The sequence below is a fragment of the Balaenoptera acutorostrata genome, chromosome 7, assembly GCF_949987535.1.
Source record: "Balaenoptera acutorostrata chromosome 7, mBalAcu1.1, whole genome shotgun sequence".
NCBI classification, from domain to species: Eukaryota; Metazoa; Chordata; class Mammalia; order Artiodactyla; family Balaenopteridae; genus Balaenoptera; species Balaenoptera acutorostrata.
The window spans coordinates 2,966,508-3,037,813 of NC_080070.1; the positions used below are offsets into that span (position 1 = coordinate 2,966,508).

At 46.4% G+C, this 71,306-nt stretch overlaps 2 protein-coding genes and 1 pseudogene across 2 annotated transcripts; 2 read left to right on the top strand and 1 right to left on the bottom strand.

Annotated features, from left to right (window-relative positions):
• Positions 1–13,505: 13,505 nt before the first annotated feature.
• LOC103011552 (protein chibby homolog 1-like) lies at positions 13,506–14,106 on the top strand. The gene has a single exon (XM_057550313.1). It carries the CDS (start codon positions 13,599–13,601, stop codon positions 14,025–14,027), a length of 429 nt encoding a protein of 142 aa, XP_057406296.1. The 5' UTR covers positions 13,506–13,598; the 3' UTR covers positions 14,028–14,106.
• Positions 14,107–14,653: 547 nt separating this feature from the next.
• Positions 14,654–21,785, top strand: LOC102997623 (epithelial cell adhesion molecule-like; annotated as a pseudogene).
• A 26,207-nt stretch (positions 21,786–47,992) lies between these two features.
• Positions 47,993–60,190, bottom strand: HTR5A (5-hydroxytryptamine receptor 5A). Its single transcript, XM_007165457.2, has 2 exons — positions 59,312–60,190; positions 47,993–49,530 (listed from the first exon to the last, which is right to left on the bottom strand). Exons 1-2 carry the CDS (start codon positions 60,050–60,052, stop codon positions 49,198–49,200), a joined length of 1,074 nt encoding a protein of 357 aa, XP_007165519.1. The 5' UTR covers positions 60,053–60,190; the 3' UTR covers positions 47,993–49,197.
• Between the last annotated feature and the right edge of the window lie 11,116 nt (positions 60,191–71,306).

Consider the following 71,306-nt stretch of genomic DNA (forward strand, 5'->3'; position numbering starts at 1 on the left):
TGCCATGAATGTTACAGTTTCCTCTCTCACATTTAAGTTTTTCATTCACCTAAGTCCACCTTCACGCATAGGGTCTGGTAGGGATCCAGTTTTAATTTTTCTCCGGGAGAATCCATTTTAATTCATGAAGTTACTTATATTTTAATTTCTCAATTTATTCCTAGGGAGAGGCTTTTTTTTTTCTTCTTCTTCTAGTAGATGTAGTTATCATTTTTCTCTGGGAAAAGACTGGTACCGTTTTTTCTGATTTCAGAAAATCAGACCTCTCATACCTGGTAGCTGCAATTTCTCGTGAAAGTACAGAATGTCTACTGATGACCTATCTGTGACACCATAAATGAGTTTAAAAAATTGATTTCTAGCTTAGAGGTTGTAGAAATCATTAAACTTGACATTTTGTTTGAAGTTGGAGCCCTTATAAGACCTAAAGTAATTCCAATTTATCCTGCATCCTGGAAGGGTGATTTCATGGCCTATATACTAAACATGATGAGAATGAGACATTCTCAACTCTAATTGCAAAAACTTGATTTCATCACAATAACGATTGGGGATGTAGCATTACTTCCTTTTCCTTTTGTGTCTTAGTTTTATGGCTTTCAGTAAAAACCCTCATTTCTAATTTTTTTCTCTTTCTCTTTTTTCTTTGGGACTCACACAATAACCTCGCCCCCTTTTCTCTCTCCTAATTGGTAGTTAATTGTGAAAAATGGAGAAATTTGAGTAAGCAAATATCTGAGTAAGTAAACTTTTCCCCTTTTGTCTTATTGAATTTAATTGAAATGTAACACATATACAGAAAAATACACAAGTCATAGGTTTACAGCTCAATGACTTTCACAAAGTGAACACATTACGTAACCACTTCTGGGATAAAGAGACGAAAATTGCTTACTTCTCAGGAGCTGCCTTGGCTCCTTTCAGCAGTTACCTGCCCCCGCCAGGGGTGGCGCTGTTCTGACTTCCAGCAGCACAGGTGAGCATTGCCTGATTCTTGAACGTGATCTAAGTAGACTCAGAACGTGTCCGTAGTACCTTGGCTCCTGCTGCCCACTACGTTTGTGGAATTCACCCCGTCGTGTTGCATGTCAGTATTTCACCCGTTTGCACTGCTGTGTGGTAGACCGTGGCACGGATGTATCACAATATATTTATCCATTCTTCTTACAGGTGTTCATTTGTTTCTGTTTGGGACTCTGGGGGATAGTTGTGCTGTGAAATTCTTTTTTGTGTGTTTTGGTGCATACACGTGAACTTTCCTGTTGGGTATATACCTGGGAGTGAAACTGCTGGGAGAGAGGGTATGTGTGTATGTTCCACCAAACAATTTTCCAACGTAATTGTACCAGTTCACACCCACTGGCAGTGCATGCGTGTTCTAAAGTCTTCACGTTGGTGCTAATGCTCGTTCTGTCTTTTTCATTTTGTCATTTGGCTGGGTGGGAAATGATATCTCGTTGTGGTTTTAATTTGCTTTTCTTTGATGACCAGCAAAATTGAGCACTTTTTCATATGTATTGGCTATTCGCACTCTTTTGTGAAGTTCCTATTTTTCTATTATTTATTGGTTTGTCTGTCATTTCCTTATTGGTTTATAGGTTGTTAAAAAATATGTTTTGAATATCAGTACTTTATGTATTACAAATATCTCCCTCATTCTGTGGCTTGCCTTTTTTCTCTCTTAGTAGTATCTTTTTATACCTAGAAGTTCCTAATTTTAATATAGTTAAATTTATCATCTTTTTTCTTTATGATTAGTACTTTGTGGGTCCTGTTTAAGAAACACCTGCCTATTCCAACAGCATGAAGGTATTATCCTCCTAGGTTTTCTTCTAAAAACCTTATTATTTTATTTTTCATATTTAGATCTACAATCCACCTAGAATAGGTTTTTTGGAGTGTGGCTTGTATAATGTAGGTGTCAAGATGCATTTTGCTGTGTATTTGGATATCTATTTGACCGCATCATTTATCGAAAAGATCATCCTTTCACCACTGTGTTGTGGTGTCACCTTTGTCTCAAAGAGGTGACCACATATATATGTGCCGATGGCAGATGTATGTCACGACACTTCACCCATCAAGAGGTGGAGGTCATGTCCCAGTTTCCCTCTCCTTGAACTCGAGTAGGCCCTGTGATCCATCCTGACAACAGAATAGGTTGGGCATAGCTGTGTTGGTTGTGGGCTCAGCCGTAAGACAGTTGGCAGCATCTGCTTTCATGCTAGGGGAGGCCAGCTGCCGTGTAAAGAGTCTGACTGCTGAGACCACCATGCTGTGAGGGAGCTCACGCAAGCCACACGGAGTCCCCATGGGGAGAAGGGATGCAAATAGCCAACAGCAAGAACTGAGGCCCAGAGAGATGACTCTAGTCATCTGTTCCAGCCAGTTCTCAGGTGTTCGGGCCACTCCAGCTGAGGCCTAGTCATTGTGGGGCAAAGTGAGCTGCCCATTGTGCTCTGTCTGAATTCTTGACCCAAATGACCACTGGGAAAATTTGTGACACAGTGACGGACCACTGAAACCGTTCTGTATTCTGGTCTGTGGGTCTAGTTGCTATCCTTGTGTCACCACCACAGTGTCTCACTTACTGTCATTCTTGAACAGGTCCTAGTAGCTGGTCATGGAGGTCCTCCAGCTTTCTTCTTCTTCAAGATTGCCTCGGCCATTTTTGGTCTTTTACATTTTGAAATATATTTTAGAATCAGTTTGTCAACTTTCAAAAAAAAACACTGCTAGGGTTTTATTGATATTGCATGGAAATATGAATCAATTTTGGGAAATATTCATAATATTGAGTCTTCCAATCTATGAACATGGCCTATATCTCTAGTCATTGGGTCTTATTTGATTTCAGTAATGTCTGATAGTTTTCATTGCAGATAGATTTATTCATAGGTATTTGAAGTTTTTGATGCTGGTGTGTGTGTGTTTTACATTTATTCTCTACTTTTTACTAGTATATAAAAATACAATTGATTTTTATATATTAGCCTTATATTTAGTGACCTTGCAAAATTCACTTATTGATTCTAATAGATTATAAATTCTTTTGGATTTTCTGCATATAAAATTATGTTCTTTGTGAATAGTAATATTCTATTTCTTGTGTTCCATTTGTATGCTTTTTATTAACTTTTCTTGCCTTATTGCACTGGCTAGAACCTCTAGTACAGTGTTAATAGGAGTGGTGATGGTGAGGGGTGAGCATCTTTACCTAATCTCTGATTTCTGAGGGAAAGCTCTTAATAAAGTATACTCTTTCTTAAATATTTTGTAGCTATTCTTTATCAGATTAAGGAAATTCTCCTTTTTTCTAATTATAAAAGGGTTTTTTTTTAATCATGAAAAGATATTGAATCTGACATTTTGCCATGTTCGCTCAGCTATTGATTCGTGTAAGGTTATGCAAGAGAGATATGACTTGGTAATTATCATCGGAAGTGGGTGTTGGGGACAACAGGCCCATCAGGAAAGTCTGACAGGCTGGAACTAACATGACCTCCCATGATTCCACAAGTGTATTTCATTTATTCATCCGTTCAAAAAGTGTCATTGAAGGTCTATCGGGTGCTAGTCACTGGGATACAACAGTGTGTGGTAAGGAATTGACACTTGCCAGAAAAGAGGTCGGGTCATTGCCCTCGGCTCCTGGGATGTAATCTCAGAGCCCTTGGAATGTCCTGCCTGATAGGAGTGCCTGTTTGCCTGGGACCTTGGTCATGCTGGACAGCCTGACGATGACATTTAGGGTGGGGGCTTTGTTCACATAGTAGCGGTAGATCTCCGCAGAGATTGGAGACTGAAAGTAGCCATGTGGGCAATTAATTAATCGTGCCTATGTGTTGGAGCCCCACCACTGTTCAGTAAGAGCTCTGAACACTGGGTTTGGCTGAGCTTCCCTGGCTGACTGTATTCTGTGAGCTCTGTTGCACGTTGATGCTGTGAGGGTCACGCTCTCCTGACTTCATGGGGAGAGGACAGTGGAAGCTCTGAGTTTGGGCCTCTCCTGGACTTTTCCTTGTGCCTTTTCCTTGGCTGGTGTTAATCTGTAGCCTTTCCCTGTAACACACTGTAACTGTGGGCATAACCACGTTTATGAGTTCTGTGAGTCCTTCTAGTGAATTATTAAACCTGCAGGTGATTTTGGGAACCTCGAAATTTACAACTGATGTCAAAAGTGAGGTGTCTTACGTGGACTGTTCCCTCTAGCTGGTCAGTTGGCTAACTCTTCACAAACAGTGCATATGACAGCTCCTGCTCTCAGGAGCAGGCGGTCTCATGGGGACACTTATCACTCAGGGTCACATTCCCCAAACTCCGTCCAGACGAGGGCCATGAAGCAAGATTCTGAGGTCAGATAAACTGCTACCTCCTCCGTCTTCCACTTGGAGAATCGCACCCATGACTTCAAACCAAAGCCTCTGAGAAATAGAGAAGCTGGTTGATAGATTTAATTTTAGCAAGCTTTCCCAAATGTCTCTTTATTTAACACCTTTCTTTCTTTATCTAACTTTTTCTATCTAATACCTGGTAATTTATTGCAGAACAATATGCTTTGGAAAATGCTGTTCCAGGAAATGATAACAGGTAGCATGTATTGCACTTACCATGTGCTGGGTGTCTTGCAGACATGACTTTTTTTTTTTTTTTCGGCCTCACCACACGGCTTGCAGGATCTTAGTTCTCCAACCAGGGATTGAGCCCGTGCCCTCTGCAGTGAAAGGGCCGAGTCCTAACCACTGGACCGCCAGGGAATTCACAGACATGACCTTATCTTTACTAAAGCTCTGAGCTCAGGTTTTATCCCTATTTTACAAATAAGGAAACCAAGATGCAGCAAGAATAAGTATGTCCTGCAGAACCAGTTTGAAAGGCTCTGCTGAGATGCCAGCTCATATCTGTCTGCCCCTGGAGCCTTCCTCTCCATACAGAGGGACAGCCAGCTCTCCAGGAGTCCCTGGGGGTGGGGAGGGGTGTTTTTGTAGGTAGAGGATCCGTAGCTTTCATTAGATTCTCAGAGAGGTTTGGGACCCAAAAAAGGTTAAGAAACACCAATTTATGCAGACATCCTAAATCGTCCTTCCCAAGAATTTTGTAGGGTGGAATGCTACAGCCGTCAGGGTCTGATGTACCCCTCTACACGCATGAAAACCTAAATGGACATTTTAGGAATGGGTGGCAGTACCTTTCCCATTGATAGGATTCTTCCTTTTCTGCGACACTTCAGTCCTAAAGAGGAGCCGTAATTTTACTCCCCGCCCCCCGCCCCCCAAGCATCAGGCAGAGCAAATGGTCAGACTGTGCGTCGTCCCGGTCTGGGCAGTGTGGAGCCGGCCACAAGCACGGGAGGATGCAGAGGTCAGGGTTAGGGGTGGACGGACAGCAAGGACGCAGGAGGGAGCTTGGCGAGCAGTGCAGGGGCATTTGCACCCGTGGATGCAGGGTGAGAGGCCTTACATGGGATTTTCCGTGGGTCTGCTTCACGCACAGGTTTTGTCACAAGTGGAGTCCCTGCAGTGTACGTGGCCGCTGTGCTACACGCACCACATGTGTCTTTTCTCATTTATCCTCTCAACCGCCTTCCGAAGAAAAACTGCTGTTGCTAATATTTTACAGGTGAAGAACCAGTCTTAGAGGGGATAAATAGCTTGCTCAAGGTCACCCAGACGGTGAGGGCATGTCCAGGATTGGAACCAGGCTGCCTCCAACCTGCTGATGAATGAGATGAAGGCCCTGGGGCCCCAGGAGGCTCCCGCTGTCTCTGGAATCCCTGGAGTCAGGTTCTATTTTTCATTTTTCCATCTGTTGGCTCCTGCAGCTTTGGCCATATGGTGACGTCAACTCCCGTGCAGGTTCATTTTCTTCTCAGGAAGGGGTGCTAAGATGCTGGTTGTGATAAACCGCAGAGGCAAAGTGGAGGGAGACACCTGGGGTGATGGAGGGACGGGGCACAGAAGCTCGGAGAAAGGGCCTGCAGGGGGCCTCCATGGGCATGTGGTGTGCCAAGAGGAAGTGACATCCCTGTCAGTCCGGGGACATCTAGGATGGGGTGGCGAACCAGGGCTGTGACGGAACTAAGGACCCAGGCTCACGAATTTTGTCCAGCGCCCTTTCCACTATACACTGATGCGCTCTCCATCACCAGGACACAGAGAACCCCAAGTACCCATCTAGAAAGAGAGCGCCTTGCCTGCAAAGGGGCAGCACACTTGCCAGCCACGCTCTTAATAGGAAATCAGTCCAGCCTGGACCCTTCTAGCTGCCCAGCGCCGGCAGCCACAGGGACGCCATCAGCCCGTGGGCATGTTTCATACCTTTGAATCCATCTTCCAGGACTCTGGAGCTGGGAATCCAAAGGTCTGGGGTGTTCTTACTTGGAAAATTGCCGTCTTTGTGTGATTTGTCTGAACCTTATGAAATGGCCATTTTGTAGGTCAAATGGTCGAATATCAGCAATTTCATTGGGGTCAGATTAATAATAAGAATAGTAATGGTGGAAGGAGGTCTGTGAGACACGAGGTGGCCGGTGGAGAGTGAACGAATAGGTGGCTGGAAGGGCGGTCGGTCTCCGTGGGCTGAGGGGCTGCTGGAGTGGGCATGCCCAGGTAAGGAGGTGGGAAGGATGAAGGCGGGGGTCAGAGCCGTGGAGCTGGGTGCCGGGGCTTCAGAGAGCCGGTGCCGGTCGTGAGGACCTGGGACCTGGCCTGAGAGTGGGGATGGGGGCAGCAAGGACAGGAAGATGTGGGTCAGAACGCGTGTGGTGCTTGCTCTCAGGAATGGGGCTTTGGCGGTTCTTAAATGTGCACAAGGTAGATACTGTTATCACTCCCATGTTACTGAGGCCAAAAACAGTTTATGGATGTTTAAGAAACTTGTGTAAGTAGACAAATCCAGATGCTAAATCAGGTCCATCGGCCTCAAAAATGCATGCTTTTCCCACTATGTTCTACTGTGAAAAGAGCTTGAGGAGTTCATACAAGCATAAGCTGATGTCATTTTGAACTGCTGTCTACAAGTCGTTTCTACCTTTCCACATTCTATGTTTCCTTCACACTCTGGCTCAAAGCTGACTCTTTCAACAAGACTCTGCCCCAGGGACGCCCTGGGACTGACCGTTCCTTGACTTAAACTGTGAAGATCGAGGCAAGCACACGTTGCACACCTCCGCCTCCAGGAACTTTCTATTGTCTGCTTCAGCTTCTCTATAGGGTCCCTGAAGGCGCCAGCTTGTTCTCTCCTTGTATTTCCCACCACATTCAGGGCAGGGCTGAGCTCCCGCTAAGTGCAGTGTTAAACTAGGAGGTCATCGGAACTGAGAACGTGAGGCCAAGCTTGACCGAGAGGAACGAGCCAGATTAAGCTGAGTGGGGGTCCGCCCAGACCTCTGGGGTCTTGAGTAAAGACAGGAAGGAGGTAGGAGCACCCCAGCACTTGGGAAGTGATGCTGGCCGCAGGAGGTCTCCCTAGAAGAGCGGAGTTGACCTGTGTGCGGCGGGGCGCTGGTTCTCGCTGCATGAATCCGAGAAAGCTCCCCCGTTCCTGCCAGGCGGCGGGTGGAGGTGGGGAAGGTACTGACCTGAAAAGAGACATTACCTCCGTCACTGACAGCTGCCACCAGGACGGCCGGCACGTCACCTCCTGATTCTCTGGTATGTGTTGACCCTTTCAGATGCCTTGGCACTGAGAGACTTCAGCATTCTGTGCATATCTGGATCTTTGGGGAGCAAGAGATCTTTGCGGATCTCTTGATTTTTTTTACTTAAAGCCGCAGGTGGGGGGCAGACAGGATGAGTTTAGGGAAAATGAAGCTTGGGAAGGTGGCAGCCTAAACTTGATTCCACCCCTGGAAGGGGGTCCTCATATGGACTGCTCCTTGGTTTCCATGGTTACGCTGCATCCTGAAGGATGCCCTTTCTCAGTAAAGAACTCTTGCTCGACAGAATCATTTTGTGTGAAAATGTCCCAGGATGCCAGTTAGAAAGTCAATTGCTAGAATAGCATGGATTGGGTTCCCAATTCCCAAGTAGTTTCCAAGACTTGCCAGTCACCCCTCCCAGTGACCCTCTTCCCCCTTTACGTGTTGGGACATTGTCCATACCGGTCCGGCTCCACCCTCCCTCCTGTCTCCTCTCAGCGACCCCTCTACGTCCCTGTGGCGAAGCTCAGCCCCTGCTTTACTTGGCCTCTCTGCAGAGACAGCCACTCAAAGTTCTGTTTTGCAAATTTGTAATACATTCTACAGAATATGGATCTGGATCTCAAATTCTTTCCTTCTGTAACATAAAGCACCACATTGTTATACTTTGAGGATAAATGTTATGTTTATTCAACAGTTTGAAAAGATGTGTATGTATACACTAAATATCAATGTAAGTTGCCATTAGATTTTAAATATCAATGATATTTATTTATTTATTTATTTATTTATTTATTTATTTATTTATGGCTGTGTTGGGTCTTCGTTGCTGCGTGCAGGCTTTCTCTAGTTGTGGAGAGCGGGGGCTACTCTTCGTTGCGGTGCGCGGGCTTCTCATTGCAGTGCACGGGCTTCTCATTGCGGTGGCTTCTCTTGTTGCGGAGCACGGGCTCTAGGCGCACGGGCTTCAGTAGTTGTGGCACGCAGGCTCAGTAGTTGTGGCTCGCAGGTTCTAGAGCGCAGGCTCAGTAGTTGTGGCGCACGGGCTTAGCTGCTCCCCGGCATGTGGGATCTTCCCGGACCAGGGCTCGAACCCGTGTCCCCTGCACTGGCAGGCGGATTCTTAACCACTGCACCACCAGGGAAGCCCCCACTGATTTATTTAGTTATTTATCAATTACTCATTCTATTTTGTTTTATAAAGAGAACATATTTAGAATCTTTAGTAGTACTTTGTTACTTTTCATTCTCAAAATATGCATACGTTTTTCACAGTTTTGAAACTAAAATGGTACCAGAACTTACACAAATGCTACAGTGCCACCCCTGTCCCCCAGCCACTGCCAATCCACTTATTTTTCCCTCCGGGTTTTCCTCATGAGACTTCTTGATGGGCACCTCCTCATCTGGTTTTGTTAGTACGGTTTTATTGGAACACAGGTAGCACATTTGTTCACATGTGTCCTGTAGTCCACAGAATTCCAACCCGAGCCACCAGCCGGCTGGCTGACTTCTCGCCTATACAAGTTTTGCTGGGTCTTTTAAAGCCTCTTTCCTTCATGTTTGTTTTATTTTGTTTATTTATTTTTTGAGACTTTATGTTTTTCTCAAGAATGTATTTTTTTATTTACTTTCCTTAAAAATTAATTTTTATTGGCGTATAGTTGATTTACAATGTTGTGTAAGTTTCTGCTGTACAGCAAAGTGAATCAGTTATATACATATACCCACTCTTTTTTAGATTCATTCACCCATATAGGTCATTACAGAGTATTGAGTATTGAGTTCCCTGTGCTATACAGTAGGTTCTTATTAGCTATCTATTTTAGATATAGTAGTGTGTATATGTCAGTCCCAATTTATCCCTGCCCCCTCTTTTTTTTTTAAATTTTTATTTATTTATTTATGGCTGTGTTGGGTCTTCGTTTCTGTGCGAGGGCTTTCTCTAGTTGTGGCAAGCGGGGGCCACTCTTCATCGTGGTGCGCGGGCCTCTCACTATCGCGGCCTCTCTTGTTGCGGAGCACAGGCTCCAGACGCGCAGGCTCAGTAGTTGTGGCTCACGGGCCCAGCTGCTCCGCGGCATGTGGGATCTTCCCAAACCAGGGCTCGAACCCGTGTTCCCTGCATTGGCAGGCAGATTCTTAACCACTGCGCCACCAGGGAAGCCCCCTCCCCCCTCTTTTCTCCTTGGTAACCATAAGTTTGTTTTCTACATCTGTGACTCTGTTTCTGTTTTGTAAATAAGTTCATTTGTACCATTTTTTTAAGATTCCACATAAGCGATATCATATGATATTTGTCTTTCTCTGTCTGAATTAAGACTGTATTTTTAAACTTTCCTCGACTGGTGTTACCTGACCATTGCTCTGCATTCTGCTGTATGAGCATTTAGGGGAAAACTCATCTATCTTATTACGGCTGGCAGGGATCGCTGAAGTTCTGCCTTGTGTGAAGTGAGGTCGGCCCTCTCTTTTGGCTGTTGTCCATTTGGAGCACCTTTTCTTACCTGGTCCTTTTATGTGACAGCTGGTGCTGATCTGTCCTCCTCTCCCTGGCTACCTATGACCTTTTCTGGGAGTGACTCACAATCTATTGTGTGTATTTCCTGCTTAAACAGATGGAAACAAGTAGATACTTATGCTTCATAAATTGACATATAATAGAAGAATCAAAACATTCATACAAACGAATGTGTTCCACTCATTAGTATCAATACAGACTGATTACCTACACCCCAAAGTAGCACCCGATTCTGTTACTCTGCACCACTTCACCATGGGGCGTGTCTCGAAGTCACTATAACTAATCGACATTTGTACCTGTTGTCTTATTTATCGTGTGTTTACCCTGGACGGGATGGTAGCTCAACCCTATATCCCGAGGGCCAGGGAAAGTAAGCGGCACAACACTGGGTTCTGTAAATGTTTCTTAAATAAGTGAATGAATAGGAGAGTCTCTGTGGGGACCTGGGGAAGTCTAGCTGTGTTTCGGGGTGCCTGTGTGTGGAGGGGTGGTGACCTGGAGGCGCATGAACTTGGGAGGCCCATGGGGATGGCCCACATAGGTTCTCGTGTTACCCGTGTGTCTTGGGACCTTCAGGAGGCCCTTGCCCAGGCCAGGCCCCCGACGCAGAGCAAGGGGAGGACAGTCATGACGAGGAAAGGCATATGGGGGGTGAGTGGGGCTTAAGTTTCAGGCTGGGGAGGTGGCTGACCTACCCATGTGGAAATTCTCCTGAATTTCCTGAAAATCAGGGAACTATGCATGGAGTCCCCGCACAAAGGGCGTGTGGGTTAAGGTCAGTAGCAGCTCTGGGAAGCCAGGCTGGCTCTTCCTGCCCTTTGGCCTCACTGCTGCTGGGTTGGAGCAAACCCGAGTCCTGATGGGCCCCAGGGCCCGGCTGCTCACTTTGCTGTCCCCTCTCGGCGTTGTCTGTTACACCCGGGGCTGCCTGGGACTCTGGGGTTGGTGCCCAGGAGCCAGACCTCTGCTGTCTCCTCTGTGACATGCCTCTAGGGGAGTTCAATGGGCACCTCTGGGTATAATCACCTGCCTTAATTATGGAGGGCCTCTACCTGTGCCGGCGGCTGCGGCTTGCATGATGTCCTGGTGTTGAAAGCTCGGGAGATGAGAGGTCTCACGCGTGGGAAGGTGAGTCCAGGCAGGGCTGGAAGCGTCCGTCACCCACTTGTCGTCCACCCTGCACGGCCGCCTGCAAGCGGGTGTAATTATTGTGCATTAGATTATAACCTGCAGGGATGTGTGGGCAGTTCAGAGAGATGCACCCCAAATGACACCTGGTCTAATCAATTCTTTTAGTTTATGTTATTTCAAATTGGGCTCTGGTTCCAAATCTTGATATGACCCACGGGCAGGAATTACAACTCCCCACCCCTTCACGGCGGCAGAGCCCGATGTCGACACATAATTGCCTGCCTTTTGCCCATTATTTCCAACAATCCGTTGAGGGCCTGTGGCTCTCCAGCCTGGACACTTTTTGATGATGTCAGGGGTGCCTGGGAGTTGACGACTTAATTTTCTCAGAAACTGCGACATCATCTGTCACTGCCCGAGACAATGAACGTCACAGCGACGGCGCAGTCACTTCTGATTTGGGGAAGGCGGGCAAGGATGGACGCGTCCGGGTCGGTCTGGATCAGCGTGAGGGGAGGGGAGAAAGGCAAGACAGCGCCCAGGCTGGGAGCCGTGTAACATTCCGGTGAAAATTCTTCTTGTCGGAACGTGGCGAAAACCCCAGCGGGGGCCACCCCGGGAGGGACAAGAGCGCTGCTGGCCATTTTGTGCTTTAGGAAGAAAATGTTGACCGTTTAATACCTATTTCCCTCCCTGAAATATACAGCCTGAGAGGGCAGGGGCCACGAATGCTGAGAACCAGGGCTGATGAATCGTCCTAGGACAGCGCTGCAGCCTCTGAAGCAGGAGCGGAGAAATCCCAGTGGCCGGCGAGGCCTCTGGCTGGGGCGGGTCCAGGAGAGCTGCGAGCCGGTCTCCAGGGGGCCGTGCCGGTGGGGCTGGCGTTAGGCACGTGTGGACCCACAGGCTTACACCATGTCACGGACACTCCTCATCTCCGGGCTCTGTTCCCGCCTAGTCACAGCTTCAATTCTCGGGCAGACTCGCTCCACAGGGCGGGGAAGCCGACCACTGGCAGAGCCAAGCCTAAACCCTTATACCTTGGGATCTGAAAAGGAGAGAGTCCCTCACCCTCCAAGGAGCACACTCAAACTGCAGGCAAGCCTCTGTTGGCCCTGCTAGGGTCACTTGCCACCTCGGAGCCAGTCACATGCTGGGGGGTGGGGACACCGACTGCCAGCCTGGGTCACATGGGCGGAGGGCAGCGTGATCTTGTTCTCCCAGGACCGTCTTGTGTGGAGAAGAAATGACACCCGTGTTCCTCAGGTTGCTAGAGCAACAGCACAGAAGAGAACTTAGTGAATGCACTCTTTACAAAAACGAGGGCCTGGTTGAGGGAACCCAGAAAGGGTGACATCCCCCAGGACGGGCACCAGCAGGAAGCAGTTCCACCTCCAGGCCTGATGGTGAAGGGGAAGGAGTGGTGCCTGAAGCCCAGCAGGACGGAGGCCAGGGGCCCGCTCTCTCCTCTCCCCAGGCCCCGTCAGTGCCGCCTACTGGCTGCAGCCAATAGCGATGCAAAGGGAAAGAGAGCCCAGATTACCATCCACTTGCCTGCCCTGCGGCTCAGACTCCCCAGTGTCTGTGTGATGTGCGCAGCGGGGGCGGGGCGGAGGTGGACCTGGGGGCAGGTGGAGAGGAGCCCTTAGAGCACCCCAGGAGAGGCCGTGCGGGGGGACAAACGACACCTGCTCACGAGCTTCAGAGAGGACATCTGCAAGCCTGCACTCATGTCATCGCATCGAGCTACACACTTTAGTATTACCCTTATTTGATTTAATTAATGGGACATGGATTGTGGGAATACACCCAGACCAGTATAAAAGACCAGGAGAGACGGCTAGAGCCCAAAGGTTTAGCACTGACTAACAGAACGTACTGCCAAGCTCTTCTGAACCAGACCCAGCAGAGTCTGGCGGGCTTCTGAGGATGAGGTCCCAGGGCCCAAAGCAGGGAAGGTCACACAGAACCCAAGGACTGGGACTTCCCTGGCGGTCCAGGGGTTAAGACTTCACCTTCCAATGCAGGGAGTGTGGGTTCGATCCCTGGTAGGGGAGCTAAGATCCCACATGCCTCCGGGCCAAAAAACCAAAACATAAAACAGAAGCGACACTGTAACAAATTCAATAAAGACTTTAAAAATGTTCCACATCAAAAAAGAAAAATCTAAAAAAACCCAACAACAACAAAACGCAAAAAAAAAAAAGGAGGCGCCCGTGGTCGAGGTCGCGGCGGGGGATATGGCCTCTGCTGGGTACCTAGCGGGAGGTCGGGGGGTTCCCTTGGAACCTCAGCTTCCGGGGCATGTCAGGAGAAGGGAGCATTGACCTTTCCTTCATCAGGCCAAAGATGCCTCTCTTTGGGAGTACATTCAGTCCGAAGAAGACGCCCCCTCGGAAGTCTGCGTCTCTCTCCAACCTGCATAATTTGGATCGGTCGACCCGGGAGGTGGAGCTGGGCCTTGACTATGGAACGCCCACCATGAACCTGGCCGGGCAGAGCCTGAAGTTTGAAAACGGCCAGTGGATAGCAGAGACAGGGATTAGTGGAGGCATGGACCGGAGGGAGGCCCAGCGCCTCCGGAGGCGGAACCAGCAGCTGGAGGAAGAGAACAATCTCTTGCGGCTGAAGGTGGACATCCTGCTGGACATGCTCTCTGAGACCACCGCCAAATCCCACTTAATGGAGAAGGAGCTGGATGAACTGAAGAGTGTCAGCCGGCGGAGAAAATGAAGACCCCAAAGACACCCGTTAGGAGCACAGGGGGAAACCCATTCGTCAGAAGAGGATGTGGCTGAGGGAATTTTTAACCAAACTAGTGGATTAGGTCCTGGGAGAGTATCACATAATGGGGCCAAAGGCACTGGCCCCCTTAGGTCGGCAGTAGGAAGGCGACAGTGTAGTGGCTGCCAGGCCCGTCCTGTGCTTCACAGCATAAGGAGGCCGCCTCAGGGAGGTCTGGGGTGACAGAGGCCTTTGGGTGTTCTCCAGTCACTTAACAAACGAATGCCCGCGGCCCAGGCTCACCCTCGTCGGACGGATTTCAGCGTATCATCTCCTCACACTGCTGTGTGTGGTGCGGCATCAGGTGTACAGAGCCTTGTTGTTAGGGGTCTCAGACAAGGAACTCTGCTGGTTCTCTGCCCTTCAGGCCACTCTCTCCCTCCTTTAAAGAATACGCGTTCCCCAAATCCACAGCCTCCTCTGGCTTCAGCTTCTCAGCAGCAAGCACCGACCTCCCACGGCAACACTATATTTTTGTGCTACTTTCCTGTTTACCGTACTTTATTCTGTATTTGGAAAGCAAAGTCTCTGAGTGGTGTGATGAGCTGGGACCTGTGGGACACCTGTGTGTAGACATGGCGCTGGTTCACTCGGTCTGCAGCTTCCCTGTGGTGCATCTCTGGGAACAGGGCGTCCACCTGCCTCTGCTGAGATGTGAGGTCCCTGCCTCAGGGTTGTGGCGACAGATGCCTTGTGACATGTCACACAGTCAGGTCCACACTGGTGTCAGTAGCCCAGGAGGTCAGGTCATGGCTACAGTGGCCGGGCGGCTGCTCTGGGAGGGGTCTGGACAGCATAGCTCTAAGATTCTGTGATTCTGGGAACCCCGAGGGGTGGGAGTGAGGAATAGGTTACATACGTGAACCCCATAAAAGAGCCCAGAAAGGCAAGAGGTTTCCAAAATGAGCTGAAGATGAGAACAGTCTCTGTCACAGATGAGGCAGAGAGCTGGTGCAGTGAGACTGCAGTTCATTAGTTCCAAGCCAGGCTGTCCACCAGAAATCAAGGAGGAACCTTGTCCGGGTGTCCTGGTTGGAGGGAGTAAAGTGAGGTAGGGTAAAAGGAAGGGGACTCTGGGTTATCTTAGACAAATTGTGAATTCACACAAGAAAAATGATCAAAACGTCTAGTAATTCAGATTGTGTCAGTAAGTCATATTGTGTAAAATACAGGAAACTATATTTTAATTATAAAATAGTTTTATACTTGTTAGATTGTATAAAACATTATACTACCAAAAGTTGGTGAGATTATGGTGAAATTGGCACTCTTATGAATTAGTATATATACTAATATAACTGGGAGGGGACAGGACAGTTTATTATATAACATATCCAAATAATTTGACATAGTAAGCTTTCTCTTGGAACTCTAGACCAAGGAAACAACAATTCAAAGTGATAATTACGATGATGGCAGAAATGTATTTGGTATATAATCATGCATTAAAAAGCAAAATACGAATTTTATTGTGTACTATGTCTACACCTAAGTGAAATGAAATGTATGCAGTAAGTCTAACCTATTAATTTGAGAAATTATCATAAGATATTTCTTAATATTAAACAATCCTTCTCTTAGAATAAATCCCACTTTATCATGGTTGTTATTCTTTTAATGTAGTACCAGATTCCATTTCCTAATATTCTATTCAGTACTTCTGTATCCTCATTACCAGGTGAGATTAATCAATAGTGTTTCTTTTAAAAAAAATCTCAGTCATCTTTGGCAGTAATATTAGGCTTCAAAAAATGAATTAAGATATTACCCATCTCTATTATCTGGAACAATTTGAAAGGCAAGAGTTGTCTATTCTTCAAAGGTTCGACATAATTTGTCCATGAAATTATTGGGGCCTGGTGCTTTTCTGGAGGAGGCCATCCAGTGGCTAATGCATCAGGGGATCCAGGGTCCCCATTCTGTCACTTGCTGGCAGGGTGGATCAGTATGGCAGTTTCATCCCTTAATATCTATTTTTGTGTGAGACCCAAGATATTTCATGGAAAATAGTACTTAAGGCTGGTTACTAAAATGTAAACCCTTTAAAATAATAGTTTCAGCCTTATTTCTAAGCTCTTTGGTGAACTTAAATGCAGGAGTGTGGGGAGCACCATTGCTCTGTAGCCCAGGGCAGTCCCAGCGGACAGAGTGTGGGAAATCCTGCAAAGTCCAGGGCGTCAGGTGTTCCTGCAGTGTCTCAGCCACTCAGCAGCCACTCCTGGCTGTCTTTTTCTTTTCTTTCTTTTTTTCTCCATCTTTTTTTTTTTTTCCATCCATCTTTTGACAACAGTTGTAGGTGTTCAGTCTTTCACACCCAGCTGTCCCTGCGGCCAGCACGGCATTGCCGCTGCCTCTCATTACTAGAGAGTTTAAGGTGACGTGTGCTCCTCGGTGGACACTGCGTGCTCCTGTCCTCTGCCCGGCCGTGTGTGCCCTTTCCTCCTGCGATAACTGAATCATAACAGAACTGAACAAATACAAGAGCTGAATGGCAATAACATAAGAGCTTTCGGCAAGGCCGAGGAGGGGGCAGGAGGTTCTCGGTCCCCACACTGAAGCCTTCCCTCGGATCCCGGCGCCCATCCCCCGGCTGCTTGCAGGGGCACCTAGGGCCTTACTGCCTTAGCTGAGACAGACCTCCATACAAGAATGGACACTACATGGGCAAAGCCTTTTTCCTATTTCCAGTTATCTTTAAGTTTATACGGTCATTTCCTGGGACATCAGACCCCGAGAGAGGGCATGCTTCTGAGGTGGCCTCTTACCCAGCCATTGTGCAGTTGGGGTTCTTTTAATTAACACTGGTTGAGCCTTTTATGTCAGGCGCTGTGCTAGGCACTGAGCATGAAGATGAATGAAACACTGCTATGCTTCCAGGTGGGGACCCAGGCAAATAAAGAGCCGTCACAACATTAGGGCACAGCTCTGTACAAGGTAACTGTGCGTGTGTGAGCCTGTGCACGTGTGTGAACGTGTGAGCGTGCACGTGTGTGAGCGTGGGCAGGCGTGTGGGAGCCAGAAACCCACCTGGAGGGGATTACGCCTGGGCTGAGCTCTCAAGGAGAACTAAGACAAACACAGGAATGGGTGTTGCAGGAACAAGCAGGAGGGCTGTGAAGAGAACGGAGACGGCGCTTTGGGAGGAGCCACCAGGAGCTCTGGACATCTGGAGCTTCACCCTGGAAACCGAGGGCAGTGCACTTACCCCGGGAAACTGTAACTTGCTTAAAAGTTACTGAGCTGTAACCTGCTTCCACCCATCAAGCTCGCTTTAATTGTTTTTACAAAAACGTGCATGTCCTCCAAGCCTTAAGCAGCCTGAAGAGGAAGATGTTTGTCCCAACCGTCTTCCAGGACCCTGGACTCAGCTGAGTCCCGCTGCAGCGCCAACCGATTAGGCCTCTTTGAGGCCCCGCCCCCCGACACTCCCACTGGGCCTGCGCGGCCCCGCCCCCTGACGTCAGTGCCGGAAGTTCCCCTGGGACGGCGTGGCGCCGCCATTTCTCACCGCGGCCTGCGAGGCGTCCGTAGCACCTGGGCACGCGCGGAGGGCGACGGTTCTCAGCTTCCTCTTGTTTCCAGTCACCCTTCGGCGCCTCCGCAGCCTCCCGCCGCCCTGCTTCCCTCCCGTAGACACCCCGGCCCCTCGCCTTCCCCGGGGAAGGTTTGAGGTCTGTTCTCCGGGCTCCCTTTCTCCGGCAAACCTCGGCCTCAGCGCGGGGCTCGCTGCGCGTGGGGCGGACGGGCCCGGTCACGCCAAAGGGCTGTACGCGGCGTGGGGACGGCCCGGCGAGGGGCAGGCCCGCCACGCGTGGACGGAGCCGCGAGTCCAGAGAGACGGGGCAGGAGGCTGTGTGGTGAGTCAGCGCTGGGCCCCGGGGCCGCGCCGGGGTCGGGAGAGGAGGCGCGGGAGCGGGGCGTGTGGTGGGGACGCTCACGTGCTCGTGTGCGGTGGGCGGCCAGACCCGGGTGTCGCAGGCCGTGGGCAGGTCCGGGCCCTGCGGGGACCCGCGCTGGACGCTGACGCGGGGTCTCCGCTAAGAGCGTGCCCACCCCGTGCACGTTGTGTGGTGTGAGAAGGAAAAGGCGCAGGAGGAGAGTTCTGTGCGGGGAAGGAGGAGGACGGAGAGTGGGAAGGAGAGGGCCAGGGTGGGAGAGCAATCCGGATCGGGAGCGACAGCTGCCAGCGCTGCTCCTCCGGGAGCCCGGGAGGGATTCCGAGGCCCTGCCTCCACCTCTCCCCACGATCAGCCGGTTCCTCCACCTACTCAGCCTTCTCTAGGGCTCAGCCGGGTCTCTGTTCTCTGCAGCTTCCCCGGCACTTGCTCGAGGTCGGCCGGATCCCTCCCTCTGCCAGATTCCTACCGCCCATCTGATGCGGAGCCCCTAGAGAAAGAAATGCAGGTAAGCAGGGATGGGACTTTTTTTTTCTTGTTCTTTTGCTTGCCACTTAGCACGTATTCTCTCTTGCATTGGAACGAGCTCCAGGTGTTCCTTTGGGGTAATGTCTCGTTCTCTCCTTGGGTGCGAACAGGCAGAGCTACTGTCAAAATCCTTTTAGCCAGCAGCCAGGGGTGGGCATGTGGCCCAGGTAGGCCAGCGGGACGCTTATCCTGCGGTTTGCAGCTCGAGCCCAGTGAGAACAGAGTGACCAAGACACAGTTGGAGCTGACGTGTGCTTGGTGGCATCAGGGCCCCGGGACAAGCTTCGGTCCACCCCCAGAGCCCCGGGGCTTTCCCCCTCCTCACCTGGTTCTCCAGAGTTGCTCTCAGTTCTGCAGCCACTCCAGGCCCCTCCCGTAAGTGTCTTCCTGCCTGATGTGCCCGGTCCCACTGTTGTATTTTTTTACTTTTCTGGCTGTGCTGTGTGGCTTGCGGGATCTTAGTTCCCTGACCAGTGATTGAACCCGGGCCACAGCAGTGAAAGCGCGGAGTCCTAACCACTGGACCGCCAGGGAACTCCCGTGGTCCCACTGTTCTTTGCTTAAAGGGGCAACAGGACACCGGGCTGAGTCCTGACCAGCACTGGAATGCCTCCCCACCCCTCCCATCTTTCTTTCTCTTTGCCCCCTTCACCTTCTCTCTTGCATTTCTAACTGTCAGCTTGTTCTGAAATGAGAATCCTCTGACAGTGGCCCCAAGAGCTTGTTCCAGTCATGTGGGAACACCCCCATTGGGGGCTTTTCTGACTCCCCCAGCAGAAGGAACTCCACTAGACCAGACACTGGGCCCTGCTCCAGGCCTGGGCATTGCAACCTCCATGGACCCAGAGCCCAGGCTTTGGGGGTCCCTCAAGCCTTTAAGCCAGGCACCCCCTGCGCCCGCTGCCTGGCATCTTGATGTGCTTCTCCCTGTCAGGGCTGCATTCTCATGGTTGCCCTACACAAAGGTCACCAGCAGAGCCGTGCCCCTCCACTGCCACTGGCACCCAACCTGGGACCCAGCAGAGGCCCACCCAGCACACCTTTCTTGGGGAGCACAGGGAAGGTGGGAACCGTTGCTGATAGTCTTTGGTTTTCACTCTCCCAATAGAGATTAATTTCTTATACTATTCTGTAGGACATACTGGAGTCCACTCTGAAGTCCGAGGCTTCACAGACCTCGTTTTCAGTGCTGTCCTAGCATAAGTCTTACTCTCCTTTGTCTTAAAAGCGTTCTGGTTTGGACAATAAATTATAGTCACTCCACTCAGAAGATGCACAACACAGATGAGACAATGCCACCAATAGGATAGTCAGTCCCTGCTGGGATTTCCTCATGGTTCCCCAGTACAGACATGCCATGCTAAAGCTCATCTATGTGCATGAGTCCGGTGCTGACTTAACAGTTACCTCTTTAAACATTTAGCAGTAATGGCAGTTCACTTGAGAAGACATGTGAGAATGTCAGTTCTAAAAAAAGGTGCTGCCTGCCACCTGGGCGTGTGCGTTCCCAGAAGTGAAATCATCTGCAGCATTTAAGTAGTGGCAGACGGCAGTGATCAGGCACTCATGAGCTTGTGTGAGGAGGGAGGCAGCTCGCTCACTTCTCCCCACACCTGCGAGCAGTGCAGGACAAGGGCCAGGAAGGGGCGGCCGGGGCCAATGCTTTGAAGAGAACCAGGGAAACGCTGAAGACCATCCTCCACCAAGGGCAAAGGAAACAATCACAGAGTGAAGATGCAGCCCACTGAATGGGGGAAAGTGTTTGCAGATCATATATCTGTTAGGGGTTAATTTCCAAAGTGCGTAAGGAACTCCTGCAACTCAACAGCAAAAAAACTAATAACCTGATTTTAAAAAGGGGACAGGACTTGAGTAGACATTTCTGTAAAGAAGACATGAAAAAGGCCAACTGGTATATGAAAAAGTGCTAAAGGTCACTAGGCATCAGAGAAATGCAAATCAAAACCACAATGAGATAGCACCTCACACCTGTCTGGATGCCTATTATCAAAAAAAGCAAAAGACAACAAGTGTTGGCAAGGATGTGAAGAAGTTGAAACCCTTAGACACTGTTGGTGGGAATGGAAAATGGTGCCACTGCTCTGGAAAACAGTATGGAGATTCCTCAAGAAATTAAAAGTGAGGTCGGGCAGAGCAGCTGCGCGCCGGAAGAGCGCAATCTGCCGGCCAGCTCACACCCGCACCAACCGCCCGGCCCCAGGGCACCTCGCCGCCATCCTCCTGATGCGGACCTGCGTGGCCCAGGCCTTGCGCCGTGGGGCCAGCCGTGGCCTCCCGGGGCCCTACTCTGTCTGTGCGTCCTCACGAGAGCCCCCAGCCCGCCTCGCACCCCTCTCGCCCTTGTGCTTGCGCGCGCGGCAATGCTCCCTCCCGCCCCGGGTCTTTGCATTCGGGCTGCTGCTTGCCGCGGTGGCCGCGGCCCAGGAAAGGTGTGCGTGTGTGAAAACTACAAACTGACCACGGGGTCGGTGCCAGTGTACGTCCGTTGCTGCACAACATTCTGTCATTTGCACAAAACTGGCTACCAAATGTTTGGTGACGAAGGCAGAAATGACTGTCCCAGAGCCTGGGAGAGGGGGCACCAGAGGGCGCTATCCCGAACGATGGTGGGCTCTCTGATCCCGAGCGCGACGAGGGGCTCTGTACAGCCAAGCCGCGCGATGACACGTCCACGTGCAGGTGTGTGAACGCTGCCGGGTGGGAAGAGCTGGTAAGGACAGTGAAACGGCCTGCTCCCAGCCAGTGAGGGCCTGCTGGATCGTCGGTGAACCAAAACACAAGAGAACACCCTTATGAGGATCAAAGTTTGTACACCGCGCTCAAGGAGGTACTCATGAGTCGGTATCAACTGGACCCAAAATATATCACAGATACTCTGTATGAGAATGATGTTATCACTCTTGATCTGGTACAGAATTCTTAGAAAATTCAGAATGATGTGGACATAGATGATGTGGCTTATTGTTTTGAAAAAGAAGTTAAAGATGAATCCTTGTTCCAGTCCAAAAGGATGGGTCTGAAAGTAAATGGGGAACTACTGGATCTGGATCCTGTTTGAACTTCAATTTACTATGTTGATGAAAAACCACCTGAATTGTCAGTGCAGGGTCTACAAGCTGGAATTATCGCTGTCATTGTGGTTGTGGCGATGGCAGTTACTGCTGGAATCATGCTGGTTGTTTCCAGAAAGAAAAGAATGGCAGAGTATGAGAAAGCTGAGATAAAGGACATGATTGAGATGCATTGAGAACTCAGTGTATAGCACTATAATTTGAAGAGTAACTACAAAAAGGGAAATTAGCAAACAGACTCAGATTACAAACATATGAGCATGGGGCAAAGAGAAAATCTTTGAAGACCACTACTGTGCTAGTTGAACACCATATATTTGTAATAGTTAAACCTGTACTCAAAATATAAGCTGTTTGAAATTGACTTTACCAATCTTAAAATTTGACCACAAGTGTCATATATATGCAGATCTGATATAAAACCCAAACCTAAAATTTGGACTGCATAGTTTGAATTATTTACCCCTAACATTGAAGGGTATGCATTAAATACACTTCCACAGTAGTCTGAATGACTACTATCTCGTCCACTTGTGATTAAATAGCTGCCTTTCTCTTTACTTTGAGTTTTATACATAAAAACTTTTTTATGAACTATGAAATAGAACATTTAAAAAATGAGTTTCCTAAAAAAAAAAAAATTAAAAATGAAACTGCCACATGATCTAGCAATTCCACTTCTGGATATTCAAAAGAATTAAAACCAGGATATCGAAGAGATATTTGTACATTCATGTTTATGGAGGCGCTATTCCCAGTAGCCAAAAGGTGGAAGAACCCAAATGTCACAGGGAGCTTTCCCTGTCAGTACCAGTCAATGAATTAATACTCTGCTAACCCAGGGCTCTTCTCCCCTAGGGCTCTTCTGCATAGATTATACTGACTTTCTAGGTAGGAGCTGCTTGATAACAAATTAAAGGTCTTCTGTTCATGCCCTTTCTAAGGGAAGCATTGGCTAAATTCTGAGGATAAAAACCAACATTCATGTTCATCAACAGGGGCTGTTTAAATACCACGTGGTCACAGCAAGGCAGTAAGAACTGCAGCCTGGGGACTTCCGAAGTGTTATTGATGATCTTTTGCTTCCTGTTGGAAGTATTGTATTTCATACCTTGAAAATATAATCTGGTCTTTCTCATCAATTGAGGGTGAAAGAAATGGCAAATTATGATTCGCTGGGTCAGTGGACATTCCCCATTCATTTGGCTGCCCTGCATCTACACCCTTTTCACACAGTTGGGGCTTATCTCTTGACCAAACATCACCTGCCTCCACCACAGAGATTGCCGAGGCCATGTCTCTCTTCTTCACTTCCCCCAGGAAGACCCTGTGCCACGGCGGGCATGTGTGACTGGCCACTGCCAGCCTGTCAGTGGCAGAACCAGGATGAGAACCTAGTTTTCAGGCCCCCTTCGTCTCCTGTATTGTGTTATTTCAAGATGATCACTGGTGCAGTTAATCAGAAGAAGTCCTGAATTAAAATAAATCTGTTATGGGTATCTTTGAGAAGATTTAGGGTAAGGCTAAAAAAGCAGTAAAGCACAGTTCTGAATTCATTTTTTAAGAAGTCTTCAAGGATATTTCGTTAACATGACAAAATGTCTATCACAACCCCAAAACTAATATAAAATTCGTTATTATTTGTAGGTTATATAACTGGAAAATCCAAGACAAGAACCCAAGCCCAAAACCAAACAATAAGAGAATTCAGTAGGACATCAGGGCACCAAGTTATAATGCAACAATCAATAGCTTTCACGTTTCAAACACGATAACTAACTAATTGGAAGAAATGATCCTATTTGACAACACAAAACTTTAAAAAATGAGAAATAAACTTAAGGAATTGACAAAATGTATACAAGGGATGTTTTAAAAATACTCTTAAGGGATACAAAAGACACTTCAACAAATGGAAAGTTGTACTGTGTCTTGGGTAGGAAGACCCAACATCTGTGTGCATACGGCCCAAATCTCCCTGGCAAGACTAAGGTACTTATTTCCTGAGCTTCTGGGAGTGTTGCCTGACGCTTCTGTCCTCAGAAATTGCCCTTGGCCTAAGGGAGCTGCCTCCCCCAAGAGTAGCCCTCTCCCTGAGGACAACTTGTCAGCGAGTGGCTAATACAAGGTACAAGGGCTGTGCCCCACTTGCCTCAGTTGAGCATGTCTATAAAGGGCCATCCCAGCTTCAGAGCTCCCCATGGGTTGGCTGAGGTCTCTGCCTGAATTCAACTCCCTTTGTCCAGTTCTGTTCCTTTCATCTGAGAGAAGTCCATCACCCTCTCAAAGATGTTGATCCCAAGAGAGCACACCCTAAAATTTTTCTGCATGCAAATCTTCATCTCAGAATGTTTTTTGGGAAACCTGGCTTACAGCAACATTGTAAGATGTCATTTCTCCATAATTTATAAAGTTAAAGTAATTCCAATAACCATAATATAATTTTTGAGACTAGATTAATGAAGGATGGTAGGCAAGAATTGTCCTATACCAGACATTAAAAACTTAAAGATTTTATGATTAAATTAGACCAGTGGAATATATCAATAGAACATATGGGAAAATCCAGAAATGTATCCACATTCTTACAGGAACTTAGTATAGAGAAAGTGGCATCTCAAATTAGTGGGAAAAATAGATTGTTGAATAAACGGCACGTTATACGTTAGTTCCCTCTTGCTGCACAGCAGCTCACCCCCGGAGTTCGTGTCCTAACACCACGATACACATGTATCATCTCACAGTTTCTGTGGGCCAGGAATTCGCCAGTGACTTAGCTGAGTGGTTCTGGCTCAGCGTCTCCTCTGAGGCTCAGTCCAGCTCTTGGCTGGGGCTTCAGCTGAAGGCTGGGGCTGGAGGATCTGCTTCCATGGTGCTCGCTCACACGTCTGCGTGTTGATTGCTGGCTGTTGGCCCGAGGTCTCTGTTCCTCCCCATGTGACTTCTCCACGGGACTGCTCGACTGTCCTCACTACATAGCAACTGGCGTCCCCAGAACAGTGACTCAAGAGAGCTAGGCAGAAGCTGCAGTCTCCTTCATGACCTGGTTTCAGAAGCCACACGCCATCACTTCTGCCACATTCTTTTAATTACTGATAGAAGTGAGTCACTAAATCTGACCTGCACTCAAGGCGAGAGGAATTGGCCTCCACCCTTTGAAGGGAGGAGGGTCAAAGAATTTGAAGCAACCACAGTGGGGAAAATGGGTCAACAGCTGTAAAACAATTGACTCCAAGATAAATTCCAAATGGATTACAAACCTAGAGGCAAAAATAAAACCCTTGAGTACTAGAAGAATCAGTGGGAGAGTTCTTTTCTGGCTTGAAGCTGAAAGGCCTAAGAACATAAAACCCAGAAGCCATAAATTAAAGATTAATAAATCTGACTGCTTATGGTACTTTTGCCATGCAGAAATTTGTTTATATATAGTCAAAAGATAAAGTGGGAAAAAACACTTGCTAATAACATCCCAGACAAAGGGTTAATTTTCATGGTATATGAAGAGTGTCCACAAATTGATATAAAGACCCATGACTCAACAGAAAAGTGAGAAAAGGATGAGGAAATAAAGAAGGCACATAAAATAGGAAAATATGCTCAACTTATGACAAAAAATGCAAATAGAACTATTTTGCGATTCCATTTTTTAACCTCTAAAATTAGCACAGATTTGAAAGTTTGATAACGGCTCCCTGGGGGCCCCACCTGCAGTCTGAAAATTGATGCAACTATGGAGGTCAAGCTAGTAATACTTATTAAAATTCTAAGTCATACTCCTTGACCAAAGAATTCTACTTCTAGGAGTCGTAGATTATTTATTGTATAAACATCCATCAATAGAATGAATAACGTATAGAGTCCCCCCACACTGCAAACACACAAGCACACACACGGAATTCCTTCTATGCTGGTGTGAAAATCACACCACAGTATATTAGGAAAAGGGGAAGAAAAGGTGCGCATCAGTATAAATTGACCATTTTTCGTAGTGGGGTGTGTGAAGGATATTTATGACTGCTAAGAGTGTGAGCCCTTAAATACGTATTCACTTACAAAGTCAGCTTGATTTTCATAAGAATGAGAAGTGGCCCTGTCCACTTCAACGTGTGTAAATCACCACTCATGTCCTATGTCACCTTTATTTCCGGACAAGTAGATTGTCATGAGAATTATTTCTATTTAAGAGACATTACTCCTCCTTTTTGAGGCCTACACAGCTCACTCCGGACTGAAGGTTCAATTAAGAAATGTGTTCATATCTGTATCTGTAGTGCTCAGACATTGCTGCAATGCCAGATGCAGCAGTGGGCTCCACAGAAACCAGTTAGATGGTATCTGCAGGGAGCAGATGCTCCTGAACAAAGCAAAGGGCAGACAGTGAAGGCACAGTGACCCGGAGAAACAGGTGGCTCCTGAATTCGGCTTGGGGAGTTTGCATCAGCCGTCGCACCGCGCCCCTGACAAAGCCCCAGCAGGTGCTGCTGCCCGCCCAGGCCTGGGCTCCTGGGAGCTTGGCACGTGTGTGCAGACCGCACAGATGCTGGGCCGGGAGCCGTGCTTCTCTCCCTCGTTTTCCTGGCAAGGCTGTGATGGAGCCCAAGTCCATACAAAGAGAGGCCCAAGACTCAATAGGAAATGGCAACGGATGAGGGAGATTCGCGGATTTAGCAAATAACAATGGCCCTAATGCCAAGGCTGGTCTTGTGGTGTACCTTGAGCTACCTTTCCCGTTGTCAGTGTACTGCCTCAGCTGCGAATGCACCTTCAGTACTTGCTCTGTGATAAAAGTGGGCTTCCGTCAGGTGTTTCCCTGTTAGCGTGAGCCCGGTGCTGACTCTCTCAGCAGAGGGCGCTAGAGGCACGCTGCAGGAGGAGGGTGCCCTTCAGCTCTTCCCGGGCGGTCCCGTCAGCCGGGCCGTGAGGCCCTCCGGCAGGGCTGGCCCCGGTCCGTGGCCTCACCCACGGTCCTTCTGCGACCGGGCAGTACCTCTCTACATGGAACCAGAGCTCCTGTGTGCCACCCCCGTGCCAGCCAGCCCCCGTGCACACCTACACACGGTCACTGCTTCCCGCCCTCCCCCTGCACCCTGGAGGGTGGCCTGCTGCTTGCTCAGCAGCAGATCCGACTGGAGGCCTGGGCCCTCAGGTAACAGGACAGCTCCCAAGGCCGGCTGGGCGGGGCACGGGGAGTTGCACCCCAGGCACAGGGTCCAGGGCTCACCAAAGAATCCTGCAGCCCTGGAGAGATGCAGGAGCACAGTGACTGATTCCCAGGGCACACCCCAGTGGTAGGCAGTCCAAGACGTGAGCCTGTCAGTGGCAAGAGATACAGACGGCTGGCAGAGCAGCCTCATGCTTTGGGACCACAGTTGACCCTAGAATAGCACACGGGTTAGGAGCACCAACCTCCCTGCTGTCAAAAATCCGCATATAACTACAGTCAGCCTTAAATATCAGCAGGTCCTTAGTATCCGCAATTCCGCATTCACCAATTCAACCAACCTCAGATCATGTAGTGCTGTAGTATTTACTATTGAAAAAAATCCACGTATAAGTGGACCCCGTGCGGTTCAAACCCATGTTGTTCAAGGGCCAACTGTACATAAAGGGCCTGGACTTTAAGCGAGAAAAATTAATAAACAACAATAATAGTAAAACAAGCATCCACATTCCACACAGATTTTAGTTACCCAGATTCAATAAATGTTAATATACCATAGTTGCTTCAGATATTTTAAAATAAATATGTATGTTCTATTAATGTAGGGTATAGTTTTGTGTATTGGTAATTCATATGAACAGTACAATGAGAGTGACTTCCTGCAACTTGTCTCCCTCAGCATCACGCTTAAGGTTGTGTCACATCGTCCAACGTAGAACAAGTTCATGCACTTGAATCGCTATGACGTGTTCTCGTCAGTGGCTCTCCCACAATTTATTTATCCATTCCCCTACTGGCAGTCAGATTTTTTCCAGTTTTTCACTGTTCCCAAGTGAAGTAACATCCTCGTATGCAGGGAACATTCTTACATGCTTTCTCACAGACAAATGAAAGAGTTTCTTTATGGCTTGCATGCAAGTGCCACAGTTGGAGTTCTCTGGGCACAGACTCTGGGATGGAGGTGAGTGTGCAGGGCGTTCACTGGGATGTGCTCTCGGAATCAGTCCTTGTAGGGGAGTGAGGGAAGCAGGGTTGGGCAGAGGGACAAGGGGACTTAAAGGCAGTCCCCACAAAGGTTCAGCACAAACGGCTGTGCCCTAAAGTTGGTAGCATTTTTACAAAGAGACCACGCTTCTGAAGTTAGAGGAGTCTCCGTCAGTAAAGTCTGTTGAATTGAGCCCATCTGAGCCACTTGAGCAGACTCCGAGGCACATGCTTCTTCCTCGCTTGCCCTCACCCCGGTGGAGGATGACACCTTCTCCTAAGAGAATGGGGGCAAGTCTGTTTCAGTTTCTCCAGCACCAAGTAGATGCTCCTCTAGAATTTTAATTGCTCCCTCAGGGTTGAGCAGCAGTTCCCAGAAATGTCATTGAGTCCTGAATGGCCACAGGAATAATTGATATTGTCAATTTCCCTTCCAGTGGTGAGAGAAGCCCTTTATTCTTTAGGGGAAAGCAAAAATAGACTGGTTTCACAGGGTAAATGAGCCCAGAGAGAAGGCAGACAGAAGACTGAATAATTATAAATGCAGCCTGCAGTCCCTCGCTAAATGTGGCACTGGATTAAGAACTTTGAACGTGAATCTAGAACTCTCCAGTTACTACAGTAGTGTAAACACCAAGGCAGACTGCACTGGGCAATGCTCGCGTGCAGTTGAGCATGAGGTCATGGATAACTAGAGGACGAGGCGGTCAGTGATGGAATCTCAGAGCTGCAAAACAAGTAGAGCTTTTTAGATTGAGTCTCTGTCTGCACATGGGAATAAGGTAATGGCCCCGTTAACGGAGGTCACAGTCAGAGATAACCCGCGGTAGCAGGTGCTGCCCACCTGGTCCCTGCCCGGCACTACTTCTGCCAGACAGAGCTTCCTTTGCATAGAGACGTGCTCCTGCTCTCCAGCCTGGTCCTCACATCAAGCTGCTCTCACTCCTCCAAACCTGGTTAATGCGTGGATTAATGGATCCTTTGGATCCAAAGCTCTTTCCCAGGCTTCCTCTGTGTGCTTCCAGTCACAGAGCAGGAAGAGCACAGCCCAGGTCTAGTGCATTGTCAGAATCACATTTCCTTTCTGCAAAATGGAACCAGCGCCTGCCAGACCTACCTCACAATTCTGAAATGAGAGTGTGGAAGGGAACTGTAACGTATTTTGAAACTATAAAACATAATGTTAATATCATATAATCTTATAAATCAATTCTTTGCAAATTCAGACTGGGGACTTGGAGCCTGTGTAGCGAGGGGAACTCATTTGTAGGTAATTGGAGGAAACCCATCTGAATGGTGAAACTCACATACTGTGACCAGAGAACATACCAAGTGATGCCAGATGGTGGTCCAGGTCAGAAGCCATGGCCTACGGGTCTAATGAAGTTGTTCAGCAAATGACAGCCTCAGAACCAGCAGGAGCCTGAGCCAAACCCATGCTCATTGCCTCAAGGGGAAAATGTGTTTAGACTGAAAGCAGACAGAGCCCCTAAGTCTTCCAGGCTTGTTTCCAGAGGCCTGAATTCCATAGGCATTGAATGTGAACAGGTTGCCAGAAGTTTAGCCCAGAACTTCTGCATCCCCAGACTAGAAAAATTCTTCCATGATGGGGGCAGAGGTCGGGGAAAGACTACAAGTTGTAGGGGTAGAAGTGAGAGGAATGTACCCGTCAGATTCCTGGCTAAACCCCATGAGTGGGGACAGGCAGCAGGCATCGCTGGGTAGTGCAGTTAGTGGGTAGTGCAGCTAGTCAGGAGTGGAATTGCTGAGTGATGCTTTTGTCTGGTGCATATAAGAATCTCCTGGGAGGAGCTTTATAAAAATCGGTGTCCAAGCTGCGGGGACAATGGGATGTCCACATGCAAATATAATCTCAGCCATACCTCACAAATATACAAAACGTAACTAAAAATGGATCAGAAACCTAAATACTAATATAAGAGCTAAAACTATGAAAGTCAGAATAAAACACGGGGTAAATCTTTATGACCTTGGATTTGTTAATGGATTCTCAGATACGACACCAAAAGCACAAATGATGAAAGCAAAAATAGATAAATTGGACTTCATTAAAATTAAAAACTTTTGTGTAGAAAAGGGCATTATCAAGAAAGTGAAGGACTTCCCTGGTGGTGCAGTGGTTAAGAATCTGCCTGCCAATGCAGGGGACACAGGTTCGAGCCCTGGTCTGGGAAGATCCCACATGCCACGGAGCAACTAAGCCCATGCACCACAACTAATGAGCCTGCGCTCTAGAGCCCGCAAGCCACAACTACTGAGCCTGCGTGCCACAACTACTGAAGCCCACGCGCCTAGAGCCTGTGCTCCGCAACAAGAGAAGCCACCGCAATGAGAGGCCTGCACACCACAATGAAGAGTAGCCCCCGCTCACTGCCACTAGAGAAAGCCTGCACACAGCAACAAAGACCCAGTGCAGCCATAAATAAATAAATAAATAAATTTATAAAAAAGAAAGTGAATAGACAACCTACAGATTGGGAGAAAATGTATGTAAATCATATATCTGAAAAGGATCTAATATGCAGAATATATAAAGAACTGTTGCAACTCACAACAAAAAGACAACCCAATTTAAAAATTGGCCAAGGACTTAGAGGGACATTTCTCCAGAGAAGATGTACAAATGGCCAATAAGCACATGAAAGGATGCTCCACGTCCCAAGGCACTAGAGAAATAGAAATCAAAACCACAGTGAGATACAAGATACCACTTCTCACGTACTAGGTTGGCTAGAATAAAACAACAACAACAAGAAGAAACAACAAAACAGAAAATAAGTCCTGGTAAGGATGTGGAGAAATAGGAACCCTTACACATTGCTGGTGAGAATGTAAAATAGTTCATCCTTGTGGAAACAATTTAGCTGTTCCTCAAAAAGTTAAACATAAGATTACCATATGACTCAGCAATTCCACTCCTGTGTCTATACCTCAAAGAACTGAAAATGGGGACTCAGACAAATACTTGTAACTCGATGTTCAGAGCAACACTATTCACGATGGCTGAAAGATGGAAACAACCCAAATGCCCATCAACAGACAAATGGGTAAACAAACTATGATATACACATACACTAGAATATTATTCACCCATATAAAGGAATGAAGTGCTGATACATAATACAACAGGGATGAACCTCAGAAACATTATGCTAAAAGTGAAAGAAGCTAGGCAAAAAAGTCACATATGGTATAATTCCATTTATAAGAAATGTGCAGAATCGGTAAATCCTTAGAAGCAGGAAGTAGATTGGTTGCCAGAGGGCGGGGAAATGGGGATTAACCACTTAATGGGTACAAGGTTTTATTCTGGGGAGATGAAAATGTTTTGGAACTAGATGAGGCGGATGCTTGCACTGGGCATTGCTGAGTGGTTCTGTTACGCGAATTTCACCTCAATAAAAATAAATTCACACCCAAGACCAGGTGAACTCAGAGGAACAGGGTCAGGCATCGGTATTTTTTTTTAAGTCCTCCAGACCATGTGACCTTGTAGCTGTGGCTGCAGCCTGCAGATCTAGGTGGAAAGGAATGCGGCTGTCCGTGTCCAAGCATGTCAGAGGAGGGGAAGGGCTGCGGCGCACCCAGGATACGGTGTCTCACTGATCGCCATGTGGACCCTGGCTGAGACCAGATTGGCAGGTTCATTCCCCTTCTTGTGGTGCTGGGTAAGATTCCAGAATCACACTGTAGTCTGGCAGGTGAAGGGAGCCACCCACCCAGAGGAAAGATGATTTGAACTGTAATTAAAGTGATATTTTGAGCACATCTGACTTTATGGGCTGACCTTAAGTGCTATATGTTCTTGTACATTTTAATTCTACACATGCTTACTCATGCCATAAAGTTCCTGCAGGCTGTTGCTGAGGGGAATAGGTGTCTGGCTACCATTTATTCATTAACACGTGTTTATTGAGCTACTACTAAGTGCTGGGCACTGTTCCAAGCACTGCAGTTATAACAGTGAACTAGCACATGATAACCTTGTTTACACTCTAGTGGGAACACCACTCTGACCCTTGTGCACATTCTGATTGCCTGCAGCCCATGTGACCACGGTGTCTGTGTCTAGTTTAAGGAGTCTCTGTTCTTATTTTTGGTTTCCCTCTGGTAGGTGAGCTAACCCCAAGGTTATGGTTTAACTGCGCCATCAGCCTCTAACCATCTTGTGACACTTTTGTATAATAAGACAGCCCTCTAGAGTAAGGCTGGCAAACCTTTTCTAAAGGGCCAGATAGTAAATATTAAAGGCTTCATGGACCAAGAGGCAAAACTGAGAGTACTGGGTAGGTACCTACAGAAGCCTGTAAAATGTGAACATTTACAAATGTAAAAGCCATTGTTGGCTCATAGCCCTTGTGACAAGCAGCAGGCTTTGGAGGGTCCCTTGCCAGAAAGTGTATATGGCAGATCGAATAACAGTTTACAGTCCTTCTCTAATCTTCGGTCTTAGAATGAGGTGGGCTCTCATGGCTGGCCTCGCTGCCACAGGGGAGCAGTTATTGGACCTTGTGCTCTGGCTCCCCTTGGGCATCAGGTCTCTCCATCAGGGATCTCGTATGCAGGGCCTTCATTATCTTCATCTGTATTACTAACCTTTCATTGGTGACTGCGCAAGGTTGTCTCCAGAACACAGTGAGATTTGCTATCCTAGGCAAAGAAAGGAAGGGGGTGGGAAGGAGGGAGGGAGGAAAAGTATTAAGTATAACTGGGGTTGTACCATATGACTTAGTGAGCTGATCAAAATTAATACTTTGTCATTTGGTTGTCATTAATTAATACATTTTCTTCATCAGTGGGGCAGTTCAGTAGCTGCCTTTTAAGCATTTTTGTCCTATAACAGAACTTTCATTTTTTTCCTATAACAGAACTTTCATTTTGTCCTATAACAGAACATTAAAAATAAGTGAAAACTTTGCCCAACGAGTAGACAAAGATCATTGACTGTACATTAATTAAAGTTCAGAGTTTTGTCTCTGACTTCAAATGCATCAACTGAAGGCAGGTTAAAAGGTTTAAAATGAATGTTTCAAACTCAATTGAATTGCGTCTAAAACTGCAATACCACTCAATGGTAAGTGAAAAGTGCTGCCTTTGTATACTCTTACCATAATTTCATAGGTAATTAATCAGCTTCAAAATAACCTGGGATAGAAGCGAAGGATTAAAACACCACGATCTACTCTTTATTTTCATCAATTCAGAGCTGCTCCATAGGACAGTCCAGTCTCATAGAAGGAAGTCCTGTCAACACTTTTTTGTATTCTTATGCCATGAATACTCCAGTGTTTTAAAAAGTCTTAGCTAAAAATAGTTTGCTATCAGCTAGGGCTGAGTAGTTCTCTGTCTTTTCCCCCCATTTTTATCTACTAAGGTCCTCTGTAAAATGCGTCATTCCTACCATGGGCTGATGTGCTGGCCTTCTGCTCGTCTGTACTGCGGACCTGTCCTCCTCACACCTTTCACCCCGGAATGCCTTCCCCTCCCTCACCCTGGGAGCCTGGCGTAAATCTCATTTCACTCTCTTTTTCTAATCTCTTCAGCACACAGTAATTCCTGCCTCCTCAATTGCCGTCACTTACCTCCAGGTTGAGATACTGAGGTTTTGGGGGTGGGGGGCACTGATGTATAAGCTCTCATGCATTCCACAACCAGTAACATCTACTTAGACACCTGTTAGGTTTAACTGGAATTCACTGCTATGCCTTTTCCAAATCCTTCAGTGCTCATGTCCTCATTCAAATAGTTGAAGATGAACTATGTGCTGGATGTTAGCAAGATGGAGGGAGCAGAGGCTGCCTCTCTTAAAAAAGCTCACAGTCTGCCGACATGAGTGTTACGAGAGAGACTTGCCGTGCCCAGAGGCGTGGAGAAGGGTCCCCGAGAGGAGCTTCTGCGGACTGCCATGGTCCATGGCTGCAGGTTGACTCCTCGGTGGTCTGGGGGGTGCAGACCTCATAGCCAGGGCCTCACATCCAGCCTAGTGTGTTCTCATCGCTGTAGAGCCCAGGTGTGTTTCCTCGCCTGTGTGTCACAGGACGAACTGGTCTACCGAGAAGCTCTGCGAGGGAAGGGCGGAGTTACCTCTCAGTATGTTTAGGCCGGCGTTTCTCAGCCTCAGCACCGTGTACCTTTGGGCCCCAATAATTCCTTGTTGGGGGTGGTCCTGCACACTGTAGGATGCCACCAGCGTCCCTGGACTCTGCCCACTAGGTGTCAGTAGAGCACCCCTTCCCCCCACAAGCCCCCATTTTTAATGTAAAAACTGTCTCCAGACATTCCAAATGTTCCCTAGGGGAGAATTCCCTTACAGAATCTTAGAGGTTCACAGTGTAGGCTTCCATGGGTTTTTTTTTTTTTTCCAGAAACTTAGAAGTGTCATTTTACTCAATATTTCCTAAACTTATTTGGCTATAGATGCGGAACACTTCTGTTCGCATAGCAGCTATTAACATTCCTTGGAATTTGGGTTTTATGAAACACCTTGAAAAAGGGCTGGTTTCTTCCATCTGTAAGGGTTATGATGGAAGGTCATATGCTGAGGAACAGTATTGCTAAGTGTTACTTGGAGAGCATCCATCAGAGGACTTTCCTGAAGCAGATGCAGCAAGGAGAATGTCTCATCTACCCTAAGCTTGCTTTCCTTCAAACTGTTCCTTGGAATGCCCTTCTCCTTCTGCAGGTGGGCACACTGACATCAGGACAATTTGCATTCTCTTCCCGGGGTGGAAAAGTGTGGGAGGAGGTAGTCTTATCAGTGTCCTACTGGGACCCCAGTGCCCCACGCAACAGCCAGATGCTCTCCTCTAACTGCAGACCCCTCTGGGGACACTTTCTTCTCCTTTATCTTCTTCTAAGGCTTCACCTGTTGTCTTAAAGGCCATATTTCACTATATAAGAATGTTGTGGGGAGATTTCCCCTTCCCACCCCAAACCCTGAGAACAGCCTTGAATGTGCCAAGGGGAGCATGGCTGAAATTGTCCGTTAGCATCGTCTTATCCAGGTGAAATCCTGCACGTGTGCTCACACACCGATGTGTCTCAGCTGGACTTTCATGTGAAGTGTCAGAAGATTCTTTTCTCCCGCAGATCTTGGGCCCAGGCAAGAAGAGATTTGGGGTTGACAAGTTGTTTTACTCCATAAAAAAGTACTTTTTCTGCCCTACATAGAGCATTAGGGAAACCAGATGTACCCCCTTGAATATTTATGGTTGCACAGCTTCTTCCATGAATAATTCCTCACACATAGTATTGCCTACCCATCAACAAGGCTGCACAGGCGAGGATAAGGAGCAGAAAAAGCTCCCTCCTCCCCCTTTCCCTGGAAGTCCCAGTACCCGAAGCAGACAGATGGCGAGCCACTTGCCTTGCTTGGATCACCCTGTGAAAGAAAATAGAACACACTTCGTTGGAATTTTCTACAACAAGCCTTTATTACTTCAATAAATCACGGGGGGCAATCGTCAGGAAAAAAGCATTGCTTTTCCAGCCAAACTTCTAAGAGGAACATTTGGCTTCTTTCCTTATTATGGGGCCAAATATCGTTGCTAAATCAGTCTATTTCAAATACATAAGGAAGCTTTCTGCCTCATAGAAGTGAGCTCTGTCTCCAGCTTATATAGCTCTTAAAATTACAGACACCTTTGTTTCTGATTGTAATCACTGCAAGAGTGTTAGACGGTATTTTAAAAGTTAAGATAAAAAGTCACCTATAACCCTAACACATAAAGATAAGTACCCTTTATGTCTTGCTCTGTAACTTTCTAGGATATACAACCCTACTTATATAAATATGTACTTAAAAACGAAAGTATTTTTTTAATACATCTTTATTGGAGTATAATTGCTTCACAGTGCTGTGTTTCTGTTGTACAACAAAGTGAATCAGCCATATGCATACATACATCCCCATATCTCCTCCCTCTTGAGCCTCCCTCCCACCTTCCCTATCCCACCCCTCTAGGTGGTCACAAAACACCCAGCTGATCTCCCTGTGCTATGCGGCTGCTTCCCACTAGCTAGCTATTTCACATTTGGTAGTGTGTATATGTCCATGCCACTCTCTCACTTCGTCCCAGCTTACCTTTCCCCCTCCCCGTGTCCTCAAGTCCATTCTCTACGTCTGTATCTCTATTCCTGTCCTGCCCCTAGGTTCTTCAGAACCTTTTTTTTTTTTTAGATTCCATATATATGTGTTAGCATACGGTAGTTGTTTTTCTCTTTCTGACTTCACGCTGTATGACAGTGTCTAGGTCCATCCACCTCACTACAAATAACTCAATTTCGTTTCTTTTTATGGCTGAGTAATATTCCATTGTATATATGTGCCACATCTTCTTTATCCATTCATCTGTCGATGGACACTTAGGTTGCTTCCATGTCCTGGCTGTTGTAGATGGTGCTGCAATGAACATTGTGGTACATGACTTTTTTTTTTTTTTTTTTTTTTTTTTTAACTTTTGGCTGTGTTGGGTCTTCGTTTCTGTGCGAGGGCTTTCTCTAGTTGCGGCGAGCGGGGGCCACTCCTCATCGTGGTGCGCGGGCCTCTCACTATCGTGGCCTCTCTTGTTGTGGAGCACAGGCTCCAGACGCGCAGGCTCAGTGATTGTGGCTCACGGGCGTAGTTGCTCCGCGGCATGTGGGATCTTCCCAGACCAGGGCTCAAACCCGTGTCCCCTGCATTGGCAGGCAGATTCTCAACCACTGCGCCACCAGGGAAGCCCCATGACTCTTTTTGAATTATGGTTTTCTCAGGGTATATGCCCAGTAGTGGGATTGCTGGGTCACATGGTAGTTCTGTTTTTAGTTTTGTAAGGAACCTCCATACTGTTTTCCATAGTGGTTGTATCAATTTACATTCCCACCAACAGTGCAGGAGGGTTCCCTTTTCACTACACCCTTCCCAGCATTTATTGTTTCTAGATTTTTTGATAATGGCCATTCTGACCTGCGTGAGGGGAAACCTCATTGTAGTTTTGATTTGCATTTCTCTAATAATTAGTCATGCTGAGCATCTTTTCATGTGCCTCTTGGTCATCTGTATGTCTTCCTTGGTGAAATGTCTATTTAGGTCTTCCGCCCATTTTTAAACTGGGTTGTTTGCTTCTTTGATATTGAGCTGCATGAGCTGTTTGTATATTTTGGAGATTAATCCTTTGTCTGTTGTTTCATTTGCAAATATTTTCTCCCATTCTGAGGGTTGTCTTTTTGTCTTGTTTATGGTTTCCTTTGCTGTGCAAAAGGTTTGAAGTTTAATTAAGTCCCATTTGTTTATTTTTGTTTTTATTTCCGTTACTCTCGGAGGTGGGTCAGAAAAGATCTTGCTGTGGTTTATGTCAAAGGGTGTTTTTTCTTTGTTTTCCTCTAAGAGTTTTATAGTGTCTGGTCTTACATTTAGGTCTTTAATCCATTTGTAGCTTATTTTTGTGTATGGTGTTAGGGAGTGTTCTCATTTCATGCTTTTACATGTAGCTGTCCAGTTTTCCCAGCACCATTTACTGAAGAGGCTGTCTTTTCTCCATTGTATATGTTCTTGCCTCCTTTGTCGTAAATTAGGTGCCCACATGTACGTGGGTTTATCTCTGGGCATTCTATCCTATACCATTGGTCTATATTTCTGTTTTTGTGCCAGTACCATACTGTCTTGATTACTGTAGCTTTGTGGTACAGTTTGAAGTCAGGGACCCTGATTCCTCCAACTCCGTTTTTCTTTCTCAAGATTGCTTTGGCTATTCGGGGTCTTTTGTGTTTCCATACGAATTGTAAAATTTTTTGTTCTAATTCTGTGAAGAATGCCATTGGTAGTTTGATAGGGATTGCAGTGAGTCTGTAGATTGCTTTGGGTATTATAGTCATTTTCACAATATTGATTCTTCCAGTCAAAGAAGGTGGTATATCTCTCCATCTGTTTATGTCATCTTTGATTTCTTTCATCAGTGTTTTATAGTTTTCTGAGTACAACTCTTTCGCCTCCTTAGGCAGGTTTATTCCTAGGTATTTTATTCTTTTTGTTGCAATGGTAAATGGGAGTGTTTCCTTAATTTCTCTTTCTGGTTTTTCATTGTTAGCGTATAGGAATGCCAGAGATTTCTGTGCATTAATTTTGTATCCTGCAACCTTACCAAATTCATTGATTAGTTCTAGTAGTTTTCTGGCGGCATCTTTAGGATTTTCTATGTATAGTATCATGTCATAGGCAAACAGTGACAATGGCATCTTTAGGATTTTCTGTGTATAGTATCGTGTCATAGGCAAATAGTGACAGTGTTACTTCTTCTTTTCCAATTTGTATTTCTTTTATTTCTTTTTCTTCTCTGATTGCCGTGGCTAGGACTTCCAAAACTATGTTGAATAAGAGTGGAGAGAGTGGACATCCTTGTCGTGTTTCTGATCTTAGTGGAAATGCTTTCAGTTTTTCACCATTGAGTATGATGCTTGCTGTGGGTTTGTCATATATGGCCTTTATTATGTTGAGGTAGTTTCCCTCTGTGCCCATTTTTCTGGAGAGTTTTTATCATAAATGGGTGTTGAATTTTGTCACAAGCTTTTTCTGCATCTATTGAGATGATCATATGGTTTTTGTTCCTTAATTTGTTAATGTGGTGTATCACACTGATTGATTTGCATATATTGAAGAATCAGTGATATTGGTCTATAATTTTCTTTCTTTGTGATATCTTTTTCTGGTTTTGGTATCAGGGTGATGGTGGCTTCGTAGAATGAATTTGGGAGTGTTTCTCCCTCTGCAATTTTTTGGAAGAGTTTGAGAAGGATCGGTGTTAGCTCTTCTCTAAATGTTTGACAGAATTCGCCTGTGAAGCCATCTGGTCCTGGACTTCTGTTTGTTGGAAGATTTGTAATTATGGTTTCAATTTCATTACTTGTGATAGGTCTGTTTATATTTTCTAAATCTTCCTGGTTCAGTCTTGGAAAATTGTACCTTTCCAAGAATTTGTCCATTTCTTCATGGTTGTCCATTTTTTTGGCATATAGTTGTTTGTAGTAGTCTCTTATAATCCTTTGTATTTCTGTGCTGTCAGTTGTGATTTCTCCTTTTTCATTTCTAATTTTATTGATTTGCATCCTCTCCCTTTTTTTCTTGATGAGTCTGGCTAAGGGTTTATCAATTTTGTTTATCTTCTCAAAGAACCAGATTTTAGTTTTATTCATCTTTGCTATTGTTTTCTTCATTTCTATTTCATTTATTTTTGCTCTGATCTTTATGATTTCTTTCCTTCTACTGACTTTGGGTTTTCTTTGTTCTTCTTTCTCTAGTTGTTTTAAGTGTAGAGTTAGATTGTGTATTTGAGATTTTTCTTGTTTCTTGAGGTGAGATTGAATTGCTATAAACTTCCCTCTTAGAACTGCTTTTGCTGTGTCCCATGGGTTTTGGGTCGTCGTGTTTTCGTTGTCATTTGTTTCTGTGTATTTTTTTTATTTCTTCTTTGATTTCTTCAGTGATCTCTTGGTTATTTAGTAGCGCTCTGATTAGCCTCCATGTATTTGTGTTTTTTACAGTTTTTTTCCTGTAATTGATTTCCAGTCTCAAGCGTTGTGGTCAGAAAAGATGCTTGATACCATTTCAATTTTCTTACATTTTCTGAGGCTTGATTTGTGACCCGAGATGTGATCTATCCTGAAGAATGTTTGGTGTGCACTTGAGAAGAAAGTGAGTGTATTCTGCCACTTCTGGGTGTAATGTTCTATAAATATCAATTAAATCTATCTGGCCTATTGTGTCATTTAAAGCTTGTGTTTCCTTATTTATTTTCTGTTTGGATGATCTGTCCATTGGTGTAAGTGGGGTCTTAAAGTCCCCTACTGTTATTGTGTTACTGTCGATTTCCCCTTTCGTGGTTGTTAGCATTTGCCTTAGGTATTGAGGTGCTTGTATGTTGGGTGCATAAACATTTATAATTGTTATATCTTCTTCTTGGATTGATCCCTTGATCATTATGTAGTGTCCTTCCTTATCTCTTGTAATAGTCTTTATTTTTTTTTTATTTTATTTTTATTTTTTTTATTTATTTTTTTTAATTTTTTTTCCCCTACTTTATTTATTTTTATTTATTTATTTTTGGCTGTGTTGGGTCTTCGGTTCGTGCGAGGGCTTTCTCCAGTTGCGGCAAGCGGGGGCCACCCTTCATTGCGGTGCGGGGACCGCTCTTCATCGCGGTGCGCGGGCCTTTCACTATCGCGGCCCCTCCCGTTGCGGGGCACAGGCTCCAGACGCGCAGGCTCAGCAGCTGTGGCTCACGGGCCCAGCCGCTCCGCGGCATGTGGGATCTTCCCAGACCAGGGCTCGAACCCGTGTCCCCTGCATTAGCAGGCAGATTCTCAACCACTGCGCCACCAGGGAAGCCCAATAGTCTTTATTTTAAAGTCTATTTTGTCTGATATGAATATTGCTATTCCAGCTTTCCTTTGATTTCCATTTGTATGGAATATTTTTCTCCATCCCTTCACTTTCAGTCTGTATGTGTCCCTAAGTCTGAAGTGGGTCTCTTGTAGACAGCATGTATATGGCTCTTGTTTTTGTATCCATTCAGCCAGTCTGTCTTTTGGTTGGGGCATTTAATCCATTTACATCAAGGTTATTATCAATATGTATGTTCCTATTACCATTTTATTAATTGTTTTGGGTTTGTTTTTGTGGGTCTTTATCTTCTCTTGTGTTTCCCACCTAGAGAAGTTCCTTTAGCATTTGTTGTAAAGCTGGTTTGGTGGTGCTGAATTCTCTTAGCTTTTGCTTGTATGAAAAGCTTTTGACTTCTCCATCGAATCTGAATGAGGTCCTTGATGGGTAGAGTAATCTTAGTCGTAGGTTTTTCTCTTTCATCACTTTAAGTATATCCTGCTACTCCCTTCTGGCCTGCAGCGTTTCCACTGAAAAAATCAGCTGATAACTTTATGGGGATTCCTTTCTAAGTTATTTTTTGTTCTTCCCTTGCTGCTTTTAATATTTTTTCGTTGAATTTAATTTTTGTTAGTTTGATTAATATGTGTCTTGGTGTGTTTTTCCTAGGGTTTATCCTGTATGGGACTCTTTGTGCTTCCTGGACTTGGGTGACTATTTCTTTTTCCATGTTAGGGAAGTTTTTGACTATAATCTCTTCAAATATTTTCTCAGACCCTTTCTTTTTCTCTTCTTCTTCTGGGACCCCTATAATTCCAATGTTGGTGTGTTTAGTGTTGTCCCAGAGGTCTCTGAGATTGTCTTCAGTTCTTTTCATTCTTTTTTCTTTATTCTGCTCCTCGGCAGTTATTTCTACCATTTTGTCTTCCAGCTCATTTATTCATTCTTCTGCCTCAGTTATTCTGTTACTGATTCCTTCTAGATATTTTTCATTTCAGTTATTGTGTTGTTCTTCTCTGTTTGTTCTTTAGTTCTTCTAGATCTTTGTTAAACATTTCTTGTATTTTCTCAATCCGTGCCTCCATTCTATTTCCGAGATTCTGGATCATCTTTACTATCATTACTCTGAATTGTTTTTCAGGTAGATTGCCTATTTCCTCTTCATTTATTTGGTCTTGTAGGTTTTTACCTTGCTCCTTCATCTGTGACATATTTTTTTGCCATCTCTTTTTTGTTTTTCATGAGTGGGATTGTGTTCTGGTCTTACTGGATGTTTGGCGCTGAGATGAGGAACTCCGTGTGACCTCACTCTGATGAATATTCCCTGGTGTCTGAGGTTCTCTGTTAGTCCAGTGGTTTGGACTCAGAGCTCCCACTGCAGGAGCTTTGGCCCGACCCCCAGCTCGTGAACCAAGATCCCCCAAGCCACGTGGGGTGGCAAAGAAAAAAAAGAGAATAATAACAAAGTAAAAAATAAAATTAGACCAGGAAACTAACAGGTATGTTAGAAAGAATATAAAAATAAAAATGTAGATGAATCAACATCTGCAAGGTACAATACCACAATAGTAAAAGAGAGGAGAAGGGAAGAGAAAAATAAATAAATTAATTTAAAAGGGGGGAAAAGGCCTTGGCTATGGAGGGTGGGATCTAAGCAAGGGCGAGGTTTGGGTGGTGGGCCGGACCTATGCTCAGGACCCACAGGGCTGGAAAAGGCCCTGGGGCCTGTGGGGGGCGGGGCTTAGGCTCAAGGAGCAGAAGGGCCCAGGCCTGCCCCCCACCCCTGGCCTCAGAGTGCAGGGACCTCACCTGCGAGTCCAGCAGGCTTCCTGGGCTCGAGTGGGCGGGGCAAGCGCCCTCCCCTCCTCTCCCGCTCCTCCAATCCTGGAGGGCCCCTCCCGCCTGCCTCTCCTGATCTCCCTGGCCTCAGGGGTGCCAATCCTGTCTGGCCCTCACTTCTCCCCACCCTCAGTCCCCCCCATGTCCTACCGGTTCACCTTGGGGTTCCTCCCGTCTCCTCAGGCGTCAGAGTTCCCCACCAGCGCCGGCAGGCACCCTAGTTGTGGGGAGACAGTAACTCCGCGTCCTCCCACAGCACCATCTTGACTCCTCCGAGCTTACGGGTTTTATTACAACAGTTATCGTCTGGTTTTCTTATAAGCTGTCTCAAAATGTTCCAAGGACCAAGGAGGGAAATAATTTTTTTTTTTTTTTGCTAACTTAACACTTCAATTAAAGCACAGAAGCATAGCTAGGATAGGAAGTGGTGAATGAAATATGTTTATTATTTTTTAAAGTAGTCAGTTTTCACCAGGGAGAAAATACTAGTTCAGGCTAGTTCTTCTCTTCCCAAGGTGTTTATATTAGAAATCTACTTTCTTTTATATCTAGAGAGAGAAAATTCATAATTTTTAGGACGTCATCCCCTCAGAAAAGTCCCCATTGGGATTGTGGCCCCACGGAGCAGAGAAAAAGGCAGTATTAGTGAGGCAGTAACTAAGCCAGCATGCTTTATGGCTCCTGGTTATCCAGTGATGGGAGAGAGGAAAACTGTCTGAGCCACAGTGTCTAGTTTCTTCTATTAAGAGTCTTGCAGAGAATGTATGCACTTGATGGAAGGGTCCTATTGCTAAACCAGTTTGAAAGCCAGTCACTTGAGCTATTGATCTCTGCCTAGAGGAGTCACACCAAAATCATCCCTAAAATAAAAGCCAGCTGCCCTGGGATGGGAGCCCACCTCACCGGATTATCCTTCCACATCTCGCTCAGCCTGGGCTTTAAGAGAAAGCTGGGGTTGGGCCCTGTGGGTCAGAGAAAACTTCTCCTTCAGTATATTCTTCACTTCTTGCTCCCTTCAAATCATAGACAGGGTAAAATTGTAGGGGGTTTTCTTTCAAATGGCTTTTCTTTTTCTATGTGTGTAAACAGGTAGAGCTCTGGCTCCCATTCCCAGTCTGAGCCTTTTGGGAAGGTTCTCCCTGGGCATCAAGGCTCCATTTGTCTTCTAAAGCCAGACTCCACGTTCTCTTGAATAATCCCCCAAGAGTGAAGCCTCAACATTCCTTTCTTCTCCTCCCCCGACGGAAAACCTGAGGCCCAGCATCCCAGGAGTGGTCCGTGCAGGGTGGCCCTGATCAGTGGGGAGTGTGATTTGCACAGCCACTGGCAAGGTGGCATATTTTGGGTGATGTGGGTATTGCCCACCACCCACAGTTGCTGGGAAATGCTACAGCCAACTTCTCGAAAGGAACTGCCCCGCTGATTTCTAAGTAAGTTCAGTGTGGGTTGTCTGTGCAGGAAGCCACGTGTTAAGTCCCACATTCTACTGCTTGCTGTGGAACTCGGTGCTGACTGAGGGGTCAGAATGGCCATTAGTAACAGGTGAAAATCCTTATAAGCGCTCTGTGATGGAGCAAGGCCCGCTGGGAGAGGGCCCATGTAATTCTGGCTTCTACTGCCAATGCAGTGACCTTTTCATGGGCTTAATCTCTGGGTCAATTCAAGTTTCCTAATGGCCTACCATGAACTTCCGAAGAATTCATGGGAAAGGAAGGTGGCTGCTAAAGGAAAATGAATCTCTCTTCCAGAATCTGCTGTGAGTCAGGAGCAGGAAAGTGACAGGTAAACATGCTTCTTGCTACAAATAGCAACACTCAAACTTTGACTTAAATATGAAGGGAAATGTATGATCTCTCAACACAAATTTGAGGGGCAGCTGGGCTTCAGGCATGAAAATTACAGTTTCATTCCTTCCATCTGTGGAGAGAGAATAAACCAGCCCCCTCTTTGTGAAAGGAAAGCTGCTCAGATTCTTTAGAGGTAATGGTTACTGAGGGCTCTGGTTTGAAGGCTAGCTCTGCCTCATTGAGTCTTACCCATTAGTAATCATTACTCAAGATTCACAAGGCTCCCCACCTCAGCTGAGGGCATGTTATAAAGATGACAGTCTTCTTAAGTTAATTTAAGCATGCAGGCATTTTTTAATGCAATCCTCATTAAAAATGCCAACAGCATTTTATCTGGAGCCAGACAAGTTGATAGTAAGGTCCAGCTGGAAAATAGTATTTAACAATAATGGGAAAACCATGACCATGAAAAACAATAAGAACAATACCTTGATATCTACCGGGGATCCTAACAAACCCTGAAGGCTGTGTGGGCAAAGAGCCTGGCACCGGTGCAGGAGGAGAGGAGTAGCCCAGCGGAGGAGAAACTAGCACCCAGGAAGAGAGAGTGTTAGGCTTAGCGGCTGGAGCCAACGGCTCAGGGCTGCAGGTGTTGAAGCCGCTCTGCTGCACAGAGGGCTTCAGCGTGTTCTGCTTCTTGGTTGTGTTGAAGCTCACACAGCCTAGGGCCCTCTTCCTGGCTGTTAAACTTTGCAGCCTTGTACGTTCTCTGTAAATCACACGCATACACACACACGAGTCATCTTCACATTCACCGTATTTTCAGTGACCTTAAGAACCCGTTGGCCCACTTCTCTCTCGTATTCACCTGCTGGCCTTATTTAGTACCGCAGCTTAATGGACAGAAGAGTTGGGCTGTTATTTGTGTTCCTCCAATGTGGCTTGGGGCTAACCGACGGCACTTTTCTCCAGCTGCACTTGTGAAACGTCCTGTGCGTGGCAGGAGTTATTTCCCTAGGTCCTTCCTTTCTTTGACCTGATTAGAACATTAGATTGGTCCTAAAATACAGAAAGAAATTTCAGCTCATAAGATAAACGGCACATTGTCAAAAAGATTCTAAAAGACTATATTTGAACTGGTCCTGTCAAAAGGCTGCCTTGATAAGGGATCGTATTAATTAATGGCGTGGTTTCTTGCTGACCCTAGACCAGCAGGGTGGTTATAAACATTGTCTGTTTGTCTTACCTGTCCTGCGGCCCCCGTAGCCCAGCCATAGGGATAACTAAATGTCCTAGGAAAAACCCTACCCACCTTGAGGAGCAGAAAAGATGGGGAAAGCCGAGTGAGAGAGGACCCCTCCTACTCACCTCTGCCCGCTCGTGCTCCAGCCCACCTTCTCCAGTCTGGGGCCAGGACCTCCCTCCCATCTTAAGGTGCCTGGTCAAGACAGAGGCACCCTTGGTGGGAGACAGGCAGCCTGCCTGAGGCCAGACAGGAGGCCTTGGTGAGCCAGACCCCCTCCTCCTTAAGCTCACGGTGAAACTCCGACCTGTGGGGCTCTGACCTGCCCTCCGTGCAGGTGAGGATACACCCGCTGCGGGAGTGTGCCCGGGCTGCCTCAGCAAAGCCCCACGGACCCGGCGGTTTAAACCAAACGACGTCATTCTCTCGCACTTCTGGAGGCTACAAGTCAAGGTCAAGGTGTGGGCAGGGCCGGTTCCTCCTGAGGCCTCGCTCCTTGGCGCATGGACTCCGTCCTCCCCGTGTCCTCACAGGGTGTCCCTCTGTGCGTGTCTGTGTCCTGATCTCCTCTTATGAGGACACCAGTCTTACAGGATCAGGGCCCACCCATATGAGCTTATTTACCTCCATCACCTCTTTAAAGTACAGTTAGATTCTGAGGAACTGGGTGTTAGTGCTTCAACATATGAATTCTGGGGGCACATAACGGCCCGGACAGCCCCCAAGCTCCGTTTCCAGCAGAGCCAACTGGAGGGAAGGTGGAGCCGGGAAGATTGAAGCGACCATGGGTTAGCCGCCTCCACCCTCAAGGCCTTCCGTGGATGTCGGGGACTCGGCACTCTTCGTTCCTATAAACAGAAGCACCCAGACTACAGCTAGAGGCAACGTCTCTGCCCGGAATGCACGCAGGGAGTGTGAGCCGCTCGGAATCCACAGGGCCTGGCAGAACAGAGCTCCCGTGCTGGGGGGCAGACCCTGCAGCGCCGGACACGGGCCGCCCGGGGGGTCACAGTCCTCGCCAGGGCCGCGGCCCATGGGGCCAAAGGGCTCCCGAGACCGTGCAGGCCCAGCCTGCGAGCCGCGCCTGGCCCTGTCCCCTGAGTCGCTCAGAGGCTAGCTGGGACGGAGGGGACTCAATATGAAGAATTGTGCACCAGGTGGCAGAGAGCTGAAGGGGCCGAAGGCTCGTGTCGGTGTCACAGAGGCAGTGACTAGGCGATCAGCTCACCCCAGGGCGGTGGGGAAACAGGACGAGCTGAGAGGAGAGCCCAGGCGAGCCACAGCTGAAGCCTGCAAGGAGGGCCGCATGATGGGGGCGCACTACAGAGAGGCCCGTGGGAAGGGTGCTGCCCCCCGGAGCTTGGGGGGCCTCTGCAGAGCTGGGATTAAGACCTCTGAGGGGAGCTGCGGCTGGCCGGCGCTGGCATCTTCGAGGGAACCCCACGAGGCCAGGAAAAACAGCAGCGCGGAACCCACTGCTGCTGCTGGTACCGCCCCGTCGCTGCTGGGCTGAAGAACCACTCCACCAGCAGCGTGTCTGCAGAGCGAACGACAATTCACAGGAGCTTATTACGAGGCGTCAGGGAGAATCTCCAGCCTGTGATTTCATAGAAGATGGGAAGGGCGACACAGCACACTTTGCCGAAAGTCATGTGGTTTAGGCGTTTGTGGTACAGAAGTTAACCTCAAGTATCTTTCCATATCCGCACAAGGGGGCCGGGTCACTTTATTGACGTGATCTACAGGAGCTGAAATAAAGGGCGCAGGAGAAGCTCGTCTCAGATACCTGTTTGAGGACTTGCTAGAAATCCGCCCACTTCTCTGAGTACTTCATCCAATAAAAGTGGTTATGACATCATGGCACAAGGAGTAGGGGCTGAGGTTTTTATGTTACCTACCGTTTATGATTCACCCTGTTTACCTGATAAGACACTAGCAGTCAAAAGTAAGTGAAAGTGTTTCACAGATACTGCAGTTGCACCCTGGACACGCAAGCTCAATCACCATTTGCACCTTGTAATATTTCCTACCCAGACATAAACAATTTTCGGTATTGAAATAGAAGCAAAATAACTCAGTAATTGCCACTTCTTCCTTCTTGTAGACAGTGTTTCTTGCTCTGGGTCGCACATTCAGAGTGTGTTTTATACAACGTATGTTTTAAGTAACACGTGGGAGGTGCTAAATATATATTGAACAGCAATAGTAAAGGGCCTTACTCATCTTATGGAAATACTACTAACCTCAGTGGGAGACTGACATCGGTATTAATAACATATGTGTCCAGCGAAGCGCACAGAATCCTGGAGAAGTCGAGGAGTATTAGAAGCCACCAGGCGATGCAGCACATCCTCCTCAAGCTGCACTTCAGTAAAAAGTTCGAAGGAAATAAAGCTTTTTTTAAAACAGTAAGGGTAGGTCAGACACTGAAATTACAGAGTAAGATGAAAAATTTCATGTGGACTTTCAGATAGAATAGACTTTTAAAAATTTTACCCTTGATTCTGATGTCATATCTCCAGGTCCCCATGTCTGAGTTTATTCTTCTCTGCTATGGGGGACTTAATGAAGTTTTGGAAGTGGGGAGGAAACTTGAATAAGTGAACAGTTTGTATTTTAAAATATTTGTGGGTTTAGTGCTTCAAGTGATATATACAGAAAGAAGGAAAAATCTAAGGATTTTTCCAAGTGAATTCTTCAAGGAATTTGCTCCAATGTGTAGATAAGGTATCTGCACTTAGCACTGTCAGTGACTATCAGACTTCGCAAGCGGTGTAACATCTCCTTATCTGATCACGTTCTTTGAATAAAAGCCATCTTTGCAGTAAATGCAAGGCTAAACTTCAAAGCAAGACCACAGGTGGACATAAATTTCCTATTTTTAATATCTTAATTGATATAGCTTAGTATGTACAAAATAATACATATAATAATATATATGTGTTGTAATAATTCAAAGACTTATAATACATAATTTTTAAATCCATGCATTCAAAGAATCAGGGACATTGCAGACCACAAGCAGTTTTATTGTCCAGGGTCTTTTTAAAGTTTTGTATAGTGGCTAGGGTTTTGTAATATCATATAAACACTGCATCATCATTTGTCTTGCCTCATGGTTATATAAAAGTGTTAATTTGCAGAGGACTGAGGCCACCTTTTACCATTTTTCTGCTTTTTCATTAGTTACCAGTGTTGGCCTCACAGCAGGTATTTACATACCAATGAATAATAGCAGCTAGCAAATTAATCAACGATCTCCTTAAAGTGCACGTGTTTGGTGAATATGCCTTCATAGTCCGTGGTTATGAAACTATATTTAAGAAGTCAACAACTTCGTGACAGTTGTGTTACTCTAATTTCATGATCTGAGGATAAAAGTCTTTGTTCAGCAACATTTGAATAAATTCCATACAAATGGAACCCATAGTAAATAAGCAAGTTTGACAGATTCTGCGGAACTAGTAGCTATTTCTGTGTTGTGAACAGTTGCTTCGAAATAGAAGGAGGTATTTGATTTGACTTGTAGTTCCTGTTCCAAGTTGATGGGTTGCATTTTAGAATAAACTCACCAATTGGAACATTTGCCTCCTCGGTAGGTTTGGTGTGTGCGTGTGTGGTTGCCATAAATAAACCATAAAGCCGTACTGCCTGGTCTTGCAGATGCAGCTGTGTACTTTAATATGTCTAGAGACAATCTTTTGTGGCCAAATATTGGGACACACACAGTAAGTATTAGGGTATACTTCCTAGGACTGTAGGATGGAATATTCGAAATGGGGACTCTTTCAGGAAACTTGCAATTATGGTTTCCTGTTCCCCAGATGCGCCCATTGTGACTTCTTATTCACTGTTTCCTGTCTGTTCTCAACCTGCCCATACTGGTTTATCTCCTGCCTCTCGTCTGCCTGGTTTGACTTCCCTGGGACGAGAACAGTCACCGTGCTGGAGTGGGTTTTGTAAGAAAGGGCACTTCGTGGCCAGGTCCGTGGCTGTTAGGTGCAGAGTGGGGCATAGCAGGTAAACTGGATAAACGGGGTCCCCGGTCCTGCCTGTGGAGACTCGCGTTCCTGCCCGCAGTGCAGAAGTGAGGTGCTCAGCTCCGAGGACCACCCTGGGGAACCTGAAGGCTTGTCTCTTCCAGCTGGTGCCGGGTGAGGATGGGGAAAGAGATGGAGCTCGGGGAGACTTCCTGCCTGTGCCGGCCTCGCGGTCACTGGTGCCTGGAGAAGAAGTTCTTGAAGGCGCTGTTGTAGTTCTTGTTGAAGGCCGTGTAGATCAGGGGGTTGAAGAAAGAGTTGGAGTAGCCGAGCCACAGGAAGACACTCTTCCAGGTGGCGGGGATGTCACAGGAGCACAGGGGGCTGATGAGCTCCGTGGTGAAGAAGGGGATCCAGCAGAGCACAAACACCCCAATGAGGATACCCACCATTAGGGCGGCTCTCTGCTCCTTCTGTTCTCGCCATGTGTCCCCTTCTGTCTGGAAGGTGACGGTGGCATGGCGGACGGTGAACACCATCTCGGGTTGCCGAGCGGAGGTCTTCACCTGGAAAAGGTAAGCAGAAGCTTCAGGAAGAGCCACCTCTTCATGTCTGCTGGGTCTGGGTAGGCCGAACCCAGACACGGGTGGGCGTGAGTCCCGCACAGCCACTTCAAGAGAAAGTCCTCAGTTGTCCAGTGCAGGGACCGGGCAGCATGTGGGGACCACCCTCGGCTATGAAAACGTGCTGACAGAGCTGGGTGTTTGCTTACATCTTAGAAATGGAGGGAAAATAGGAACGTCTGCAATAGTGCAACGATGATGGAGTCCCTGTTGCTGTCTGTTCAACAGGGAACAACAGAAATGAGCAGGTCATGCAGTATATACAATTTATGACCACGGAACACGAGTAGTCAGAAGCCCGCTAAATCCTTATCAAACCCTGTACACTTAGGACCCAATATGCCAAAATCTATAACTTTCTGGGTTTCTGTGAATCCCCTCTAAAAAGTTAGAATTTCCTAGAACTTTTCTTCTGGTATAAGGTTCCTACTGCTGTGCTTCCAGAACATATTCTACTGTTTGGGACAGTTCACTCACCAGGATGTTTATCTCCTTGTTTATTCTTTGTTCCGCCCCCTCCCCCGACTTTTATACAAAACAGAGACTCTAAACCCAGAGTCCCTCCACGTAGGTTCTCTCAAGTCCTCTGGAAGGCAGGTTCCCACTGAACTACGTTCTCCAGCTTCATATGCCTTCTCTAAGGGGGTGGAATTCCTGGGAAAGGAAGCTCTTTCCTCCATTCCAGCCCTATTTTTTAGATCTTTGGGGAACTGGAATAAGGGATGTCTGATGATGAGGCCCCCTAAATATAAGGAAATTGCAGTGGGCTGATTTGCTAAGTGAGCAAATTAGTTGCTCCAGTCACAATGCGGGACAGTTTCTGGGTCGATCAGTCATTCACTAGTGGTGAGACTACCCTGACATTAAATCCTCTTCTTCCCAACTGCAGCCTTCTGTGACCCGCGTACGCTTGAAAAGGAGAATTACCCAGCTCGCGCCCCAGCAGCACACAACCTTTTAGGCAACGGACTAGGTCAGAAGGTCTGTCTCTAATCTAACCCATGTAACCAGGTCATGGCTACATCTATAAATTGGAGTCAAGAGGAACTAACTTACCTATCATATAGAATAACTGAGCTGAAAGTAGGAACACTATAGTTAAGGGAATGTTAGCTCATGTATGACTTATTAAATTTATGTGATAGCCTTCCTGTCATCTGTTTGAAAAACAGTGAAACCCCAAGCATTATACAATTAAACAGAAGATCGTGAATATTGAAACAAATAGTTCCTTTTTCTGCAACCCTTAAAAGCACATAGAAAATAAGTGAAAATTTCTCTCTCCCAGTCTCACCCCTGGATGGAACCATAGTTACCTTTCTTATTTATTAGTGTATATCTGGGAATGCATTTCAGGGAGTTAATTTATAGAAATGCAAACACAGTTTTAGTTTCATTTTTCAGCATAAAGAAAACAGGGAAAACTACCAATTTCCTTAATAAAACTCAATCGCAAAATGGCATCAAGGCAGCCATTTCCCAAAGATGGCAATGGAAGAATAATTCTGGTCCTGACTCCTAAATCCCTAAGAAATTCTCCTTCCTTTCAGACCTTCTCACTGGTAAGACTGGCCACTCAGGGTTGTGACGCCATTGTGACCACCCGTTAATTCTCTACAGCACACCTGGTGTAAAAGCGGAACATTTAAACCAGACTCAAAGGCCCTGGGGTAACAGAAATAAATACAGCAACACATAACTAGATATTCTGGCTTTTGAGCTATGACACACTCTAGGGAATCTCTCCACCCCTCCCATCCCCGCTCCTTGTCTGCCTTACCTGTGATCAGTGCCTTTTCAGGTTGACTCTAGAAGCCCAGCTTAGTCCTTTAGATACTCAAATTCTAGTTGCAAGACACAATGAGCCCCACGATTGGACTACCAGTGTAAGACCAGTCTTCTACGAAGGGTGAGATACACCCCCCAGTGCTACATGTTCTATTTGTAGGAGTTTGCTGTTGCATAATGGAAAAAGTTGCAAGGTTTCCATTCTGAGGAGCCGTCTTCTCTCCTAATGATTGACACTGAGAATGTCTGTCTCTTTTGAGACTCTGCTGGTACATTGACACACAGTCCTGACTTGTATCCAAAGGGGCTGCCGTATCAGAATGTAGCACAGTACCTCCTCATTCGTCCGAGAGACACAGGATCACAGGGTTGTTTGTTATCCAGGTGTAGTGTAGGATATGAATATTTCTATAGCCCAAGTATTATAAGACAGTTTTATGGAAACCCATCACTTCAAATTATGGTCCTTGTAAGGGAATGTTAAGTGCCGTTAAGTGTGGGCCTGCTTGTGCGGGTATTTGGCAGTTGTGCTATGAAATCCTGGATTCTTCCAGTATAATGTACCCAGGTTCTTATGAGCTGTTCCCAAACCTAGCATGCGTTCATTGTATCTACAAGAATTTTCCACTGTGTGATAGTTCTAATGTTGCATAAGTGTACTCTTAAAGACTTCCCAGTTACTTTATTCCTAAGCTTGTCTTCAGGATGATTTCTCTCTGTCAGTAGGACCCACAGGCATTCTGTCCACGGTCCTTTTCACTGAGTTCTTAGCACAGCAGTTTGGGAGCACATTCGCGGGGCCCCTTTCCAGCAAAGAATCTAAATTCCTTTTTAACAGTTCTTTTAATGTTCCGTGGGGTCTTCTCCCACTTCTTAGAATTCTATTTTGAATTCAAGTTAAACTTTTTTTCCTAAATACATTGTTTTTATGGTTTGCTTCGAGTAAGGCATTTTCATAGGTTAGAGAACTCCGTGTTTCTCAGAAAAGCACACTCTATGACCTTGATGGGAAATGTTGAGCATCTTATGGGTCCCTCTCTTGTGTGGCATTCAGTACCAGCTCACTTGGTGAGAGTGTCGTTGGTCTGAAGTGGCTCTTCTGGGACGGCAGAGGCTCCGCTGGGAGGAGGGGCTTTGCTGTTGGGGAGCTTCAGGCTCCCGATGTCGGTAGGTGGTTGATTTGGTTGCTCACCCTATGGCTTTCTGACTTCCAGACTCCTTAGCTCTCTGCTCATCGACGATTGCAATAAAGCACTTAATAAGTCTGGAGAATAGACTCTAGTGATTACTCTGTCAATTACTCATCATGGTCATTAGTAGATTCACAGAAAGAGAGGTAATGGGGCAAAAAAAGGTGAACATTCAAGCCAAACTGCACCTTTCCCATCTATCTTTGAAGTGCTATATCATTTAAAGCACAAACCTCACAATTTAAGATTCACATGAAAAAATTTTCTAAGTGAACAATTAGCCTCACATCTCCAAATAAGTGAATTTTGGGGGGACATGTACCTATGAGTTAGACTTCTCATTCTTCCAAAATGGTTATGTGTTAAATAACTGTTTACTGGTTAATCATAAATCTAGCATGTTCTTTTATTTCCTCAAACTATTCTGCTTCACCTCCCTATTAATATCGCAGATAATCAATAGATTATCATCAGTAGTGGGTATTGAAATTAAGGGGTGAAGACTCTTACCTTGGAAGTGCGGCTTAAGGTGATTTGCAGGTGAGACCAGGTCATTGTCACAATGTAAGATGTACTGATGGGTCAGGATGTTCAAGCTAGAAATGATCTTACCCATTTAAGGAGGGCTTCACGAGGGGCAGAATAAGAACATTCCCACAAACGGAGCAAAAGACCAGCTATTCTGTAGCTGTGGTAACAAAGCGCCTTGCTACTTGTTTAAACCCCTTCAGTGGATCAAGGACAATGCATCTCTGTGAATATACACCTGCAAACCAACCATTTGGTGTCAGCCCTCACTTCTGAAAGTCAGCCAGTTAGGGCAGGACTCACCCCAATAAGTGCATCTCTGAGCTGCAGTCAACCAACAGCAGTCTCACATAGTAACCCCACTCTGGGGGTGTCAGCTCACTGCTCCTCTGAATGTCCTCCAGTCCCTGAACTCAATGCTGTCCCCAGTCCCCATAGATGATGGGCATTCTGCTGTGTCAGATGGTGCCTGACAAGTGTAGCTTTCTCTTAACTATAGTAAGGAGTATTTTTATTTCAGATACTATGTGGTGGTTGCATCATCCCTGGACATTCTAGAGAGTCCACTGAGATCATTTTGTGGATCCACCACAGGATTCTTGGACTGCAGGTGCATTCACTGTGCCCCAGACTCCAGTTGCCTTTGGATCTGCAGATGTGCATCAGTCTCAATGAGCTGAGTTCCAGCCAGCTCCACTGGGCTCTTCTCACTCTGTGTATTTTGTTATACAGGGATTTGTAACCAAGTGTGTCTTTGAATAAGATCATTCAGCTTAGGTCTTTGTATCAAGTAACTAGACCTTTGTTTGAGAGGTGCACCATTTGGTAATTGACTTACATTTTTGTGTAAGGCTATTAGATCTCTTGTCTTGGAGGTATACCATTTAGTGAAAATTTTTATGCCATAACCTACTTACTATATTGTTGTTTTCGCTGTTGTTTGTCTAAATATGCAAAGCCTTGTTTTCGTAGGTTTGTTTGTTTTTTGTGCTTGAATACCTTTTTTTTTCTGTTGAATATAAAAAGGATTGTTCTGTAAGGCATTGGCTTGGTAAGCTCTAATCCATTCCAAGGCAGATCTGAAGGCTAATGATTTGGGGACTGTTAGACTTACGACCAATTTGTGAAAAAGCAATTGATCAAACTTTGCTTTGGGTTCTTCACAAAACTTAAGTGAGGGCACTGGCTATCTTGTCAATTTATGAAAAAAAATGTCACCTTGTCTAGTTGGTATTCCAGCTCATTGGATTGGTGGTCATATGGCCCCTTCTTGGCCTCTGGTCAAGGATCTGAGACACCATTCACAAGCACAAACTGCTGGCCAACTGTAGTGGCCTTTTTCTTGTGTGTCATGGTTTGTCTAAGTCAAAGTCGCAACCTTCTCCTTTGTGAACTTCTATTTCCTATTTTAAATTGCGCTATAATGCTAATTCTTGCACTTCTCTTGATAAACGTGAAAGAAAATATTTTTACTTAATGAGGAATTTCTGAAAGTCAAAATCAATAAATTAACATATTTAAGATCAACTCTAGAAAAATTAGAAGACAAACACTAAACAGTTGAGAGTCAGCTTCTTTAGTTGTTCTGCTAAGACCTTAAAACAAAATTCTAACTCTTAAGTTAGTCTCAAAGATTTTGTAACTTTCCAAAACCTCCCCACCTTGCACATCTACATCTCCCATATTTCTACTCAGCTTTACCTGACCTCCTAAATGAACTATCCTTTCTTCAGGGATTTTCTCAGGAAAAACAAAATCACATTGTAAAATTGCCAGACAAGAAGGCAAATCTGTAGAATTTCAAGTAAAACCTTGGTCTAGAGTTAAGATACAGGCTATAATTAAGAATTTTTCTAAACTTCAGGGAGAAGGGTAAAAAATTGCTGTAGAATTTAGACTTTTTTAAGAGTACTGAACAAAATTCTTATTGTCCTGGACTACAGATCAGCAGCAACTAGTTAATTAAAATCTCCCTCAGATGAGGAAAAATATTTAAAACTAGAAGGATAGAAAAGAGAAGAGCTATATAACCCAGCTGTGGAAATTTAAATTATAAAAATATAAAATACATAAAGCAGTTTCAGAAGACTTTCTTTTAAGAGAAGATTAAATAAGGATTCAAAATTGTAAACTAAGTATAGAAAATAGACTTCAGAAAACTTTCAAGCAGTATTCTGATGTAAACCCCACAGCTGAAGTATAATCTTGTCCTGTCTTTCTATAAATGGGCTCAAACCTGAATTAGGGAATTTAATAAGAAAAAATAAATTTAAATGTGAAATTGCCAATTTAGAAAATATCCAATATGGGGCTAGACATTTCCAGATATCCTTAGAAAGTAAATAATACAAGATAAGGCTCTCTAGATAAAACATTCAAAAGCACCTGTTTTCAAAGATTTGGGAGCCTAGACAAGAACACCTGTAAATATTGTCAGCAGAAGAATCCTTGAAAGAATCAATGTCCCCTATTGGCTAAAAATCAAAATGACAACTATTTAAAATCTGTCCAGTGAAGTCACTCCAAGGGAGATATTATTACCCAACAACTTCTGTCCTTCTAAACTTCTAAGGGGAATTGCCTATAATTACAGATGTGCAACAGTACAGCTTTCTTGTTTATATGGGTGTCACCATAACTACCATTATCCCCACAATTATAAAACAATAGATCCTTCAGCCTAAAATTTTAAAGTCATCTGAAAAGGAAACATGCAACTCAACTTGTAATAAGTTTTAAAAAATTGAAAACAGAGAAAAAAATTCTTTAAAAAAACGATTGGTTGTACAGATGCTGAAATAAGATCATGAGAGACAAATTTATGGTGTGGCTATTTAAAGGGCTTAAGGGAAAGTAAACCTTAGTTAATACAAAAATTCAAGCAATGAAAATCTTTAACAATCCTGTGTGCCAACTTGTAACTGATATTTCGGGATCATTATCAGAATACTTTAGTTTCTGTAACACAACTGCAAATTTAGTAAGTAGAACCTGCTTCCAGATAAAATGTACTGCTGTCCTTACACACTATCAGATTATAGCTGGTCTGTACATGAAAATGTGTACACTGTATATAATTCAAGACATTACTGAAGAAATAACAATGATCCTAGATTCCTTATGGACAAAAGACACCACAGACAGAAAGATTAATTAGACCAGAATGCATGAGAGTCCAGATTGATCCTTCCTACGTTATCATGAATGTGCCTTTTTGTACCAATGTGAAAATGCTGGGCCATACCCCAGGTGGATTAATTCAACCACGTGACACCTATCTAAGAACTATTGCCTATTGAAGCCCACCCCTTAATTCACTAATCAAGGCTTTGCCTCCTTGCCTCAGAGAAATTACAGGCATCAATTAAACTAGTGTCAGCACATCTTCAGAACTTATATTAAGCCTTGAATCGTATGTTACCATATGTAGTAAATCCCCATTGCTAACTGAAACCAGCCAACATTTTCTACTGATTGGTTAACTGTGATTCAGTATCTGTTGTCCAGAGCTTTAAATGCTTCTGCACAGCGCTGTTCTGAGAGACGGATATGTTGATTGATGTGCAGTCTGAACATCAGATCTCCACAGATGAAACTTCATCTTCAAGGAGAACCAACAACAGTGGTGAAGATTTGGACAGTCCTTGATGGTCTCTCTTGAAGCTTTGGCTGAATGAAGACCAAGATCAGGGGGATGAGAACTAAACGTAGGGCGAGTCTGAGTGTTCTGCAGCCTGGATCCAGTCTTGAACATACTCTGTCGGTCAAGGGCAGTTCCTCTCAGGGGACTTGGTCTTGCAAGCTGTGCCAGTCCCTTACTTCTGAAAGTCAGGCGTCCAGGGACGGACTCACTCCAGTAAACTCCCACTGGAGTAACGCCCAACAAACAAAGCTGCTCACACAGATGATGTCAACCCACTCAGACCTCGAAAGTCCCCCAGTCCCTTACACTAGCAAGGCACAAATCCAGCTCTGTCTTCATGTCAGCTCTTTAGTAGTGGTTTCATCAGACTTTGTCAAGGGTGCAAGACCTGTCTCTCTTGTGTTTCCTGTTTTCATCTTGGTGTCTGACAAGGGTTAGGCTTTCAGTATGTATTTGAATAAAACTCTGAAGATACAGAACAGGGAAGAAGCGTTGTGTTTCCCTAGGTAACATAGCTAGTTGGTGGTAAAACTGTATTTAGAAACATTGGCACCTGCTACCACTGAGAAATCAGGAAGCCTGGTTTTTAATTAACCCTTCACAGTAACATGACAGAGGCAGCACCACATTTTATGCAGAGCCCTGGATCACTTAGAGGCTTTGCAAAGCCAAGGGACCCATTTTTGCAAGTTATCTGGCAGAGAAAGAACATGAAACAGTGCTTTGCTTCTGCTCTCTCCAAAGCTGAGCAGTGAAAACCCCTCTTCCTTCCACACTAAGCCCTCTGAGACAGAAGTATAATTGCTTTTCCCTTTTAAAGCTGTTTGGTATTAATTATAAATTGTGTTTACCTGGATAAGCGCCCTGGCAGAAGAGGATCTGTGTAAGGAGGGCCTTGGTGGGCAGCCAGCCCCCTTGTTCCTGACCTGGAATTGGGGTGGGTGCACACACACATGGACACTCCGGGCAGTTTGGTGGCACTCTTACCCATCAGCACTCTTTGTCCAGTTTAGAAATCTGATAGGTCGGGGTTTCCCGCATTTGGCACTATTACCGTTTTGGTCTGAAGAGTTCTTTGTCTTTCAGGCTGTCCTGTGTGTCGTGCCACGTTTAGCAGCATCCCTGCTCTCTACACGCTAGATGCCATTAGTACCCTGTCCCCACGTCTGGGTAATCAAAAACATCTCCAGACATTCCAGATGTTCCCTGGGGTAGGGGAGGGTAATTTGGGTGAGACTTCTGTTCTAGATAAAAGGACAGGTGCCCTCTGACCCCCTTTTCCTTCTTGTTTCTAGAATGATGCCCTCCCCTTTCTCCCCTACCTACACCTCTGGTTCCTCTAAGCGTGACTGACTGGTTATACTTGGAATTAGCTACTGACTCTCGAAAAAAAATCATATTGCAGCGTTCACAATGCATGTCTGTCTCACTAGACCAGACTCTTCATAGTCAAAGATGATGTCTTTGTCATTCCTTGACCCCTTGCAGCAAGCCTGCAGTATGTGCTCAGGGTGCTTGATTGAATTTGCTTTGTTGTCCCAGAACCAGTAACAGCAATGGGTGCTGCGTAGTATTCTGATCTAAGTTAAGCGTGTGAATCAGGTTCAAGGATTCACCCTTGGCAATGAGTGCGGTAGGGGGTGGGCAGCCTGCACAGCCGGTGGATTCACGTGAACTCTTATGGTCCCTGAATCTTGAATCGTAGGGTCAGATTACCAAGAGTGAACAAAAAGCAGGAAAGCGTGGATGAAGAGAAGATGAGAAAAGAGCCCTCACGGGTGCTGTAGCAGTTGCCGTACCTTAAATGCCACTTGTAAAGAGCTGGGGAATTGTCTGCCTTAGCGTTTTAATTTCCTCCTGCAGCTTTACTCATGTCCCGGGAGGCAAGCAAGTGGTCCTCAGCTGCACGCGCAGTCTGATCAGGGGTGGGGACAGGCCCAGAAAGTAGCACCACAGGCAGTGGGAGCACATAACAAGGGCAGGCTCTGAGACAGGTGTAAACAGCATCTTTAATCTTGCGTGAGGAGAGGAGGGTGCTGAGCACGACAGTAACCCAGGAGGCACCACACTTCGCAAAATTAATTGGCAAAGAAAAAAACAGACTGGGTTGAAACACTACCCTGCTTTGCCTGATGTATGGCAGTCTTCCTGCCAAGTCAGATGACCGTCCCTCCCTTCCCACCCCCTCAAACACCCCCCACTGTCAATGCAGGAAGCTGCACTTCTCTCTAGTGCAGCCCCAGACACCAACTTCCTCAGGCGTCCTAAAGGATGTTATAGATCCATAGAATTTTCAAGCCTAGTGGGACCCTGTAGAATTATGTAGTCCAGATCCCTCGTTTTGTATATAGGGAAAGAACCCATGAGAGATGACCTGCTCCGTGAATCTGAGCAAGTCAGAGCAGAGTCTGTGACGCTTTCTTTCTCTCTCCCAGTCTACCTCCTTCCCTTCCCCTCCAGCCCCCGCCAAAATACTAAGAAGTCCCACCTTCTACGGATGTGTGGGGAGATGTGCTGGGGATGAGGCCTGGGCAGATGCAAGCCAAGTATTTTTAAGGATCACGTTAACACCCACCTCCACAGCTTTGGATACGGGGGAGATGCTGTTGGCCTTCCGGGGGCCCACGCGGACCTTGGCCGCCTTGTAGATCTTCCAGTACACGAAGAGCACCACGCAGAGCGGCAGGTAGAAGGCGCCCACGGTGGAGAACACGGTGTAGGAGGGCTCGCGGCTCACCTGGCACTCCTCGCTGCCCTCAGAGTAGGTCTCCCCCCAGCCGAAGAGCAGCGGGGCCAGGGAGATGACTGCGGAGAGCGCCCAGGTGAGCGTGATCATTACGTTGGAGATGCGCTTGCGGGCGCGCAGCGTGTATTGCAGGTGACGGGTGATGGACCAGTAGCGGTCCAGCGCGATGGCCGTCACATTCCAGATGCTGGCTGTGCAGCAGAGCACGTCGCATGCGATCCAAAGCTGGCACAGCCGCCGGCCCAGCTGCCAGCGGCGCCCGGACAGCTCGTGCACCAGGCTCAGGGGCATGACCAGAGCAGCCACCAGCACGTCCGAGATGGCCATGGATGCCACCAGGTTGTGCGGAACACGATGGAACGTGCGCACGCGGAGGATGGTCGCCAGCACCAGCAGGTTCCAGGCGAACGTCGCTGCCACCAGGAAGCCCAGCAGGGTGAGAAGAAGCACGCCGAAGACGGAGAGGAGGGGCAGGCTGGGGCGCGGGTCTTCTGCGTCGAAGCTGCGGTTGGTCTCCAGGGGGGCGGGGGTGGAGAGGATGAAGTAGGTGAGGTTCACCGGCAGATCCATGTCTGGGTCAGGAGAGGGGCTCACCGGCGCGTGGAGAAGGCGCGCTCAGGAGGGTGTGTGGTGACCACTGTGTCAGAAGCCACTCCGGACGTCTGTCACCTCTGGCCAGTGGCAGGGTTTCTGGAGAGTGTCTGTGGAACTTGCGCCGACCTCCTGCCAGTGAGCCCCCGTGGGAGACGGTGTGGCGGAGAGGAGAGGAGGGCGCTGGGCTGGGAGCCGCGGCGGGTCTGGAGCCCTCAGGGGCGGGGAGAGCAGAGGCGAGGGGCTGGGTCTCGCAGCCGGGGCCCGGCTAAGCTGCCACGTGAGCGGGGCTCTTCGCCTCGGCGGAGACAGCAGTCTGGTCGCCCGGAGTCGGGCATCTCCCAAGTGGAGGAGGAGCTGGGCGCCCCCGGAGCGTGTGGGCGCCGAGAGACGGGCTGGTGCGTCAGAGCAGCGGATCTCGCCGCGCGGCCTCCCTGCCCGCCCGTCTCGCCCGCGGCGGCAGCGGGCTGCAACCTCAGCCCCGTGCTGGGGGCGCCCAGCAGGGACCTGCTTTCTAGGTCCGGCCTTCTGCTCTTCGCCCGCCCCTTCCCCGCCCCGTCTGGGGCTGCGGCTCCGGCTCCGGAGAGCGGATGCTGGCGCGCCCGCCCAGACCCGTCTTACCGAGCTGGGGATCCAGCCTACGTACGGCGTCAGCTGGTAAGGCCGCCTCACGCCCGGAGCCGGCGGCGCCCGCGCTGGCGCTGTCCCCGGTGCTGCCGGCTGTCCCCGCCCCGGCGCGCTAGGCTTGCTGCTGTCCATGGTGCTGCCGCTTCGCCCCGAAATGCGTTCCCCTCGTGGGACAAGTTTCCCAGAGAACTTGCCTTGAAATGTTCCTCTAGCCACCGCCTGCCCACGTCCTTCTGGGGGTGGTCTGGGTACCTTGAGCGGGTTCTTAGCTTTCCACAGGTCTTAACCTTTGCTACGTGTGTTCCGAGTTAAGGGTCTAAGGTGATTTCGCTGGCTTTTTTGCTCTGGATGAGTTCAGTGCATGATTGCGTTCTTACACAACACCTGGTTCTTCCCTTAAAGGGTTGTTTTCTTTCCAGGAGAAAAAGCAAGATAGCAGTTGCTGCTGTCCTAGAGGTGGCTGAGGTATTGGAGCTAGAACGTTTAAACCATTTCCTCCGAGTCATAGAGAAGGTGCACAGTCTCCAGTGAGTTCTATCACGTTTGCTTCTTACAAAGGGAAAAGTTGGATACAAGTTGTTACGAAAGCTCCATCTCATTCGCAAAAAGAGGGGGCACATTTAACTCTTTCCCCCCACACACTCACATAACCTTACACATATCCACAGTAATTGAGAAAATATCTTAAGTTCCTACCCAGAAGTTGTGATTTTCAAATAGACACATGATATAGCAAGAAAAAGTATATTAAAATCAGGAAAGTGAGATGACAGAAAGGAAAGTAAGATGGCATTAAGCTTTCTTTTTTTAAAAGTGCATCAGTGGGTGTCACGGAATCCTGTGCATTTACAAATGGTTGGCCACAAATATGGTTGGAAGCTTTTTAGCTCTTTGAACATGAGAAAAATGTTTTGTTACAAGATTCCATTTCTAACAGAGTGAAACAAGCATCAGGAGACCGCGCTGAGAAGAGAGAGGCTCCTCCGCTGGACCCCAGAGGAGAGGACACTGTTAGGAAGTGCTGGTGAGAATGTTATTCACTAAATAAAGATGGTTCACAGAGCTGCTTCACCACATGCCTCTCACAAACGCTGACAGTGGCTGCTTCGTGCACCGCTACTCTGTGTGGCTCTAGTCAGGGGGCAGACGTGCTCATTTAGAGCACATCCCCTTTCTGGAGTCACAGAACTAATTAGAATGAGATGTGAACGATTGATCCCCTTCTTTCGAAAAAAAAAAAAAAGTCTGAACAATTTTGCATTCCGTTTCCGGGGCCCATGACCAGGGGGACTGGATGAGTTGCATTTCTGGTAGTCAGGCCTTGATGGTGATGTCTCTCAGTGCAGATCTTGGAAGGCATCATGGGCTTGAAATTATATCCCATGCCCCCCCCCCCCCCGCCCCAGCACTGCCTGGCACAGCTGTCTGTACTGATAGTGAATGAGTAGCTGTCCAATGAGGGACCGAGCCGGGGATAACTGAGGATACTGTGTGCAGATCAGAGCATCATAAACTTAAGAACTGAATGGAAGGTTCTAACAAGAGATCCAATGGAGTATTTCCAGAAGAATCAAATTCTGTTGAGAAATTCTGGTTTATCTTCTTATACAGACACAGAGGAAAAATTAGAGCATTTCAGCTTTTTAATCCTAAAGCATGGTCACACTTTCAGCTTGAAAAAATGCAAACAGGTGTAAAACTCCCATCTGCCATAAAGCACCTCTGAAATGCCAGTTTTGAGGAAAACATTTTCTTGTTTACCACCTATAGGCTGAACTCTATCCCTTCTCTCTTAAGACTCACGTGTTGAAGTCCTAATCTCCAGTACCTCAGAAAGTGACTGTATTTGGAAATAAAGGCCTTTAAAGAGATGATTAAGTTAAAATGAGGCTGAGTGGCCCTAATTGAATCTGACTGGTGTGCTTACAGGAAGAGGAAATTGGACACAAAGAGACACCAAGGATGTGCGTGCACAGAGGAGAGACAGCGTGAGGGCACAGCAAAAAGGTGGCCATCTAGAGCCAAGGGGGAGGCCTCAGGGGAAACCGCCCTTGCTGACACCTTGCTTTTGGACTTCCAGCCTCCTGAACTGTGAAACTGAAAGTAAATTTCTGTGGCTTAAGCCACTGCATGGTATTTTGATATGGCTGCTCTGGCAGATGAATACGCCATCCAACAAAAGATACTTGGAAAAGATGCAACCAGATAACTAAATAAGGTGACATGCTGTGTGGTGGTTATAACAAATTATAGGACACCTACTAAAACATGTCTTTATAAAACGTAGTTTGTGGCCATTCTAGCAATAATTAGATTGCAGGCTCAATTGTCTATTGAAGTTACTTACAGTTTGTGGTTAAGCCAAATAAGCATATAGAAAACTGCTTATTTTACGTTTTCTCATTTTCTTAGTGGGAAAGTATGCATCTGTTTCATTCAAGTAGGAGCTGATTCTTAACTAAAAGTTTGAAAGTAAGAAAAAATTGGAAACACAGAACAGAATCTTATTCTACCCCACTTGCAAGGATCTGATGGGTAAGATTTTTCCTACCGCAATTTTATGAAATCAATAATTCATTAAAAAGTCATTCTTATTATATAAAATCTATATTATATACCAGGCATTAAGTAAGTGTCCCTGTATGATGATACCACAAAAATTTTGTGAGGAATTGTTATCCCTATTTTATAATTGAGGAAACTGAACCTTGGAGATGAAGTAACTTGCCTCCAAATCACATAGTATTTGAACCTGAGTGTGACTACAAGCCTGTGCTCTTAATCAGTATGTTTTACTAAACTAATAATCAGGATCTCAAAATAGTTGCAAGCTAAGCCCTTGTCTTAGTTGGTTTGGGCTGCTGTAACAAAATACCGTAGACTTTGGGGCTTAAACAACAGGAATTTATTTGCTCATAGTTCCAGAGTATGGACATTTGAGACCAGCCTGGTGAGATTCTGATGAGAGAGGTTCTGATGAGAGAGAGAGAGAGAGAGACAGAGAGGTCTTCCTCTGATAAGGCCACAGTCCTACTGGATAAGGGCCCCACACTTATGACCTCATTTAATCTTCAAAGTATTCTATCTCCAGATAACAGCCACATTGGGGGTTAAGGCTTCAACATAAGAATTTTGATGTGTAAGGGGGTACAGTTCAGTCCATTTGCAGCCCTAAAAGATCAGTTACTGATAAGGGAATGAGCCAAACAATTTACAGAACTCAAGGTTATTTTCCCAATTTTCCCAAAGGTGATAGAAGATAAGAATAGCTGGAAAAGCCTTTCCTAATATTGATCTTCTCTATATGCCGAAGAATGGCCAGAAAAATCCAGGCTTGCTGTTTTGTCAAGAAGGAAACAGAATTAATTGTATTATGGATGGAATGACTAGTGTGCGTTCAAGCTACAACTGAAGACATGGTGGTCCCCACACTGTTTTAAAAAATTGCTTACCCCTATTTATATATAAAAAGTCTGTTTTCTTGTCCAGTTAACTCATTTCAGAGTAGAAAACAACCATCTGTCACAGTATACTGAAAGGTCAAGGAGGGGAGCGTACTGTCAACCGGCGGAAATCCTACTTTCGTTGAGGATGTCTTAAGCTCTGTACACACTTTGTGGTTAACACAGAATAGTGTGCTAGTCACAGTCTAGATTAAATGTGATAAAGTGGCGTTTTATCCTTTTTCAAAGGATGAAAATAGCAAATAGAAGTTATTTTCAGCTGACACCCCCGCTGAGTGCCTTGGCCACACCTGCGCACACGTCCTAGTTCGGGGCTCTGTGGCTTCAGCAGCTGGGGCAGAGCGCAGGGACTTGGTTAGCGCGAGCGCAGCATGGCCAGGGGTCACCATTCAGCACAGCTCCAGGGTAGTAAATCCCCACTGCACTCTCTCAGCTTGAGCACCCAGTGTTGGCCCCTAAGTCCATGTCTTCCTGAATCTGCAGAACGGTTTTTTGACTGTGTGAACTGGTCACATGATCCCAGCCAGCCATAGGCAATTCATTAGGCTGAACAATTTCTCGGTCAGAAAACTTTCCTTGTTATTTTCCTGTCACACTCAGCAAGGAACCTTAAATACATTAGATTCCATAAATATTTGCTGAAAGAGCAAAAAAAAGTTTTTTAAATTATCTCTTGAGTAAAGTGCTGATTTTGGCTTAAACATGGGCAGGATATCTGAGCAGAAGCATTGTAATATAGAAATTAAGTTAACCTTTTTGTGGGAACCTCAGAACAGTGATGCTTTACATTTTTAAAGCACAGTTATTATAAGGAAGGTGAAATGTTAGGAATGAATAGATGCTTACTTTTATTGAAATCCTATAAAATAAGGTTAGGACATGATTATGGAAATTGCACCTCTTGGATTATATGATGTTCCTCCCATAATTATGGCAAAAAGTGACAAGAGCAGAGTGGCAGCCAGAAGCCAATTCACAGAGAGCTATGGAGGTGGTAAAAAGAGCACAGTGACCTGACAGGCTGGATAGATGGGCCATTGGCAAGAGCATCGCATAACGTAAGCACTCAAAACAAATCACATGTGGATGGTTAGGAGGCCTGAAGTATTTAGCCTAATAAAGAAGCCACAACCCCCTGCCCCGTTGTCAGACCTAAACCACTTCGCAGGCCCAGAACCCATTGACCGAAGGAGAGGCCAGGTGCCTGTGATGAATGATCCTGCAACACAGTACTAGGTGTAGTCACTAGAAATACCCTCAGTCCTTCCCCCAGAGAACCTATGGCTGTGTTCAGTTTACTGTGCATGGAGGAGAGGAAGCATCCATCCTTAGAGGACTGATAGGCACAAAATCTAAGTTGACACTAATACTCAGGAATCCAGAGTGCCACTATGGTCTCCCTGTTGGAGCAGTGGCAGTTGGAGGCCAGCTTATAAATGGAGGCTGGTCAGGGTCCAGCTCAGAGTGGATGCATTGGGTCAGTTAACCTCCCCCCGACCCGGGGTTATTTCTCCATCCCAAGTATATAATTGGAATGCACTTAATGGTAGTTGGGAGACCTCCACATTGGTTCCTTGACCGGTGGGGTAAAAGATGTTTTTTTAAGGAAGGCCAAGAGGAAGTCTCCAAAACATCTTCTCCAACCCGGCAGCCAAGACAGCAAACAACAAAAGCAGCAGCAACACAGGGAGGGGAAATGGCAGAGGTTATCGCCTCCCTGTCTTAGCCACGTGCAATTCACTAGTTGGTCCCTACAACACCAGCTGGGTCCTGGCAGATGACGGTGATCTACCACAAACTCAGTGGAGTATTAGCACAGTTGCGCAGGCAGTGCAGGGCTGGTAGAACTGCATGTTTGCTCGAGTCGATGAGCGTAGCCTGCAGTACCTGGTACGCAGCCACCGATCTGGCTACTGAGCTCTCTCCGTTCCCATCAGACAGGAGAATCAAAGCAGCTCCAGCTCACTTGGAACAGCCAACGGCGACCATCTACGTTCCTGCTCCGGGGCTAGGTTAACTTGACCTCCCTCTGTCATAAAATGATCTGAAGGACCCTGGATCATCTAGATCAGTGGTTTTCAAAGTGTGGTTCATAAGCCCCAGGGAGCCCCTGAAGCCCCTTTCAGTGGGTCTGCAAGGTCCAAACTGTTTTCACAATGATAGATAGATATTGTTTGCTCTTTTCACGGTGTTGACATTTTCATCGAGGGTGCAGACGTAATGAGGAGGAAACCTGTGGACACCTGAGCACAGATCAGAGCAATGGTATGAAATTGCAGCAGTAATCCCTGGCATTCCTCACTGCCATGCTCTCACAGGAAGAAAAGAAAAAACTGCCAGTTGCACTTAAGGATGTCCTAAGGAAGCAGTAAAGTTATTAATTATATTAAATCTTGACCTTTGAACACACATCTTCTTAATACTCTGGTAACAAGCTGGAGGGTGTGCACACAGCATTTCCAATATGCTCTGAAAGAAGATGGTTTTCTTGAGGAAAAGCACTTGCGTGATTGTCTAGGTTTGAGCAGCACTTGCAGCTTTTTTTTTTTTTCTTTATGAAACACCTTTTTTACTTGACAGAAATACCAACAGATAGTAACTGTCATTATTCAGTCTTGGGTACTTGGCAGATATTTTCTTAAAAAATGAATAAAGTGAGCCTTTACTTCAAGGAAAATGACAGACAGTACTTATTGCCCATAATAAAATTTGAGCTTTCAAGTGAAAATGAGAATTTTGGAAAACTCATATCCACCATGGTGAACTTGACCGCTTCCCAGTACTTTAAGAGTTTTTTGATGAGTTTGGTGGTGATATTAACAAAAGTGACTTTTTGATATTATATAATGAAAGGTGAGAGTATCTGGAAGATCTGGATAACTCAGTGAGCCTTTATTATCCAAATGACCGGTTCATGATGCTTACAAAATCACGAGAGGATAAAATATCCATTTCATAGAGCAAAATAGATCAATGGATTTTAATCTAAGAGTACAGGTGCATAATATGGTTTCAGATTCCACATTGCAATAAACCTTTAATAAACTACCACTTAATGAGTCTTGATGTACCATCACAGAAAAATATCTGTAATTGTCTGAAAAGACTATTAGTATACTCAATTTTTCAGCTATATATTTGTATGAGCCTGAATTTTCCTTATAAACTTAAACCAAAATAACATACCACAACAGATGGAATGCAGAAACAGATATGTGATTCCAGCTGTCTTGAAAAGATCTGCAAAAATGTTAAACAGTGCCACTCATAATTTTTTTGTTTTGGAAAATATAATTCTTTTCATAAAGACATCATTTATGTAAACATTTAATGGGTTTATTCTTTTATTTTAATGAATTAATACACAAAAATATTTTAAAATCTCCATTTAAATTTATATTCCACCAAATATAAATAGATATTACCCACGTAAACAAAAGCTCTTTGGTGTAATCCACAATTTTGAAGAATGTATGGGGGGCCTGAGACCAAAATGTTTGAGGACTGCAGTTCTAGGCATTCATCAGAACCTCACATTGGTCTGCTGTTTTGATGCAGAGTGTTAAAGCCCGTGGTGAATACGTATCCTATAAAGGGTGGGAATAAGCCATTTGAAGATTCAGGCATCTGCAGGGTGAAGTAGAGATGCTGGGATTCAGTGGTCTGGGACATGCCAGGACATTCCTTCTAATGTGAAGGAAAATGGATGCACTTCTTGCCACTAAAAGGAAAGCTTTTCTTGGGGCCAAGAGCAGGAAAGGGCTCCACCAGAGGTCCTTCTGCTTGGGCCTGGAGACTCGGCACACCCTGTGGTACTAAATGTATCTGTAATGGGTAAAGACTGCATGCAGATTTGATGGTGAGAACTAATAAGAGAGTCACAGGGTCAGGCTGTATGTCTGCCTTTAAGTGTAAAGAGATAGATGCAGCTGGCATGGCTTGGAAAGAGCTTGGTGACCAGTGGATCAATCCCTCAGGGATGAGGGCTTACCTGGCGGGGTACGTCTGACATCCAGATCAACAGAGGTGCAAGCAGAGGTTCAGGGGACAAAGAATAGTGGTGGAGGAGACGTATGAAGAGGAGCATCCGTGAAGCCTGGAGACCAGCTGCAGTGGGGGCAGGGGGCTGAACCTTGGCTGGGAAGAGCTTACTGAGAAGAACCCTGGAGCATACGGAGTGGGCTGCGGCGGACACCACGGCGTTTCTCCAGCTCCCTCCCTCTGCGCCAGGGCTGCCTTCCCCCATGGCGGGGTGTCAGCTCCTGATGGCTCATAGCCGCATCCCTCCCTGGGACTTGCTCTCTGCTGCAGGAAACTGCCCTGCCCAAGCTTGCATCCCATCCCAGTGGGTGGCCCTCAGCCATTTTCCGTCCGATGCAGGGAGACAGAGTCCCAGGCCCCAGGCCTTGCCTCAATTTGGACCAACTCCAGCAGGCAGCTCCCGCAGGCTTGCCTGAGGCCTCAAATTACAAACACATGGTGGTCAGCTCTTTCCTCCCCCAGCCCTGCTTTCCTCACTTCCTCGTGGGTGTACCTCCTAAGAGTATTCCCAGTAAACCTACACGAGATCCTCTGTCTCAAAATCTGTTTCCAGGGAGCACGATCTCAGAGCAGCACTTCACACAGAGTTCCTTCATGGAAGAATATTATTTTGTTAAAAGACGGATCGCTAACACTGTTAACATCTATCGCAGCCCTTGGCAAGTGCAAATGCTTAGATGAACATAAGCACAGGAGAGGCGCTGAATGGAGAAGAAAAATCTTGAGACTTTTTTTTTTCTGCTGGCTGAAGTTGCTCACTAGCCTAAAGCTAATGAACTAAAGCTAATGATTGTGATGAGACATTTGAACTAGCTTGTGCTAGAAGAATAGAACAATTCTTACTTGTTTCAGCCTTGAAGTTTCCTATGATATAAGGGGCTGAGCATGAATGCTCAAATTGTCATTACATTTGTAAAGTTAAATTACCATCTTGGGAGGCCTCTAAGAGTGGGATGAGTAACATTTCCTGTAAACGAGCAAGTATGTTTTACTCCTGGAGCAGGTGCAGAAAACACATATTCTTAGTTTACCTTCCCCAGCCCCCTGTGTGTTCCTCAAGTATCTGAATAAAAGTGAGAAAACAGTACCACGTGGGGAGAGGTAGAATAAGCTGCATCCTTTTCCTCCTGCCTGTAACAGGCGATTAATTGCTTCGTTGGTTGACCAGGCATATTTCAGGAAGCTGCTATAAAAACAGGCATTTTCCCTGTTTGGCAGTGGGGAAAGCAACAACAACCGTGGCATTTGGTGAGGTCATGTCTGTTTGCAGTTACTAGAGCCCTCTGGCTTTTTGGACCATTTTTTAAAGTCTTTATTGAATTTGTTACAATATTGTTTCTGTTTTATGTTTTTGGTTTTCTGGCCCCCGAGGCATGTGGGATCTTAGCTCCCCGACCAGGGAGACCAGGGATCGAACCCTCACCCCCTGCATCAGAAGGTGAAGTCTTAACCACTGGGCTGCCAGGGAAGTTCCCCCCTCCCCCCATCTGGCATTTTGGAGGATGGCCCCGAAACTCAAATGGCTGAGTGCACTGTTGGGGAAAATCCACGCAGAGACACACGTTCTTCAGCACAGCCTCCTTTGCACAGAAAAGGACGTGGGTCCTTGAGAATCCCTGAACCCCAGAGCTCACAGATGTCACCTTTCTCAAGCCAGTCTCTGTAATGACCACCCTCGCCCCGGCCGGCCATGGGCAGGAGGCGGGCGTGGAGTGGGGACAGTTCCACACGCCTTCACTCCGCCCTTCCTTCCCATCCTGATTTGTACTTTGTGGATCAAGGCGCTGACCTGGATATTCTGCGACTTGCTGGCTTCCCCATTCTGACTGAGCATTCGGACACTGTGTCTGCGTACTCGCTGGACCCGTGCTGTGAGGGACTGGGGCTCCGGTTTTACCACCTGGCCTCTGTAATCCCCACTCTGGCTGGGGGACTGTGATGGCCTGTGGAGGCCCCAGAGATCCACGTCAGTGAGGATACAGTTTCTTATCTGAGTTGCTCCCACAACAAAACTGAGGTGGGGCCTTGGGTACAGGTAATTTTGGGGTAGTTGATCTCAGAAAGCAGGAGGGAGGGAGCAGGGAGAGGGGGCAGGGAGAGAGGAGGAGCCAGCACGTGGTCGTTGTCATCGAGCTGGCTCCCTGCAGACATCCAGGGCTCCGAGGAGTGCCCTTAAGGGTGGGCTCACCGAATGACAGGTGTCAGATATTCATCCCCTGACTCTCAGACCCCATTGGTTGAAGTTTGCCCCAGGGGTGTCAACTTCCCCACCGCCCCTGCTTCTGGGCAGGCTTCTGTGTGCAGACCAGGTAAGTACCCCCGGTTGTACGAAAGCCCCAGGGCAGGAGACTGGAGAGCAGCTCACACGGCCACGCTGTCAGCGGTCAGTGCGCGCAGGCTTCGTCCACCCATCTGCAGCTGAGATCGCAGCTGGACCCGAGCGCTTTGCAGCAGCCAGAGCTGGCACTTCCTGTAGAGTCCGAGGTTTTTCCTTGCACCCTGTTAAAGGGCCACAGGTCCCTCTGAAGAGGCCTGAAGGAAAATTTATAGTGTACATGTGTGGCCACGTTGCAGGGATTCCTCAAAGGGGCCCAGCCTGCTCCTTGGTCAAGAGGCTCTGGTCTGCCTGTGATCAGGCTTGGGTCTGGATACTGTATCAGGGGCTCTGAAGCTTCACCACGGCAATTGGAGTCAAATCTCTGCCTACCACACCTGGACTGTTTTCTGATGAAAGTAACACCTTATTGGGTTGCCCTTGTATTTATTTCCAGGGACCCCATGATCGATCAGCTACCCCCTGGGATCCTGTTGGTCAAAACACTTTGATGGGCTGTCTGTCCTCATGGTCTGTTAGGTAAATGTTGTCAACCATGTCACTGGCAAGTGTTTCCCTTTTGGGATCCCATTTTTTTCAATTCAAAGCAGGGAGCTCATTTCCATATGCCATTTTCCTTTCGTCCTCTATCTCACAGAACTTCTCAAGGATGTCTATGCTTCCTTTAACAATGCATTTCTGATTCCGGAAAACTTTTCTGTTATGGAAATTTTTTTTAAGATTTTTTGGATGTGGACCATTTTTAAAGTCTTTATTGAATTTGTTA

What these genes read in the sequence shown, in the direction of transcription:
- LOC103011552 (XM_057550313.1), top strand. Translation starts at nt 13,599, where the DNA reads ATGTCAGGAGAAGGGAGCATTGACCTTTCCTTCATCAGGCCAAAGATG.
- HTR5A (XM_007165457.2), bottom strand. Translation starts at nt 60,052, where the DNA reads ATGGATCTGCCGGTGAACCTCACCTACTTCATCCTCTCCACCCCCGCC. An exon ending in CCGTATCCAAAGCTGTGGAG is followed by an intron (nt 49,531 to 59,311) that starts GTGGGTGTTAAC and finishes TACCTTTTCCAG; the next exon opens with GTGAAGACCTCCGCTCGGCA.